This window comes from Scardinius erythrophthalmus (genome assembly GCF_964197995.2).
Source record: "Scardinius erythrophthalmus genome assembly, chromosome: 4".
Lineage (NCBI taxonomy): Eukaryota > Metazoa > Chordata > Actinopteri > Cypriniformes > Leuciscidae > Scardinius > Scardinius erythrophthalmus.
In genome coordinates, this window is record NC_138224.1 from 40908866 (window position 1) to 40980954 (window position 72089).

The window sequence follows — 72089 nt, forward strand, 5'->3', positions numbered from 1 at the left end:
TTGCGTTAATAGTCAAAGTCCTTTTCTGCTTGAAGGCCCAATACCTGATAATTTTTTTTAATTTTTTGTAAGGTAACATTCTTTTTGACCCATAAAAGTTAGTTGTAAAAGTAGTAATTTGTAAAACCTTTGTCACATTTTGACTCCGAAGGACGGCCGTGATGACAAAAATACCTATTTCGTCACATTTTGACTAAAAGGTTAAAAATTAGGTTTGACACAGGTCTGAGATACATTTTTGCTCTCCTTGATCCAGAGGCGAGAGCTGTCGAGTGTGTTTGATGACCAGTGACTGACCTCTCTGTAAATAACCCACTATCACTGTTGACAATCATGTTTAGATGCTACAGTCGAAGCGTGAATAGCTGGTGGTGTCAGAGCGGACATATAGGGTGATTTTTACTGAACACAGTTCAGTCTACTCTCATTGCAATTACTGTTATCATTGTTTGAATTTAAATGTAGTATTTCACAACTACAGATGTTTAATGAAATGCCAAATATGTAACCTGTAAATATATTCAAGTCCATATAACAAAACTGACTTCATTTGAGAAAGCTTAAATGTCTGTCAGGGGATTTTTTTACGGCTTAATTTACAAGCACTGATACTGTAACACTAATTAATGAATTACCTTGTCACAGAAATTGTTATGCAATATAAATTTAAGTAAATATTTCAATTATAAGTCACAGTGACTTGTGCAGTACGGTTAAAGGTTGTATCAGTGATTTCAGGCCCAAAAACCAATCAACCAATCACCGACAGGGGGAGGGTGTTGTGAGGTTTTGTGCTCGTGCACGGCTGCACGCGAAGTCGGAGCTGAAGAAGAAGCTGGCTCAAAACCTCACAACACCCTCCCCTGTCTGTGATTGGTTGGAACACTATTTGTTTTGGTTTTGAGTGGTTGGTGAAACCAATTGTTTTTGTGTGCAGATCTCAGAGCCTAGGCTGCCTAAAGAGACACGTTTTTTTGACGGCATGCTTATGGGGCGGGCAGCTAGCAGATCATTAGGAAAGATTAGATGAATGTGATCATTTTTTGGGGGGCCTGAAATCACTGATACAACCTTTAAGGTGTACTTTATTGTCCCCGTAGGGAAATGGAGCAGTGGAACCCATCTCCAGATCTTGAGCCAGGCTAATGGTCAGACTCACCTGTTTAAGTTTATTGGTTTATTTGGTAGGGACAGTGCATGTTAATGAACAAGCCACACTGGATTGTAGCCTTGAGCTAATTTCCCCCATGCGCACTCTCAAACATCCTGGCCTATTGTACATGTTTTTAGTGGTAGGGGAAACCGGAGTACCCGGAGGAAACCTACGCAGACACGGGGACAACATGCACCGTCCGGGAATCAAACCCTGGACCTTCTAGCTGTGAGGCTAGAGCCCTAACCACTCAGCCACCGTGCCGCCAAGTCCCACTTAACAGAAATTCATGTAATACATCTTACCAACATCACTGCATTGTCTTCTAACTGCAGTCTTCTTCCAGCTCTTCTTAGGGGATCTGGTGCCAGAAGTCAGTGTGTCCTCTCCATCTGAGAGAGATGGCATATTAGTATAATGAAAATACATAACACTCTGCATTTAGTCCTTCTCTTTATTGCATGAACTCACCCGAGTCATTATTGTCTTGACGTTTTTGTTTATCTGCAGATTTCTTTAGCCTCTTAACACGCCCCTTTCGATCCTTTTCATCTGTCAAAGAACACAGTCATATGTTAAAACAGTGATAATGTAGATGCAATTTAACAACAAGGCCAATAATACATAAGAGCATAATGAGCCAGGACAAGACAGGTTTTTATGGGTGTAACAAACTTTATGTTTTGGGCATGTATTCATTTTTAAACTTTACATTGTTTTGACAATTTTACATGCAGAATATTGACTATTTGCCATTAGCTGTAAATTTTCTGCATTTCAATGGTTTTATTCTGCTTGCAGTGAGTGTTGACATGGCTGTCTCCTCCCTGGTACCTACGGGCGGAGAGGCTGCAGCTCCATGGGCGCGGTGTGGGCAAATTTAGCGCAGGTTCTCCCTCTTAGTGCAATAGATGATTAGAAAAATACTTCAGTTTGTGAAACAAGCATGACATTTGGTCCAAGTGTTTACTAAAACCCTCTCTGTCAAAAAATCTGGGTGTCCACAAAAAATTCCTAGATGAAAAAAATTGTCTGATTGATGTATGGGATACAACTAGGTTTGGTTATCCTCATTCATCCAGTGCCATTATAGTCCCGTGTGATCTGTGCACCATCCGGGTAAGAACGTGAGCCCCTGCCCTCGGCTCTGCTTTAGCTTTAACACCCTCAACTAAGTCTAATTAGATCTTAGAACGATTTTCTACCAACTAACTGATATGGGGCTATTAGACAACATTTGGGACACTAAACTAAACTAAAACTACAAACTAGTCTATTATTGTACAGAAAGTAAAGCTCGGTACAGCATTAGTAAAGATCAGCTGACACTGAAGCCCAGGCTGAGTTACAGCAGTGAAGTCAAAGAGTACCCTGTTATGCAGTGACATTCACTCTTTATACATATAATTATACATGTAATAAACCACCACCTGAATTGTGCATAGACAGGTGTAGCCTGATAGATTCAGACAGTCATTCCAAGAAAAACTATTTTACATTTTTTCTGTGCCTACAGAATCCTGAAACACATTTTCAAGGTTTGTGGGGGCCATATTGGACTCCATCTGTTTATAGTCTGCTCTATGAAATATTAAACTCTAATCCTTTCACCTTTGCTTGTTGACTCTATCTTAAGTCTGTAAAGCCAAAGCAAATGCCATAAACTAATGATCAGACACACGCAAAACCAATGATAAAAACTGTGAAAAAAACAAAACAAACTTTTTTTACATTTTGAGTGGACACCCAGTCATTTTCAAAAGTTGGCTTATGGAGACGATTTATGCCAAATTTTATGCTTGTTTCACCAACTTGAGCATTTTAGTGAAAAAATTAATTTATCTGCTGCAACTATCTGTAGCTCTTTGGGGAGCTCCAAAAGGTTCATCAACTGTGACTCTGTGTGTGGCTTATAGACAACTGCGGGCCTATATATGTACAATTTTAGTTGGAGCGGTTTTTATTCAGGTGCGCTCAATGGTCTGGAAATTACAACAGATATATTGTCATTTATGTTGAAATGAAGTGAAAACAAATCTCCCATTAGAAATGCAAGGTTGAAAGATAACCTTCTTGTATTTCTGTTAACATGGTAATAGATTACTGTTCTACAAAGTATTAAAATTAAATTCATGCATGATAACAGTAGAGCTGGCTCACTAGGCCAAGATCAGTAAACCTTGTTTAAGAAACAACATTAGCAGTAATGAGGTGAAGACAAAACTACACCATTTAGTAAAGTGTAGCCTCTCTGCATGTTTAAGTGGATAAGAATAAGAATAAAAAAGCACTGAAAGGTCACAGAATGAGATGTGTACTTGTGCTTACCATGCTCAGAGTCACTGCTATCTTCATCATCACCATCCAGTCTAGATGTTGTAATCCTCTTTGGTTTTTCAGCAGATGAGCTTCCTGAAGTTGAGTATGGCTCCTGTCCATCTGTGCAGCATGAAAACAGTAAACTCAACCAAAATGTTGACACCTACATGTTACAAAGAGTGACAGTAGAGCCTTAAAGGTGCATCTCAAATTATGCAGTCAAAAGCTGTGACTGGTTACATTCACCATTTCCATTGACAATAATATATGCATGTCCAGACCTAATCATCCAAGTTAAAAACACAGTTCAGTAGGAAAGGAAGTGTTAATGTTTTATGTGGTGTCTAGTTCAACAGTGCAGTTTAGCGATGCTGTCAGCTCCAGCCAGTCAATAATAATAATAATAATAATAATAATAATACATTTTATTTGTTTGGCGTCTTTCTATGTAAGGGTCACCTTACATCTAGGAAACACATTAAAGGGACACTACTCGATCCGTACTTTACTGTCACAATTTGTACTGTACTGTCCTGCATGTGCGAAAAAAACATGGATTCTTTTGCATTTTATGTTAAAGTTTAAGAATTTCTCTTAAAAGGAGAAATGCCTGACAATCACGAAGAGCGTCGGAAAGTGAAACGGTCGTCTGCGAATATTATCATCAAAGGTAACTATGACAAGGCTTAGACTAATCCAGGATTTGGCCTTAGTTCAATTGTGCTGTGTAACAATATATCGTGCCACAATATATTGTAATACAAAAATGCAACAATACGTATCGTGGATAGTGACAACATGTATCGTGGATAGTTCACCCAAATAAAAATTACTGTGTGAGGAAAAAAATTTATGTTTTCAGAGTTTTTGTGTAAGTACTTCATTAAACTACTATATAATGTTGATTATAATGTATAATAATGCAATTGGGAATATTTGTGCGTCCTGATAATGCCAAACGTCTTATGTTACCAGAATGTTAAAAATATTCGTCTAAAATAATTCAGTATTTTCAGCTTCAGAATCATGAATATTTTTATTCTGGTGGCACCATTGTCCTTGGGTTACAAGCACCAAGTCCAAGCCTATTCATTTAAACCCACAATGTAATATCAAAGTTAGCATTTTAATCAACAGTGCATTTTGTGTTAACCTTTTATAATATTTCTTGTGAGTATCGCAATAATATCGTATCGTGAATTCAGTATCGTGATATGTATCGAATCGTGAAATGAGGGTATCGTTACACCCAGCTTTTATAAACATGCCTTAGAAAAATAAACATTACTGGTGTGTATCTTGAGACAAAAAATGGCACTGACAAATTTTAAGATGTATCAGTCACGGTGTTGCTTTCAGTTAAAACAGCTCAAATATGCATTTTACTCTTTGGGCCTTGTCTGTGTGAAACCGGGGGTATAAGAACCAGAAGATTGTAATGTATAATGAAAAATAGAAGAGAACTGACTGACTGGTACAACCTCATGTGCTAAATGGACAAATTTGTTTAAAATATCAAGGTATTTTAACTGTACTTGTTCAGCTCCCATATCTGGGTATTAATACGTGACTTTAATGTAGTTAAACCTGTCAGATATCAGATAGTACTATGATATTTTTCTATTTACTTTGAACTTCAACTCTTTCAGATGTTTTCTTTTTTCCTTTTAAAACAGACGACAGACTCTTCTACATTGGTCCCAGTATGCAGTATATGCGGCTAGTTGTCCTGTCAGAGGAAAAGAAGAGGTCTGTTCTCACAGAGTGCCACAATAACCCTGGGACTGGCAATAATAGTGGTGTCAGAGGCACTCAAAACTGGGTTATTGCTGGCTACTATTGGTCTACAATTATCCGAATGGGTAATTTTACATACTTAATGGGTATCTTATATCTATTCTTAAGAATGTGTCTACTTTTGCCACCTTTGATTGTTAGATACCTCCTTGATTTAAAAGTTATATTTGAAGTGGATCAAAAAAATTAATCAAAGTTGTCCTAAGACAAGAACGGGTATCAAAAGTCATATATAACTTTAATGAAAGGTCTTTATCCACTTCAAATGTTGACTACTGTATTATCACCAACTTGTATCAACTGCAGTAGCATATGGACTTAACATATTAAAGCCACAGATGCCATGCCACTTAATGTTAATACCGCCATCTCATCAACTGGATATTTTTCTAGACAATTTGTTAAAAAAATGTGTTGCTTTTTAGGTCAGATCTTGTCACCGCTGCCAGTTGAATGACCCAATCAAGACTGTTGTGCCAGTCTTGCATTCCATTAAGGTATTGCTTACAATGTTTTAGCATACTGATGAAACTAACAAGCTAGTCTCAAGCTTGTGTACAGTTTTACCTGCATTTGACTAATGCTAATTTTGTGGCATGCAGGTAAAAGAAGCTTGGGAGGTGCTTAGTTTGGATCTGATTGGACCACTGCTAGAAACAGCACGCAACAAGAAGCATGTCCTTACCATGACAGACCTGTACACTAAGTGGGTGATTGCAGCGCCCCTGCAATCTAAGACAGCAGCTGAGGTGTCTGCAAAAATAATCAGAAAGTTGTACTTGTTCGGCACGGTCAGAAATATAATTACCGACCAAGGGAAGGAGTTTGTCAACAAGGTGAAGTTTTGTAAAGGTTTAATTGTTTTCCCCCTACTCTAGTCACTCTCAACATATATGTGACCAGTCACGGAAAGTAGGGACACAAGTCGGTTCTGGGGCATTTTGAGTTATTCACATATTCTGAAAGTGTAGTATTCAAGCTTTCCAACGATGTATAACACACGGAAATCTGATAATATTTGGAGAAGTTGTGGCCATTTGAAGGTAGGCACTCAAAAAAACTGAAATGGTAGAAATCTGCTTCTAAAGATTGGCAAGTTCTCACGTTTCTGGGAATGACAATAGGGCTCATTTACATCTCATTTAGATAAGTCATACCCCCTGTAAAGCTCCCCGTCTCCCCCTCCCCCCTGAATGTACCAATTCTACAAATTCTCTAAATAAAACATCTCCAGTTAACTGGCAGAGCATTCATTTAGTTTGTTTTTTAAATAAGATACTAGCGCTGAAATGTGTTTTTTTTTTTTTTTAATCAAGTGATCAAAGTGCTCGTTGCTGCTAGGATCAGTGGCGCAGATACAGTGTTTACTCGTGTGGCTCGCGCGCACACTGCATTGTATTCGCTCGACGCGCGCTTCAATCCGTTGCGGATACTATCTATTTGTTCTGTTGAAATAACAAAATAATTCAAACGTTTGCATGTCCCTGCTTGATATACAACCACTGATGAACATAATCATTTTGAAGAGAGAAAAAAAACTATACGAGAAAAAAAAAAACTTATTCAAGGGCGGATTCAAACTCTCAACTTCTGATACGGCTGGCGAACGCTCTACCACTGTACCATTCATATGCACGTTGAGTACATTGGCGGATCTATGTGTTTAAACTGACAACATGTACTAGGCTACATCTCATTAAACGAAAAATTAAACCCCATTTTAACCCCATTTTAACCCCATGTAAGCTACTATTTAAATCGATTGCTGGACATCGTAATGTTATTGGCGTCCATCTTCATTGAATTTTGAAATCAGATAGAGCCGGCCCGAGCGCTGCATAATCACGCCGGCAATTCAGTATGGAAATACACACCGACAATGACACGCCCCCTACTGCGTGCTAGAATCTCCGAAAAACAAGGCGATTTCAACATCAAAATGTACGCTTTTAAATATACCAATACTGCTATCTCAAACATGGAGAGGCTTCTTCGTGATCTCAACTTACAGATTCTGCAAAAAAACGAAAATCACCAATTTTGAAAAAAACCCGCTTCTTTCTCATTTTGCTCGAAAGTTGTGCTGCCGACTTGTGTCCTTGGTTTCCATGACGGGTCACATATGTTGTTGTCTACAATTACTCTAGTCTTGTAAATTTAACGGATGATCCCTCTGCAGCTCGATAGCAGCATTTTCAGTACGCTGAACATCAAACATGCTGTCTCCAGTGCTTACCATCCCCAGACTAACGGACAGGTAACTCTTATACAGGATATCTGTCCTGGAAGAACTATTGTTGTCTTACGGTTATTCACAACACAGGCTCATTAGAAAAACCTTCCTGTGGCAATATTTTTATACATGTCACTGCAGTTTCCAACAGAAATTATACTAGAGGCAGTAAAATAGCAAGCACTTTTAATCATTTTTATACACAATTATGATTACAAGGGCAGATTATGGATCAATGACTTGTTTTCACGTGGCTCCTTGCACAATATTATGTTATGACCTCAAAACCCTTTTTACCATAGTGCATGATTTGTAAACTAAGAAATTCTGAAGTTTGCATCACTTAACCAGCTCCATATGGTCCATATGAGCCTAGGCTGGTTATTCATCAACTTTATAAATGCATTGATATGTACAGGATGAAAGAACCAATCAGAACATCAAGCGTGCTCTCAGAAAGTATGTTAATGACAACCACAATGACTGGGACCTCCACCTTCCTGCTGTGGTGTACGGTATCAACACTGCAAAGCAGGTCTTAACACGTTTACTTATTATATTTATTATATCTACAGTTGGATGTCGACGGGAAAACTGAATTGATGAATTTATTTAATATTTAATGTTAGGAGTTTTTTTTAATTTGGAGTTTTTCATTTAATACACATTTGATAGTAAATGGGAAGCTTCCTATGTGATCAGTACTCCACTAGACACAGTCCATACTTTCTACTCTTCAGTCGACACCCACGTCTTTAGGTTAATGGTTAATGGCTAAAGGTTAATGAAGTGGCGAATTTCTCAGAATTAGACCTAGGCAGAGGCTGATCTATGTATTTTCTTTGCTATGATTCTGCTTTATTTGTAACTAATGTCACTGTTACACTGTATATTTAGAGATGTGGAGAGTGTAATTTTTTTTTTGTAGGATCTTCGCAACATAGAGCACGCACAGGGAATGCAACAAAATGCATTTCAAAAGAGGAAAGAGGAAGAGGAAGTTTGCAAGTATGTTCAGTTCAGGCTGGTGATGATGTTCTGCTCTCGGGGGACCCCAAGAAACGACGGACAGGAGACACGTTTACGAGTCAGCACAAAGGACCATATACTGTGGCCAGCATCTCTTCCAAAGGGGTGGCTACTATTGCGAAAGGGTCAACTTGCCAGAGGGTCAATGTGTCAAGACTGAGGACATACTACAGATTGAAAAGTAAGAGTGTTCGATAAACTTTATACAAAACAGTTTTACAATTACTAGATTACAATGCTAGATTCTGAAATATTGGATTTCTTTTTTTAAATTCCACAAAATTTCTTTTGTTACTAATTGTCACGTATTTGTGGATCATCAGATGGACCAACTGAGAGGATGATTCTCCAGGACCACTGTTACTCAATATTTGAGTGGCAGATAGAGCATCCATATGCTTGTTCAGGAGCAGAGTGGGAGAAGGACTTGGGCCCTATTCAAGATGAACTGGTAAGCATTCTGTTTATTTAGTAAAACTTTGCATATTTAAATAGCCATTACTTAATCATGTCAAATGCTCTTTGTTTTTAGTTAAAGTATGTGTTAGGAACGTTGGGCTAACCTCCCTCTTTCCCTTGCTGGGCGTATAAGCCTAATCAAGATGACTGTTCTTCCCAAGTTTTTGTATTTATTTCAGCATATTCCAATTTTTCTTAAGAAAATGTTTTTTATTGATTTGGACAAACGAATAATTTCCTTTTTATGGGGAAATGGACCAGCTCGAATTAAGAAATCAGTTTTAGAGCTCCCTAAAAACAAGGGAGGTCTTGCACTCCCAAACTTTTTGCACTATTATTGGGCCTGCAATATCCAGAAAATTGTATACTGGAGGAACAATCTGAATTCTGAACCCCCTTGCTGGGCCTACCTGGAACAGTCCTCAGCGCGCCTCTCTCTGCACTCAGTTATATGCTCTCAACTACCATTGCCTACCAACATTAGTTCAAATTTAGTAGTATCTCACTCAGTTAGATATGGACTCAATTTAGAAAACAGACTGGGTTGCATAGGTCTTCTACACTCTCCCCGATAATTAAAAACCACAGTTTTGTACCCTTTAATATGGATGAGGTATTTCGAATATGGTTTGATAAAGGCATAAGGACCATTGATGATCTCTATGAGTGTGGAGTTTTCTCATCCTTTAATAACCTTTCCAAAAGATTTGACTTACCTAATTCCCACTTATTTTGTTTCTTTCAAGTCAGGCATTTTGTGCAAAAACTATTCCCTCTTTCCGAATCACCCCCCTGAATCGCCATTGGATGACTTCTTAAAGCTTGAACCACATTCAAAACACTGTATGTCTGTAATTTATAATTTGATTCACAATAATAATCCAGCCACTACAAGTAGGACCAGAGCGGCATGGGAGGGAGACTTGGGATTTGAAATCTCTGATGAACATTGGGAGCGCATTCTTGCTCTCATACACACGTCATTTTTAAGTGCAAGACACAAGATACAGTGTAAGATTTTACATAGGGTTTACTATACAAATGCTAAACTTGCTAAAATATACCCCTCTGTCAGCGATGCATGTAATAGGTGCAAGCAATCACCAGCAGATATCATTCATATGTTGTGGGGATGTCCTAAATTATATGATTATTGGACTAAAATATTCAAAATTCTGAGAGAAGCCTTTGCCATAGATCTTGACCTAAATCCTCTTCTGGCCATTTTTGGGATGACCGTTGAAGTTAACCTTTCTGTAACGGTTCAAAAGGCTCTAGCCTTTACCACTTTGCTAGCAAGACGTCTCATACTCCTGAAGTGGAAACATGCCTCACCCCCTTCTTTTGATTCATGGCTGAAAGAAGTGTTCACTTGCATTAAATTGGAAAAGATCAGACTGTCACAGACTGGATCTTTAAGGACCTTTGATAAACTGTGGCGCCCCTTTTTAGACTATTTACTAGCTAATTCTCAAGACACTTAAGCTGAGCATCCTCTGATGATTTATCTATTTTATTTTGAAAATGCTTTAAGATATCAATATTGTATTATTTTTTTTAAATTATTATTATTATTATTTTTTATTTATGTAATTTGCTGGGGGGTTTTTTGGAGGCTGTAGGTTGCTTACTTGAGGGAGGGTTTTATTGGGGTATTAACAGATTATTTTATAAAATCATTGTTAGTATTCGTTGACTTGATGTTCCCAGCAGAAAAAACAATAAAGAAATTTAAATTAGAAAGTATGTGTTAGACAAAAATTGTCCGTCAGGAGAACTGATCATAAATCAAGGCAAATTCTGCCTCACCCGAGAAGACTTCTGGAGCCTGGGTTTAAGCCAGTGCATGGAATCTAATGTGCGTATGTTCAATGTCTTAGTTTACAGCTCAAAAAAACAAAATTCCCAGATAATGCATAATGTTCCACAAGGCAGCTTTCACTGGGATGTAATCTTTTTTCAATTAATTTCAGATCGGAAATGCTTGCCTCAAGATTGTGGAAGAAGCTGCACAAAGACATGTACTTCATACTATTATATCTATTTAAAAAGTATTTATTTTAATGTTTGCGTTTTCAGTAACTTATAATGTTCTTTCCATAAGGGAAAAGATGTTCACATTGTGGACCTCTATGTGGTTCCCACCTGGAAAAACCAAAATGTGGACCCAGTGCTAGAGGTCTGCTACCCGACCCGTCCCAAAAAATGTGCGGGTTTCGGGTCGGGTTCGGGTTAATGTTTATTGATCAGCCTCGGGTTCGGGTCGGGCTCGGGTTTGTAACTAAGAAAAACTATATAAGCTATAGCCTATATACTTTGCATGCCGTGTGCTTTGCCTGTTTGCTGTGTTGTGGTGACCGGCACGCGAGAGAGAGATCCGGCGACTCAAAACTGAGGTTGGAGGTAACGGAACAAAAAATAAATAAATAAATAAATAAATAAATAATTACACTGCCTACGTAGCTTCTCTGCAGGGACAGCGCCAGAGAATTTTTAACGCATGTGCTGAGTGGGTGGGTGCAAGATCATTGACGGGGAGCAGCGCAAAACTTGGCCACAAAATATTTAATATTCAGTTAAGTTATGTTAATGATCAGAATTAAAGCTTTAATTTTATTAAATTGAACAAGCGCAACATTCAGCATTCAATCAAATATTCTAAAAGATATAGGCTATTATTAATAATGTTATTTCAACACAATATCTCGTTAATATGTGTGTGTAAATCCGGTGACGCGATATTGATTTTTATTAATAAACAAGTGTTTTCTCTAAAAGTGTCGACTCGGCTGCAAAGATGAAGTTGACGATTGCCATCTCCGTGTGAACGCGCTTATAGACAAATTATAGGTTTGTAAACATCCGGGATGCGCGCGCATCGTGGTTGCAGAAAGACCGTTAACAGCTGATCATTACAGCTGATCATTACACGGATACGGAAAAGAATAATGCTATAATCCTAATAGTTCGATTTAAAACATTTTCATATACATTTTTTATATATATTTGAGTTTATATTTAATTTTCGGAATGTTCTCCGCGTATTTTAACAGTTTGTCACCCAGCGATAAGAACTGTTACAAAATGAAATTAACGTTAGTGAGTGGGATAACGTTACATCTTACAGATCCGTTTGCCATAACACCTTCTGAATGGTTAAATGATGTAACGAAGTGGCCAGCCATCCAGTGGCCAGAGATATACAATTATCTTATTGAAACTCCGAGTGTATATACCCGGGAGAAGTTAAAAGCGTACAAGTCGCTTGATGCGTACAACTTTGTTCTGTGTGGTCACGTCCAAGACATACAATTTCATGATTACCAAGTTCAAAACTTTGTAGTGCTGAAGACGGAGGTTCTGCCTAGCCAAGGACAGAGTAAGAAGACGGAATTGTACAAGGCCTGGGTTATCGTCAACAAGACAAACAACTGCATTCTTACTGCGAACTGCACCTGTATGGCTGGGTATGTAACCAAAATAAGATTACTATATTACATTTTCATTATTTACCCATTTCAGCCAGTCTCAGCAATGTAATCAAACAAAATGTAACTTCTTATTTGCTGAAATCATTCAACTGTTGGTATGTATAGCCTAAAGCACAATTTAAATTGTGTTGTCTTTTGGTCCCGACATGCGCAGTAGAACCTGCGTGACGCGGTGTGACGTAGGGTGATAATTCCCCTATAGAGAGAAATGCACATAAATAAGCCTAATGGATTACATAATCAGAGAGTAGCCTTTCTCTTTTTTTGTTTTGAATGATTTTGTTTAAAGACATTTCAAGCTTTGTGTATTTGATGTATTTGTCATGTCTGTGTGAGGCATACACTGAGTTTCGTTAAGTTAGGATGTGCTCTAGTTCACGTGCAATGCAAGTGAGCGTGCGGGCGCCTCCGTAATATTTGTTTCGTAGCCTATTAATTAAATACAGGCAATTGGTTGATGAAAAAATGATTAAAATTAAGATACAATTTATACAAAACGAAATTCACTTTAAAGAAAGGCTTTCTACAAAACAACTTCAACAGTCAAAATCATGTCTGACCCGCTGCATGTCTCATATTGCGAATCCTATCTTACTCGGTCGTGCTGTTCACTTTTCATAAATCAACATAAATGGGAAAAAAATAACATTATAATATTTTAACAAATATGAAACTAAATGTGCTTTACAACAGTAGGCCTACATACTCTCTATTTGTACAAATTTCTGCGCATTAATTTAATTCTGAATTTTGCACACACAAGTTGAAAGGCATTTGTTCAAATCAAGTTCACGGAAAATTGTGCGTGCATTTATTAATCATTATGATACTAAAATCCTAACAAATAGGCTATGCTATGTACAAAAAATCAGATGAGCCAATTATATGAACGCATTTACACGTTAAGCATTTTCCTCCCATAGAAAAACATTATAAGAACGCTTAATGTGGCTTAATGCAGATTAGAATGTCCCCTTATTTTGTTGAAATAACGAGATATTATGTCGATACTAGGCTACTGTGTCCACCGTGGTCTCCTTTTTGATCAGCGGAAGCGATTTTTGCTTGTTTGGGATCTGACTGTCCAGCGTATTTTAAAAAGTTAAGCAAACTTTCCTGTCTTTTTGACATTTTTCCCCTGAGTGAAACGATCGAGGCTAACAGCAATCTCAACTCGTACAAGCGCGCAAGTCATGAGTCACAAACATTGAACACTACACAAACAGTAATTTTATTTTATTTTATTTCATTTAGGCAATTCATTTTAGTGACACAGGAGGTGCCGGATCCAATAAAAAAGGTTCCGGATCTAATGTCGGAGGTGGGGCTCAAATTAAGCCCTGGCTGTTGTTCATTTAATTTGTTTTAAAATTCACATTTCATCCAGAGCGGTTTCTTCTCGCTTTGCAATGTTTTCGCTTTCTTCTCGATGTGCAATGTATGCATAGGCTACACAGACCACAGACACACAGGCTCTCTCTCTCAAAAATGGTATTTATTTGCTGTGAGAAATAGAGTGGACCTCGGGTTCGGGCTTAACATGTAAATTTAATTGTCGGGTCGGGTTAAATGATCGCGGGTACGGGCCGGGTTTGGGCTTCAGTTTAAAGCCAGTGCAGACCTCTACCCAGTGCATTGTTTGCCTGCAAGTGTTGTTGTTTTTTGCTATCATATACTCATCAACCAAGAAATAATTATTTTGGGAACAGGCACAGAAGTTTATGATTATTGAATAATATTTTGTTCCAATACTATTAGGAAAACGTGAGGTCCAAGGATCTCATACTATTTCCAGCTTGGAGCAGCCAGCCGGATGAAGCGGATCACTATCTGCTCTGTGTTAAGTTTCTTTTCTATAATCTTTCTAGCTGTAACATTTTAAACTCAACAGGTAGGGTTAAGTGAGTTCTATTTTCATGGATATTAACAAAATACCCATTGCAGGTTATGTTGGTGGCTAAAAGGGAGATACTTTTCCTTCATTCTCTTCATCCTGATGGTTTTGGAGATGACACTTACAGAACCATATTTAGGTTGAGAGAGACAAAAGATAATTAATTTACCATGTTCCAGGCATGTTATTTGATTACAATTTCCAAAGGGAGCCTCGTTCACAGAAGATCCTCATCCTCAGGCTTCAAGTTCATTTAAAAGCCTCAATATCAGCATACATAACTGATCATTTAATTACATATTATGTATTTTGTGTTTTCTTTGGAATGCCAGGCACATTGCTAGCTCCATTGACCCAGGATCCTGGACTGAAAAAAACAGGAAGAGACCTTGGGGTATGTTTTAAAGGATGGAATTGTGTAAAGCTAATTTAAGTATTGTTACGGCCAGCTCGTTTCGACCGTACATAAAGGATACAAGTACACTGAATGACTTGCAAGTTTTTATTACTCTTCAAAATACAGATAAATTAATATAACAAAGTCTAGGGTTCAAAATCAAAGGGGAAAAAATCATAATCCAGATGGGGAAGAGAAAAGGTTGGTATGAGTTATAAATAAATAAAAGGCGCGCCAAGAAGTGACTTCTCCATAGGGTGTCAATCCCCTGGACGAAGTGAAGAAGAGTGGTGGAGGCCAAGGTTTTATCCTCTCCTTGATTAGGTGGAAACAGGGAACAGGTGTGTGCGATCTCCTGCACTCTCAATGAAGAACAACACCACCAGCAGGCGAGCAAGTGGAACACAGGGTCGTAAAACCTCCCTCCTCAAGATTCGGTAACGAATCTAAAAAACAAAGAAAAGACAGTTAAACACTACCCAGAATGAACACAATAAAAGTTCTGGTGATCCAAAGAAACGTCGTCATCTCTTCATTCCTCAACACCTCTGGGCCCTAGAGATGCAAAGAAAAAGGAGAACAGGCAACGCAGAGATCAGGATTTTACGCTTTAGAAAATGTGTCAGCTATAATGTTGTCTTTTCCTCGAATATGTTTAATCTCAAGATGGAAAGGTTGTAAAATGAGACTCCATCGCATAAGTCGCTGGTTTCGATTCCTCATCCAATTCAACGTCTACGTCGATATCATGTTCGATGACAGAAGTGCGACCGGGAACGTCAAGGAAAAGAGAGGGAAATGACATCACCAACTCAATGACATCACTCCTCTCTTTCTCAGTCAAATAAGAAAGATGAGAGGACAGGTTAAGAAGAATCTCAGAGTTTTTAAGTCGCCCGTCGACCTTTTCTCGAGAAAGGAAACTCTCATCCTCATCAGCATTCTCTAAAGAATCCCCACTCGTGCCGCGAAAGAGAGGAGATGATTCTGAAAAAGAGTCACAAGAGTTTACCACATTAACAGTAACAGAACGAACAGGAGCTATATACAATTTCAACAAGTTACTGTGACAGACTTGTACTTTTTTCCTCCGGTCAGGAGTATTCAACAGATAATTATTATCGGAAAGACGTTTAACTACACTGTAGGGGCCTGTAAAGTTAGCCTGAAATGGGTTGGCAGGTAGAGGCAGCAAAGCCAATACTTGATCACCCACCTGAAACTCTCAGCTTAGCTTTTCTGTCAAATATTGTTGCATTTTTATTTGAGATTTTCTCAACTTCTTTTTAGCGAGAGCTTGTGCCTCATACAACCTACGCCGGAATCTACTCACATAATCTGAAATGTTTTCAGAAAGTTTAGACATTCGCCACTCATCAGCTAACACAGCTGTAGGTCCTCGCACTACATGTCCGAACACTAATTCATTTGGGCTAAACCCAAGGCTTTCTTGAATTACCTCACGTATCGCTAATAACATCCACGGCAGACCTTCTTCCCAATCCGCATCGAGTTCCACACAATATGACCTCAAAAGGGACTTCAGGGTTTGGTGAAACCTCTCAAGAACTCCTTGACTCTGCGGATGATAGGCACTAGAAATATTGTGGTTCACTCGAAGTTGACGCAGGGCTTTTGAGAACTGTTTTGACATGAAGTTCAAACCCTGATCGGATTGAATAACTTTGGGAATTCCAAAGGTCGACATGAAATTAGTGAGGGCCTTCAAGACAGATTTAGTAGTGATGGACCTTAACGGATAAGCAGCAGGATAACGAGTAGTCTGGCACATGACGGTTAAAAGATATTGGTGACCAGTCTTAGACCGGGGCAAAGGACCAACACAGTCAACTATCAAATGCTCGAAAGGAGTGGAGACGACAGAAATAGGCTGCAACAGGCACTTTTTGATTTGGCTTACCGCAGATCTGGCATGTATGACAAGATCGAACATGTTTTGCCACATCTCGTTTTACCTTAGGCCAATAGAACTGTCGCAAGACACGATCATACGTTTTACGAACTCCGGTATGACCAGCAAGTCCTTGATGAGCCAAATGCAACACAGAGTCTCTCACTGTGAAAGGAAGCACAATCTGAGTTTTAGGTTCCAGAGAAACATCTTTATGCAGGACCACTGTCCAACAAAGCAGACCATCGTCAAGAAAGTACGAAGAGGACAGAGGATCAGAACACTTCTTAGACCCTGCTGCAGAAAATAAAGGTTTAAGAGTGTCATCGCTCTGTTGAGCTCTAATTAAATCCTCTCGAGAGATCTGTAACAAAGAAGTTAGAGAACAGTCATCAACATCAGAGAGAGCAACATTGGTTTTCTCAGGAGTGGCCAGAACCTCAGACGTATCAGCAGATTCATTTTGCAGCACTGTTGAATCTTTCTGGTCAAAAGACAACGAAGGACAGGACTTCAGGTCTCTTTGCTCAAGACATTTAGACACATCAGATCCTGGCTTACCTGTATTAACAGTGTAAAAGAATGTGTCATGCAGTGGAACTTCAACTTGGTTTTCAGACAGGGGTTTAGCCATTGATCGAGTAACTGCACAAGCTGGAAACAAATCAGGAAATTCTCTACAATTATCAACATCAGATTTCCTCGGTATAGATGCTATTATGGGCGGAGCTGCCACATCACTCCGTCCCCAAACATTCCCACCAGCTAAATCATTTCCCAGAATAAATGTAATCCCAGGGACTGGAAGTGCAGAACGAACACCAACTACTACGTCACCAGATACAACGGCAGAGGAAAGATGGATTCGATGCAAAGGCACTTCAACAAACCCCATCTCAAAACCTCGCACTAACACATGAGTTCCAGTAGCGGTTTCAGAAGTCAAAGGCAAAATTCCTTCTAGAAGAAACGACTGCGCGGCTCCTGTATCTCGAAGACGTACTGGCACCGTTTCGTTTGAACCAGGCAATGACACATTTCCCTCAGTGATAAAAGGTGTATAATCAACGGAGGAAGCTATACACTGATCAACAGATTTATCACTAGCACTGATGAGAAATGACAATCTTTCTCATCACGAGTGTCAACAGTAAATGGTGAAGTAGAAACTAAAGCAACAGGTTTCGACAATCTCTCTTTCTTCTTGAGAATAAGACAGTCAGATATTTTATGACCAGGCTTTTTACAATAAAAGCAAACCATGTCTCGTGAGAGTACAGGTTTACTAACATGTTCAGCAACTGTCGCCTTAATATTCCTACTCATCACAGGAGACTTCGTCTTAGGTTGAAAGCAAAACTTAGACTTACTCATATCGTTGGTTTTTAAGACTGACCGAACTGAATGACCCACGATGGGTTAACACAAATTCATCAGCCATGATAGCCGCTTCAGAAAGTATTCACCTTGTGCTCAGTGAGATGCATAGCTACAGCATGAGGAACACAATGTTTAAACTCCTCTAAGAGCACCAATTCTCTTAACTGTTCTTTAGTTGTAACTTTCATTGAAGTGCACCAACGATCAAATAAGTTCTCTTTTTCTCTTGCAAATTCAACATGAGTGCATTCATCAACTTTACTCAAACTCCTACATTTTTGACGATATGCCTCAGGCACGAGTTCATATGCATGTAACACAGCAGATTTCACCACTTCATACTCACCACTCTGTTCCAGTGAGAGTGCAGAATAAACTTCCTGAGCTTTACCTGTGAACACACACTGCAACATGAGCTGTGTCCCAATGTGAAGACTGCATCCTTCGAAGGCTGCGGACTTCAAACGATGCAGCCTATGCGTCCTCCGAACGACACACCATGTAGCCTTCGTAGGATTTCCTAATTGCGCAGCCAGGTGTTCCCGATCACCGCTCCAGGCGCCAAGCAACGGTGCGAGAGTATGCTGCCATCCTGATAAATCATTTGATATAATTGAGTAAACAGCTAGGAGCCAGAATTGGCTATTGTCATTTTTATGTTTTATAATTTTATTGGAGGACATGTAAGGATGTTTCAGGTCATGTACTTTCGGTCATTTCGAAGATTCAAATGGTCATTTATATCTTACCTTGATGCGATTTTGTAGGCTAGTGTAGGCTTTCATTTTTATTATGCACATAAATGGACCATGGTAAATATATTTACACAGGTTTTCAACCCTATTTGAATATAAAACCCAGTTGAATATAAAAAGTCCAGTGCGAATGTTACTCCCGCTCGTCATCGGCAACTGTCAGTCACTGTTGCTAGGCGACAACAAGAACAAGTCCGTAGGCTAGACCGGTCCGAGCGCTTCAGATGCGCCCTTTGAAATGGGACGGAGCTGTAGTTAGCAACAATTTGCTAATATTGTGACAATAGGCCTACATTTTGTTACTTTAATTTTCAAAATAACCAGTGGTGGTATGTAAGGAACTACATCGTTAATACTCGAAGTGATTTTCCCACACAGGACAGCAACACTACAAAATTATGTTATTTTACAATATGATGCATTGTTTTAAATTAAACTACACAAAAGTATATAGTTTAAATGTATCAACCTTGAAAATATTCATAAGTAAAATTTAATATAAATATAAAAGCAGAACCATCATAAAAACCCTGACAAAGTTTTTTTCCTCCAGAATTCCTTTACTTTTACTCTTGATGCCTTAAGTACATTACAGTATGCAAGATAATTTTGCTTAATAAGGTTTGAAATATATGACTAGTAGTTTTTCCCCAATGCGTTATTAGTGGTTAAAAAAAATATATAAAGTATCTCAATATTTATTCCATGAGTCAGCCCTGCAAACCTGTTGGTAGACGTGGATAGTGAAAATATGATGTCAAACACTCTGGAAACCGTCCCAGACCAGCAGGAGGCCTTACCAGGGTCTCTTACCAGGGTCTCTAATTGTGGAGCCCATCTCAGTCCAGCAGCAACACCAGGGTCTCCCACTCAGCTGAATAAAAGTCTACATCATTTTTTCTTATTTTATGTAGGCAACTGTAAATTTAAATGTTTATGTTGATTTTGAGATGTTTAACGTATGTTGTAAATAGTTGGGGGGAAAAAGTTATAGAAGAATTTGTTTCATGTAGAAATTATGACTGTCATTACAAAAATAAACAATGTCCAGAGCAATGAATTCTCTTTTATTTACACATTTAAAGTTGCATAATTTTTTTTTCCTTTTAAAAAATCTAAGTGAAAAAAAAATAAACAAGGATATATATATATATATATATATACATATTTCTCAATCATTCTTTCAAGAAGAGAAAACAGCCTGTCCATTCTCTCTTGTGCTCTCCTCGCCTCTGCAGTCCCATGTCTTCTCTAATCAAGTCCAAAACCTCGTCCTCTCTGTCTCGCCTTCATCGTGGTGCTGATGCTGGTGCTGGTGCCCCTGGTTCCTCCTCTTCTTGGTCACACACTGCTGAACTCGGCCCCTCACCTGTCCCAGGACACGTGCAATCCTAAGGCAGAGCAAATTAACCATGGCTTGTTAACAACAACAGCACAATACATTTCAACAAAGATGTGATCTCAACTTTCTTACTTTGTATTTTTAAAATCATATTCATATTCAGAAATCATATTTCTGAATACTCAAATTTGGTTAAACCTTTGTAGATAGCCTATAGCTTGCATGAAAGCACTACAAAAACACATAAAAGTGAAACCCCATTGCTTTATCTACTGCTTTTCTTATTGTTGTGGGCTTTTGATATTTCTTATTTACACAAGTTAGACAGACTAGTGCAAATATTACAATAAAATTTAATTTTAGTTTTTTTTTTTTAATTGCAGTTTAATAAATTGAGCTATATGCTCCTTGCTCCCTGAAACAATTATTAAACTAATATTAGCACAAGTTTTGCCTCAGGCCACCTGACAATGAAGTTAAGTTTATAAGAAAGAAAAACTTGAGGCTTTTAACTGTGGTTTCACTAGCTATTTGAGTAAATGAAAACATAATACTTACATTTAAATGTGAATTTGCCGTCCACCAGCGAACTCTCGGCCGTCATTTTTTTTAAATAAAAATGCTGTCGTCACCGGCGCGCGATGAATTATGGGGTAGGATAGTCCGCTAAGTGTCCATTTATGTATCCTTCCTTTCACGGGGAAACGAAGGGTGCATTTGGCGTCGCTTTAGCCTTCGTCGCGCCGCGATGACGCAACCGACCTTCGAATACGGCCTTCGGAGGATGCAGAACTGAATTGGGACAGCCTTCATCATGCCGCGGTGACGCAATCGGCCTTCAAATGCGACCTCCGAAGTGTGCAGCCTTTGAATTGGGACATCCTTCGTCACGTCGCAGTGACGTTTCGTCGCGCCGCTGTGACGCAATCGGTCTTCAAATACGGACTTCGGAGGATGCAGCCTTCACATTGGGACACAGCTAATAAGTCCAAAAGCTTTTCGGCCATTTCATGGATAAAGCAACACGTTCTAAGTGATAAAAATATTTATCCATTTCCTTTTCAGAAAATGGCAGCACTAATCTCATATTTCTGTGAACGTCAAACACAGGTTCACCTGCATTCGCACGCGGTTGTAGAACAGGAGGCACATTCGCTTGCGCTGTCTTTGCTGCTAATTCCAACTTTATCTGAAACGCTCTCTCTTCTCGTTCCTTCACTAACTCAAGCTCCAGTCTTCGCATAGCTAACTGATGATCTAATTTCCTCTCTTCAAATTCTCTTTCTACCGCTCGCTCTTTCATAGCGCGATCGTCACGTTCAGCACGAATTTTCGCGGCATCTAAACACAATTGCTTCTCTTGCAAAGACAATTCTGGAAATTGTCTCACTTTCACTATAAACATCAGCAGGAGTAGACAAAAGATTCACTGGGAGTAATTAACTCAGTGCTTACCTCTATAACTCCTCTATCAACAAGTGATCGCTTCAAAGTAGTCACGATAGTTTCCTTCAGCCTCTTTTCTTGAGAAGTAAGATCGACACTGAAGCGTTCGGCGATTCGCACTTAACTGCTCCTTTGTACAACTCTCAAGCAAAGCTTCTGACGGACACGCAAAGAAATCTTCGACCACCGAAGACATTTTGTTCGTATATGTATACGCACAATAACACAAATGAAACTACTACATGTGAGACGCTGTTTACCCGAAATACAACTCCCATAAGCCACTACTTCAAAAAGGAACTACGTCACTGTATTACGCAACCTATGCTCATTCACAAAAAATTTCCGAAGACTTCCCACAAGTCAAAACACAGTGTAAGACCGAGAATAAACCGCACTATACACACGAACGCAATGATTTAACTTTACTTATTTTTGTTGAATGGATTTACCGTTTACAACATGAGAAAACTCCAGCTCCTATCTCAGAAAACACTAACTAAATCCTACCTGGTCTTCAGAGATGTACCGGGCTCGGGGCGACATTAAACGCTGAGCTCCGCGACAATCAGTCAAACTGAAGGTCCGGAAGCGTACCCCCTACAGAGAGTTAATCTCCACCCAGGATAACCTCCAAAAACAAGAAAGGCAAAATAACAAAACAAAACAAACAGTGTTCTGTCGGAAGGATTGTATTCACAATCCAGCTGGAAACACTCTAACTAACCAGAGTTCTCATTTATATAAGGTAATCATTCACAAAAACATACACACATACAACCCATACTTACCAACGTTTCCTACCCCCATAGGATCGCGGACGAGACACCCAATTTATGTTACGGCCAGCTCCGACCGTACATAAAGGATACAAGTACACTGAATGACTTGCAAGTTTTTATTACTCTTCAAAATACAGATAAATTAATATAACAAAGTCTAGGTTCAAAATCAAAGGGGAAAAATCATAATCCAGATGGGGAAGAGAAAAGGTTGGTATGGGTTATAAATAAATAAATAAACAAACAAATAAACAAACAAATAAACAAACAAATAAACAAATAAATAAACAAACAAATAAATAAACAAACAAATAAACAAACAAACAAACAAATAAATAAATAAATAAATAAATAAATAAATGCCAAGAAGTGACTTCTCCAAAGGGTGTCAATCCCCTGGACGAAGTGAAGAAGAGTGGTGGAGGCCAAGGTTTTATCCTCTCCTTGATCAGGTGGAAACAGGGAACAGGTGTGTGCGATCTCCTGCACTCTCAATGAAGAACAACGCCACCAGCAGGCGAGCAAGTGGAACACAGGGTCGTAACAGTATGCATGTATAAATGTTTAAACAAGCTAGCAGTTGTTTTTAAAATGACTTTGGATGAACTTTCGCTTTTACAGGTTTCTCTTCAACAGTGTTCAGAGAATTCCTGTGCTGTTTACATGCTGTTGTGTGAAACATGCAATTTGTTCTTTTATGACCCATATAAACAGGCTTATATTGTCTATAAGGGAAATCTTCATATAGAGGAAAACACTGTAAAAGATTCCTTATAAGGGAAATCTTAATATAGAGGAAAACCATTATTATGGGTTTATAGTAAAGACACTGAGACACTTTTTATTTGAAATTGTTTTATTGAAGTAATGCAATACTGAAATGAATAAAATGTATCCTGTGTTTTGAGCATTTATTAAAGGAAGTAATAGGCTAGATAGAAATAATACTATATATTAGAAAGCATATATTTAGTGAAATAAAAGAAAAAGTATTACCTAGTTGTTGTATTCTAGACCAAGAACAGGGTAAGCTGGATTTTCAAGTATTTTTTAAGTATCATATCAAACTCATATGTATCAAATATTTATATTTTATTTTTGTGTGTGTTTTTAGCCTTTCTTTAAGGTGTCAAAATCCACCACCACCAAACTGTCGCTCAGCAAAAGAGTTGTAGTTAAAGAGGACACTAAGGTAAATTATTTTATTGGTCATATATCAAGCAGTTGCATGCATGCTAGATAAATAGATTAATTATTTTGTGCGATTATATATATTTACAGCCAATCATTGTAAGAAACCTTCTTACAGTGCGGGACTGGCTACGCAGTCATGGAGACTTATTCTGTGGGAAGGTGACAGAGCCTTCTTTTCTGCAGATGAGCGGAAGTCAACAAAAAAATGCCCCCAGGAAGGTCCTGGAGGAATTTCCTGATGCAAAGGATGACTTTTTGTTTTCATTCCAGTGTCTAGATGACATGGAAACATTTTTTACATCCTGTGCTGATGAACAAGGCCTGAAGGTCAATGCCATGTTTGTTTGTTCATGAGTGTGTAAGAGCATGTGAGTGTGTGAGAGCGTGTAAGAGCGTGTGAGAGTGTAAGAGTGTGTAAGAGTGTGTAAGAGTTAGAGCGTGTAAGAGCGTGTGAGAGTGTGTAAGAATGTAAGAGAGTGCGAGCGTGTAAGCGTGTGAGTGTGAGCGTTAGTGATGGGCGATACTGCAAATTTCGGTATCGATCCTATACCAAGTAAGTACAGGGCCAGTATCGCCGATACCGATACCGATACTTTTTCATTTTAAAAGCATGCACTTGTAAGGACCATCCATTGGCCCAACGACGGTAACCAACGGCCTGGCGAAGGTTTAAAGCGTGTATGTCTTTTCAGCGCTCCAGTGAAGTTCACTTAATTTATTGGAATTTAGTTTTAGTATTACTTTAGCTCTATGCGTAATCTGACTCCAATTTCAAATGATAATCAAATTTAGATCGTATTTCTGATTAGAAAATAATCATAAATATTGATTATGAATTAATTTAGATCTTTGATTATTCTGATTATCCCATACTTTCAATTATTCGTTCATTACGGACCTAGTGTCGCTTTGAGACGTCACGTCGCGACTGCGCGCTCACGATCACAAACTAGCCAGTCCTGAAATAGTCAGAGGGTGCAGTGCAAGTATTTTACCCTATGCAGTCGCGCACTACAGACTCATAGGCGTAATTTTTTATAATATTTGCAGCATACAACATGCTAAGTCAGGAGATAAACATGCAGAAATCAGAAGGTTTTTCCTAAGATGTGCTCCATGCTCCATTCATAGTGCCTTCAGTTTGATCTATCCTGGACAAAGATTTGCGGAAACACCATACTACACATTAATCTACTGGAAATAATGATTTCAGAAGAATGCAGAATAAATCAAGGTTAACATTTATTTGTCAGGTAAAAGTGTATCATGCCAATTACAGAAGTAAATTATAAAAAGCCAATTCAAAAATACCTGACATCATTTACTCAAAGATGACTCTAAAAGTAAGTAATGTTTTCCTGACAAAAACACACAGTAATGTGTCAGGACTTTCCAACGGGAAAATACTGAAACATTAATGTGGGGGAAAGATCCTGGTAAAAGATTCCCAAAGTGTGTTCTATTCCCTCGCCTTAAATACCAGACCAGAACAAAAGGGGTTAAACAAATGTTGTTTAGAGTTGGTTGGTCCAATCCATGTACCCCAGGGGGGTAGCACCTGGTTTCTTGAGATATCGTAAAGAGATATCAGCCAGAGAGGAGATACAGGATTCTCCTAAGTTCTCCATCTTTTTCATTAAACCAATGACTGCAATGAAATTAAGACCATTTTACCAATCGCACTGAGACATTTAAAATGATACCAAACATGAAAAGGAAAAAACAACACATTCACAAGATACACCATATGTGATATATAGACATTCTTAATTTAACTTTCAGTGACTTGAGGAGGGAGAAGAGGAGGGAGAGGGGGGATGAGTTGAAGTCAAACAAAGGGACAAGGAGATAAGTTTGGGCAGGACAAGGTTCTGTGCTCTGTCTTTACTATCTGCTGTCCAGGGTGCATTTTATGGCTTTATTTGCAGGGTGCGTTTTGTTTTAGCAGGAAAATTCAGTCCTTACACACTTGAACTTGTATGCACTTTCCTGTGCTAGAGCAGTGTGTCATGATTTATGAGGTGAATGCATCATTAATATGCTAAATCTGAATACATTTCATGACTACTAAATATTTTGTGATTTGTGCTCTCAACTCGCCTGTAATTAGTCAGTGACTTTTACAAAACTACCCTAATTATAGTACTAGCCTACCAGTATATTAGCCTACTGTTCAAAAGTTTGGGGTCTGCAAAATTTTTAATTCTCTTCTGCATTTATTTGATCAAAAATACAGTAAAAACTGGAATATTACAATTTAACATAGGTTTTCTATGTCATAGTAAACTGTAATTTATTCATGTGATCAAAGCTGAATTTTCGGCATCATTACTCCAGTCATGATGATAATTCATTTTAATATGCTGATTTGCTGCTCAGGAAACATTTCTTATTATTATCAATGTTGAAAACAGTTTCATATTTTTGTGGAAACCATGATACATTTTATGCAGAATTATTTGATGAACAAATTTGAAAGAACAGCATTTATATGAAGTATATTTATTTTTAACAGTGTAAAACCCTTGAGTGTCACTTTTGATCAATTTAATGCATCGATCCTTGTTGAATAAAAATATTAATTTCATTAAAAAAATCTTACTGACTTTCGCAGTCGATGAATATTAACTTGTGGGCATTTCACGGTCTATTTATGGGCAACTATGGGCGTGACATGAACCCGCAAAAGCTGCACTACATTTAGAATTGATTGTGATTTATTAAGGGAAAACTGCGTAGGATGTGCGTGCGCACGGTTTTATAAATCCGAATATTTCTGTGCGTACGCACGTCCTATGTTTCATCCGTACGCCACTTCTGACGCAAATCCTACGCAAAGTTTTATAAATGAGGCCCCAGATATCTAAAATTCTTACATAAAGAAGCATTTAATAGACAAGTAAAAATTGGCTTGTTTTCTGAAAGAATAAGTCAAAATTAAGTGAGTTTATGCTTAAAACAAGCAAAATAATATGCCAGTGCATTTTAACGTTCTAACCCTAATCAATTTTAATGTTTAGGTGAAAAATGTAATTCATAGAACTATGTATAGACAATTACATCGAACCACAGTGAAACCCACAATAGTTATTTTAATTATTAATATTATTTATTCTTTTTTTCTTTTTTCTTTTTTTTCAATTACAGGTCAATCTCTAAGCGACCAGTGCTGGACATTATGTTTGGAAGGTCAAGGTGTGTGTGAAAGGATCACAGCATCTTCATCACTGGCCTGTCAGCGCTGTTTGCCTCTTCCTATAACTTCAGCTTGCAGTACCAGGAAGAGGCAGCACCTTGAGTTTGTTCAGAGGTTAGTCATTGGCATATTTGCCATTCATATAAATATTAGACTGAATTGTGACTTGTCTTGACAGTATTTATTAAGCTGACAACTGGTATAAACAATATGGCCATGGTTTCCATACTGGGCTTAGCTTAAGCCAGGTCTAGGTCTTAATAAAATTAGGGTATTTAAGCAGCTTTTATAAAAATGTCTAATAAAAAAAAAAACATTACTGGTGTGCATCTTAAGACAAAACAGTGGCAGTCACATATTTTAAGATATGTCAGTGCAAGTTGTTTTCAGTTAAATGATTAGTGAAAATTCTGTCATTAATTACTCAACCTCATGTCGTTCCAAACCTGTAAGACCTTTGTTAATCTTCAGAACACAAATTAAGATATTTTTGATGAAATCTGAGAGGTTTCTGACCACCCATAGACAGCAACGTCTTTGCAACTTTCAAGGTAGTCAAAACATCGTTTATATAATCCATGTAACTACAGTGGTGCAATCTTTATATTATGAAGCGATGAGAATACCTTTTGTGCACAAAAACAAAATAACAACATTATTCAGCAATCTCTACTCTTTCATGTCATTCTCCTACGCTGTTGAAGTAGTGTAAACAGTGTCAAGTCACCTTCATTTATATAGCGCTTTTAACAATATAGATTGTTTCAAAGCAGCTTTACAGTGATAATAGGAAAGTACAGTAACATAGATTGTTTAGGCTTTACAGCAGCTCTAGAATAAATTTATTTGATCGACTATTTTTGACCGTCAAAATGCCGGCGGACACAGCTTCAGTGAGTTGTTCAAAATCTTTCTCTTTAGTAAACTCTGTGTACACAAACAATGTTCTCCATGCATCTCCACGCCATGTGTAGAGCCCCTGGTGATACTGAGAGCAAAGTTTCATGTTGTGTCGAGCCTTCTTAGTGTTTTAAAAATAGCGATTTTTGATGCTATCATAGTAGTGCCCCATTCAAAAGGCAATTTGACTGAAAACGAAAATACGGTCAAACTTAAAAGTGACGTTTCCATCCTAATTATGCTTTTAAACGAAAGTTTGCCTCAGGTAGATTAACAAAAAGAGGTTGCATTTTGGCAAGAGTTATCCTTTAACGCTCTCCAGCCCACTCATCTGCACAAAACAGTGCCTGGTGGCTCGAGAACGCAAACCCTGTTATAGATTTCAAGGTGCAAGCCTTGAAAAAAAGCCAGTGCAGCGCTTCTGGGTTCTACGTCAGAACATAGGCTTATTATTGTCCGACTCCGGTCGTGTGTGATGACCCAGGAGCTAGCCAATAGTGAGCCTATGCTCTGATGTAAAACCCAGAAGCGCTGCACTGTTTACACTACGTCAACAGTGTAGGAGAATGACATGGAAAAGAAGAGATTATTCAACAATGTTGTTATTTTGGGATTATTTTGCGTACAAAAAGTAATCTCGTCACTTCATAATATTAAGGTTGAACCAACGTAGTTATATGTACTATTTACTGATGTTTTTACTACCTTTCTGGGCTTTGACAGTTGCAATGACATTGATGTCAATGGAGGGACAGAAACCTCTCAGATTTCATCAAAAATATCTTAATTTGTGTCCCGAAGATGAACGAAAGTCTTGAGGGTGTGTAATAATGACAGAATTTTCATTTTTGGGTGCAAACATGCATTTTAGTCTGGTAAATGTCATGTTTAACATTATCATGTAGTCATATATGCAATTCACATTGCAAGGCTTGCAATTAAGTTAAATTATTTCTGTCACAAAGGTTTGGGCTGGAGTCTGGCAATGTGTGCTCTATATAAACTGAGAGTCTATGACTGCCTTTCCACTGATACTCTGATGGGTCCTGATGAGGGGATGATATTGTTAATGAGCTGGGTGATGAGTAGACAAAAGTTGTAGAGTAAAACTTTAAATCTGGCAACCCCACTTCCAAAAGTTTAGTTAGTTGACAGTGCGCTTGTAAACAGACACACTGAGTTGATGTATTTTAACCAGGGCAGAAGAAATATCAGTTATTGATCACAACATCCAACATTGCATTTTTTTTTATGTTGTTTAGTTTTATCCAAACAAATTAGTCGTTAAAACCCATATCTGGTTTTTATTTACACATCTTTTGTGCTGTCTCTCTCTGTCAAAATATATAAACTCAGTCCATAATATTTCATTGTTTTTTTTCTCTTTCTTTTCTGCCTTTTAGATGTTTTCTTGACATCAATCCTGAATGTGGATCAAAAACAAAGAAAAGACAAGTAACTCCAAAGAAAACTGGCCAATTTATGCAAAAAAAAGAACACCACTGTAAGCCTACAGGTGTCCTCACTTCTGCGAAAACTTGCAGACTTTGAATGGGATTTCGTTTGCACTTTTATTGACTTCAAAACAGAAACAGCACTTCACTGCCATTATAAAGCTTGGAAGAGCCAGGACATTTGTAAAATAACTCCGATTGTATTCGTCTGAAAGAAGAATGTCGTATAGACCAAGGATGACTTGAGGGTGAGTAAATCATGTGCTAATTTAAAATTTTTGGGTGAACTATCCCTTTAATTAAGCGCTTAGTGTTACCTGTTTGTTGTTAAAGTGTTAAAATGGCATTTTATGTTTTAAAAAATTCAGCCAACATGTTCACAGAAGGCAATTTTCTGATCTTTGCTTTTAACCAAAATAAATGTTTTAAAACCCAGAAAATGTTGTTTTCTTTTTCTTTTCCCTAGACAAATTTAACATTGTAAAAGTATGTGTATATACTGTATTTGGTAATTACAGTGGAGTACTGTAAATGCTTTGTACTGTACTAGTGCTGTAAAAATACAGTATGTGAGGAAACTACACACTAGAAGCCTATTAGGCCATGGCATTGTTTCTTTTGTTGTTAAAAAAAGACATGTTCAATAAAAATATAATTGGATCAGTGTAATGTTGCAGTTGTATGTGTGTATTTTACATGGCTCTATTGATTGAAAGATATTTTGAGTTTCAGGAACTAAAAGTTAAGTTGGGCCCATTAGAAAATACAATTTAGTTGAATTGGTAATGGAGTAATGCTTACTTAACAAGCTGAGTTAAATAAATGGGTGGGGAATGATTGTTTAAACTAAGTATCTTCAGTTACTGTAACTCGGTTATAAGTACATTCAACTTAAATGTTCTATTCCATTCCAATATGGGCTTAAGTACATTGAACATAGTCCACTTCACTTATTCAACTAATGCTTCATTACTTAAAAAATGTAAGGCAACGAGTTACCTTGGTTTTTTTAAGTAGATTCTACTTATCCGGGTTTACAGTGCTGACAGATTTAAGTCTTATTAAAAAAATGTAGGTATAGAGAGATGATATAAGGGCAATAAGAGTAAAATGCTCACCTCTAAAATTCTCTGTCAGCTCAGCTCCCACTCAGTTAGCTTATCAGCGACAAAACTGTCCATTTCAAAATGACCTGGAGAAAACATAGCAATAAAGAGGTTAGCAACATTTTGAAGACTTGACCCGCTTAAATTTAACACTCACTAACGTTACTTCAGCCAGTAGAGCACTGTATATGATAAGCACGGCGCAGTTGGTAAACATAACTCAACTATTGTGTTGCCTCGTCGCTCTGTAACGTTAGCTGCTGCTATGGGGCTTGCACACCGGACGAGAAGCATCGCGTTGCGTCGCGTCTAGGACAACTCGAGGTATCGCTCACCGGACGTGCACTCTCTCAAGGGGCTCGCACACCGGACGAGAAGCGCAGCGCAGCGCCGCGTCTTTAAAATTCGAACACATACGTTACACACCGGCGGCGCCATCCGGCGTCTGTCCGCGGCACCCAGCAACGGCTCAGGACCGTGTTCAAAATCGCGTCCGGTGTGCGATAACGTTACCTCGAGTTGTCCTAGATGTTGTCGTGATAGCCGCGGCTACATGCCAACCACAGAATTACCACGGCTAACACTAGTCTCAACGTAGCAACGTATTTCTTTTTTTTTTTTTGTAGTAAGTGGTGCTAAACTAGCAACAGGGACATGGACACAGAAAAGTTTACATTACATCAACACTGAAAATACTCTCTTACCTTGAATATAGATGAAGTTGCACCGATGAAGCACAGGCCAAAACGGATCGAGGGCGAAGCAACGGTTATTTCAAACGACTGTTGTGAGAAAATTCCAGAACAACTGCGGGCAGCCGGGCGAGAGAGAGAGAGAAAGCCAACCCAGAACATGGGTTACTCTTTGAAAAATAACCCAGAAACCCAAACAACCCATGAACTGGGTCAAAATATTAGCCCTATAAGCCAGAAAATGGTTACTCTCTGAAAAAATAACCCATAATTTTAACCCAACTCAAATAACCCAGAAAATGGGTTGAAGAAATAACCCAGAAGTTTTTAGAGTGTACACTGTATTAAAAGTATAATTAGACATTTATTATAAAATTGTAATAAAGGTATAATTACACAATGCATTATTACACTGTAATACATGTATACTTACACTGTAATAAAGTTATAATTTCACATTCATTATTACATCATAATAAAGGCATTGTTACACAATGTATTATTACACTGTACAGTCCCTCCAGGATTTCACGATTTTTTTGTGTGATTTTTGCGATCAAAGTGACTGATTTTGTGATGGTAATTTCCAGAAATTTGTGAAAAAAATTGCGATTTTTATATTTTATAATTAGGACATCACATTTACCATAAAAGTATTATGTCAGATGCACAATCGTCATACATGACACAAATCACAAACAAAATGCATAAAGCTTGTTTATTTTGGTCTAATCAAATTCTCATCAAATTAACTTTTAAAACAACCTATGGGCACAACCAGGAACATCCAAGAAATGATTTAAATAATCAAGTAAACACTCAGTAATGAAATAAGAACAAAGGAACAAATAACAAAAAGAAACAAAACAGGACAAATAAATACAAGGATACAGTTACAAAACAGTGGATAATTTACTTTTTTTTTTTTTTTATTGTGCTGTAGCTATTGTTGTTGCTTGATTAACATTAACAACACTGACAACAGCAGGTAAATTAGGTTACTGTCACTTTAAGACCTACTACAGTAATGACAAACGTCCCAATCAGTTATTACTGATAGTTTTACGTAAATACTCGCCAAGATGAATATTTTGAAGTAATTGTTGCTATGTGTATTTGTTCAAGCGCTATAAAGAGAATTTACGCTGACAGGCGGTGACGCAGTCAGTCAGTCACACGCACACGCACGCACACACACACACACACACACTGCAGTCAGGTAGTCACTCGGTCAACACAAAACAATTTACTCCCACTCTCGTGCATGCTCTCGTGCAATATATCAGGATATTGCGTAGCCCGCTCCTTGGCGCTTATGTGAGAGGGCAGGTGAGACTAATTTTCTTTCGCCATGTTTCTGACAGACCGCTCACAGACATCACGCGTGCGCAACATCTGTATCCACGTAAAATGCATTGAAACTTTAATTAAACTAGAGACATTTCAATTGGGTGATTATAATTTAATGTTTTGTGAGGTCTTTTCATTTTTGTGATTATTTTGCTGTTAAATTAGGAATTATGCAGGATCGCAAAAAAATGCGACAATTTGTTGATTTTGCGTTGTATTCAGCAATCGCGGAATCGCGAAAAACTGGAGGGACTGACTGTAATCACTGATCTATATAGAATGACTGGATAGCTCATGACGTCATAAACAGTGAAGCCACCGTGCCGCCATATTGGTATTCCCTAGTGAGCTCACGCGTTCTATTGAATCAATAGGAAATTTTATGATTTGACTGAAAAAACATTGCCTAAAGAGACACAGTTTTTAAATCTAAAATCTCCCTGTACATTTTCACAACGCAAACATCCTAAGCATTTAAATGGGTATTTGTTTAAAGTCGGAAATTTTTCCTGCTTATTAAAAAACGGCAATTTCTTTGCAAAAGGAATAAAAAGCTGTACGAGAACAGCTTTTTTTGATTTGACTGAAAAAACATTGCCTAACGAGACACAGTTTTTAAATCTAAAGTCTCCCTGTACATTTTCACAACGCAAACATCCTAAGCATTTAAATGGGTATTTGTTTAAAGTCGGAAATTTTTCCTGCTTATTAAAAAATGGCAATTTCTTTGCAAAACGAATAATAAGCTGTACGAGAACACTAGTCGGCCTTTACTGAAAAGCTATCTTCACAGGTAAGAAAAACAGTTTGATACTATTAATTAAATAGTGAAAGGTAAAGACCTATATTTTTGTGAATTGGTGAATAGGTGAATATTGTTTCGTAGCCACGAATTAGAAATAATAATAGCCTACCTCAGCACATTATACTAATTTGTTCCCTCGTTTTATTATATTGTAGCCACGTTGTAATTCGTTAAATCAAAATGAGGGAGGGAATTAGTTCATCGTTCAAGTCATCGCAACAACGAATTATTTAGATCAGTGGACAGGGCGCATAAGAACAAGCAGAGAGCGAGAGCCCCGGTCGCGCGCGCGCACTCTCATCGCCTTCAAACAACACGAGCGCTGTATTGCTCTCTCTCCCTCGCGCATATCAACATCAATTTACACAATACAGTAAAAGGTCGGTAGACCGATTGTGTTTTATAGATTAGTAGTTTGTTCATATAAAGTGTTTGATTAGCAAACATGTTCAAGAAATGCATAATACAAATCTGTCAAATGGTGTCGCTGTTGGACACTTGTGATTATTGCTGCTCTGAGGTTTCTTATAGGCTACTGTTGACTGTTTTATCGTTGCTTTTTTGAAGAAGCGGCAGCTCTTGCCTCGGAGAAAACAACACGGGCATAGCGACAATTTTGCATATAAATTATTACTTATAGGGCTTGAATTACAACCTGTGGGCAATTTTTCCTACATCCTTTTGTGAACGTCATTTTACACTTGTATGCTGCACAGCGGGTCATCTTAAAAGTACCGTCGGAGCTACCAATCTCTGTATAACGGGCGTTGGAGCCCTCTGCTGGTAGGGAATCGTAAGATGGCCGCTCGAACACTTCCGGTGGCTTCACTGCCTAGTGGCAGATTAGAAAGTCATGAGCTATCCAGTCATTTTATAGATCAGTGACTGTAATACATGTATTATTACACTGTAATGAAGTTATAATCACACATTTATTATTACACTGTAATAACTTTATTATTAGACTGTAATAAAGGTATAATTACACAATGTATTATTACTCTGTAATTAAGGTATAAACTGTAATCAGAGTTTAAATTGGGCCTGAGCAATGTCAACTAACTTAGCTTATGTTACTGAGCTCGCTAACATTAACGTTAGCTCAATTGAATGGTTAAACATACAGAAAGCTAACATTTCTTTCAGCTCAAACTTTTTTTTACCTATTTTTATTATTTGACTTTATTGTTTCCTTTTATAGTTATCACTTACCGGAGCAATGGGGAGGCGCCATCTGTCCAGTAGATGCAGACTTCAAAGAAGAACGAGCTTCACTTTCATTTGACCTAGATTTCAACAGTGATCACCATTTTTTAACGGCTCTTTTTGCCGAAGTGTTTTCCCCGTTAAATATCTCCATTGACGTTTCATTAAAGTGCTGATATAAAGAGTTTTATGTCTGAAACCAAGGCAGCCAGCTACGAGATGAATCTTGACCATAAAACATTTGATTTGGCAACAAAAAAAAAAAAAAATCAAAGATTCAAGACTGTAAACAGAGGACTTCAGTGGTACCAACTCGATCGCTCTAGCTGTTTGCGGGTTTCCTTGGTAACGTCGCTGTTACGCTTAGAATTGTGACAGTTTTCCCTTAATGGCTGTGGGTGGGGTGCTGAACCAGAGAACGCAGAGATTGATGCATGACGTCTGATAATTCCATGTAGCCTGGGTGTCTCTGTGTAGTCTTGCTAATTATTCAATATCATATGCCATGTAGTTGCCAGGAGATGAAAAATAATTCAAGTGGAATAAAATATTTGGTGCTGAATGAGACGGAGCTGAGCTCCGGCAGGGTGTGTTGTGGACCTGTGGACCTGGCCTAATTTGACCTCAGATTAGAGTGTATTTATACCTTTATTACAGAGTAATAATACATTGTGTAATTATACCTTTATTACAGAGTAATAATACATTGTGTCATTATGCCTTTATTACAGTGTAATAATACATTGTGTTATTATACATTTATTACAGTGTAATGATACTTTGTGGTATTATACCTTTATTACAGTGCCATAATACATTGTGGTATTATACATTTATTACAGTGTAATAATACATTGTGTTATTATACATTTATTACAGTGTAATAATACATTGTCTTATAATACCTTTATTACAGTGTAATAATACATTGTGTTATTATACATTTATTACAGTGTAATAATACATTGTGTTATTATACATTTATTACAGTGTAATAATACATTGTGTTATTATACATTTATCACAGTGTAATAATACAGTGTGTAATTATACATTTATTACAGTGTAATAATACATTGTGTAATTATACCTTTATTACACTGTAATAATACATTGTCTTATAATACCTTTATTACAGTGCAATAATACATTGTGTTATTATACATTTATTACAATGTAATAATACATTGTGGTATTATACCTTTATTACAATGTACTAATACATTGTGTAATTATACATTTATGACAATGAAATACATTGTGCTATTATACCTTTATTACAGTGTAATAATACATTGTGCTATTATACCTTTATTACAGTGTAACAATAAACTGTGTTATTATACCTTTATTACAATGTAATAATACATTGTGAAATTATACATTTATTACAATGTAATAATACATTGTGCTATTATACCTTTATGACAATGAAATACATTGTGCTATTATACATTTATCACAGTGTAATAATACATTGTGTTATTATACATTTATTACAATATAATAATACATTGTCTTATAATACCTTTATTACAGTGTAATAATACATTGTCTTATAATACCTTTATTACAGTGTAATAATACATTGTGTTATTATACCTTTATTACAGTGTAATAATACATTCTTATTATACATTTATTACAGTCCCATAATACATTGTGAAATTATACCTTTATTACAGTGTAATAATACATTGTCTTATAATACCTTTATTACAGTGTAATAATACATTGTGGTATTATACCTTTATTACAACGTAATAATACATTGTGCTGTTATACATTTATCACAGTGTAATAATACATTGTGTAATTATACCTTTATTACAGTGTAATAATTCATTGTGTTATTATACATTTATTACAATGTAATAATACATTGTGTTATTATACCTTTATTACAGTATAATAATACATTGTGAAATTATACCTTTATTACAATGTAATAATACATTGTGTTATTATACATTTATTACAATGTAATAATTCATTGTGTTATTATACATTTATTACAGTGTAATAATACATTGTGGTATTATACCTTTATTACAGTGTAACAATAAACTGTGTTATTATACCTTTATTACAATGTAATAATACATTGTGAAATTATACCTTTATTAAAATGTAATAATACATTGTGTAATTATACATTTATTACAATGTAATAATACATTGTGCTATTATACCTTTATGACAATGAAATACATTGTGTAATTATACCTTCATTACAGTGTAATAATTGTAATGGAAAATTTAGATTTTCATTGATTTACAGTGTTGATTTTCATTATTTTCATTAGTAAGACATTGAAATGATCTTTGCTGGACTGTACGTAGTCTGCCAACATATGACTAATGTGTGTGTGTTTTTAAACACTGGGAAAACAGGTGAGACATCAGGAGGAGGCAGGTTGAAAAGGGGCTCTGACCCCTAGGGTCAGAGGCCGGCCCAATTTAGAACTTGTGAGTTTGTAAGAACAAACTTAGCAGTATCAGAAAACTAGCAGGGAAGCCTCTCCTTGTTTAGATAAGGACCTGTAAGCAAGAGACCTTGAAATCAGTATAAAGGCTCCTCTGCCCTCCCTCCCTGGTCGCACTTGTTTCACAGACTGTACTGGTGACTTCTGTGTGGCAACTGGGCCTTCTTGCAAGAATAAATACTTTTAAAAGACAATTTGACTCAGAAATGTCTCTTACGCAGGTGATGATTGTTTAATGAATATTTTTGCCACAACAATTGGTGTCAGAAGTTGGGATTCCATGGCAGTTTCTTCTGGCCCTGAGTAAAGCGGATGGACGATTGATCATCCTGAAGCACAGGCTTTAGTCTTACCTCGCAGAATTGAGAGAGAAGAGCCAACTGCTATCAGGGCCGGGAGGAACTCCACTGGAATCAGAAAGAACCCGGTGGCAACAGAAGCATCTGGTAAGAGACAGTAAATATTTTCTTTTGGGGATTTTAAGAAAAATTATGGGATTTTGAAGAGAAAATTATTTTTGATAAAAGAGAATTTTATGGGTGAACCATAATGGCTGTATTTGAAAACTGAAACTAGAGCTGTGGTACGGGGAAAAGGGAAGGCTTTCAAAAAGGGAACGGAAATTGAGACGTAAGGTCAAAGATATTGTCCGGACTGAAGCTAAGTACTCGTTAATAAGGAAATTAATTCAGAGGGCCGAAATAATTGATCACTGGAATAAAGTTTCAAAAGGGCAGGAAATAAAAGATTTCCTGGCCAAAACTGAATTCCAGGGAAAGATATTGAAAGTAAGCAGTAATTAATTTCAACCCTTCTGATTTTGGGTGAAAAGTCAGAGCGCGCTAAATTGTCAAAAGCCACGAGCAATAGTGATAGAGAAAAAGACAGCCATTATGGGAACGTCCAACAGTAAATATTGCACGCCGGTGTACTGTGCAATGAAGAAAACTATGGGGAAAAGGGCATGTTAGACATAGGAAAGTTGTGCCTGTGCAAAACATGTGTGTAAAAAACTGTGAAGCAACAGTTGAATGTTGGTTTGAATGAAAAGCAAGAAATGAGTGTGAATGAAAAGCAGAGTGAAGTATGTGAAAAGTCTGTGCCCACGGCACCTGAAAGTGTGTGCGTGAAGTAAATGTGGGAATGAGGAAAAAAGTAAGAGTGAAACAGCAGAGAGATAAGTGGGACTGAGAAAATAATGATAACATTAAATTTAATCTGAAGCCTAACCATTTGATAGAGGAATACGGTTTCAACCCAGTGCTAATGAAATTGATAGCATTTAGTAAAAATTTTATTCTTTATGAAGAGTCCTGAAACAAACAGTGAGACAGAAGAGAGCAAACACTGTAAGCAGCTGTGCTCTGAAGCTTTGACTTCAAAGAAATGTGAAGTTTAGAAAGAAAATATTTAGTGAAAACCCTTTAGAATATGTTGAATGGTTTTCTTTACAACTTATGGAAATTAATGTGCTGCCAATAATAATGATGAAGATTATGATTTGGCTATTGTGATTGAATCCACACTGGTGGACTGTAAAAGAATACAGAGAACTGCTTATCAGTGGCTCTGTTTACATTCCTGATGGGGACACACTGCTTCAAGGGTGTGCAGTAAGTTGGAGCTGTTTGCGAGCTCATTGATCAAACTATAGGTAAAGAGAGTGTTTTAATTGTGGTCAGTGGGGCCATTTAGCCTATAATTGTAAATGGACACTCAGAAATGAAAGTGATAATGTGAAAGTGACGTGTATTAATGTGGGTTTTTGAAAGTAGAACAGTATTTAAATGACGATATTAAAGTTTTCGTCTGAGAAAGAACTAAGAATGTGAACGCAGTGCTAAAGAAAGTGAAAAGAACGTGCAAGGGAGAAAAGAAAGTTAAAGGAAAGTTAATAGATGGAAGTCGTAAGAAGATCGAAGATTAAAAGAAGGTTGAAAGATTTAAGTCTTAAGGGAATCGTTTTGAAGGAAAGAGCTAGTGAATTGATGAATACAGGTTGATGTAAAATTACAGATAATAATGACTCCAACAAATGAGTTGCAAAATATTTTAAAAGTACCGTTAACTAAAAGGATGATTGTGTTTTAATGGAATACTTTAAAAGGGTTTAGATGATGTAGAGAGACTAATCTGACAGATTATTTACAATGATAAATGCAAAAAAATGCATCACAAGCGGAGAGTGCTAGCCTCCTCAAAGTTAGTGTGAATCCTAATTGCAGATTGATAAACTCCTAGAAAAAACATTGAAGTAATTGAGAACTTGACAACTAAAATTGAGATGAAATGTGATCAAATAAGTAGAAGCAGTATTACTGGATGAACAGTTGCTAAATGTAAAATGTGTGTCTGATTAAACAAACAGTTTGTTAGTGTAGAAAGACATGGAGGTTGACCATGAAAGAACTAAGAGCTGATGTTTTGCTTTAAAAAGATAAGCGTGTGATTGGCTGAAACAGTTTGCTTATCTGAATCTGGTGTGTGCTGTGGCTAAGACGTCCAGTGCGACAGAGACACGATCTGAGAGGAAATTTGTAATGTGATGTCTAAATTCCCTGATGTGGGCAAAAGACAAATGTAAAATATGGTTGTTTGAAAATACATGTAAATTCTGGCAAAGATGCCTTAAGCTGGGCTAAAGTTAAAAGATGGTGGATAAAGTTTGATTGAAGAAGTTTATGAGAGTACAGTGTACCAGTCCTGAATGCCTCAGAGTCTCTCTCATTCAATGTCAGCTGGAAGCTGTTGTCTGAGCCTGTTCAAGGCACATTGTTTTAGTTGAAAACCATAGACATGGATGTTAAAAGAAATCATGCTACAAGGCAGTTCAGATTTCATACATTTCAAGAGAAATTTGTAAATGTTTTAAAAGTAAAACTGAATGACTTTAAAGAAGTCTTAAACGATAGAAGTGACATTTTTGACTAGTTTAGGACCAGTAACTTTGTCTCATTTTAGTCTCCACCATGCAGGGCCGATGGCTCCGGCTACAGATGTAACAGTACACTGAATGGACGTTGTGATAACTAAATTCACTGAGTGTAAGCTCAGTATTGCGATGTTTAAAATATTTAAGTGATTAAATACTGTTGTTATTAACCTGTCTCCCTGTGTTAACACTATTAGGCAGTCCAGAGTGCTCTGGTGACTCTTGAGTGTGCCTTTCCTAAGCTCCAGAACTGATTATGTTGAAGAAAATGGTCAAAGATTCTGTTATGGGGAAGAGCGATTACCAGTGTGCACGAAGTGATATCACTCAAAGACGGGTAAGATTCTCTAGGGCCAGAGGTCAACCTAAGACAGAGGGTCACGCCGACACTGGGTATCTGCAGAATGGCGGTGTTTTATGTGAGTTGGGTATGAGAGTGGCGCTGACTGACTGAGTGGCCACCAGCATCAGCAGATCATTGAGAGGCCAGATGGGCTGTGAGGAGTTACGGCATGTCTGACCCAGAAAATGTGAGTTCCTCTATGTACCACTTGCAAGAAACCGCATTCATTGTATGGCTTGTTTTTCATTATGACAAGTGTTTGCAGCCATGCCTTATGGGCAAGGGAAAATATTATAGAAGTTGATATTGAAATAATATGTCTTTAAGATATGTAAGAGATGTTTTGTAAGTTTTAAATCCTGAAGGTCATTAGACGTGGTGGTGGCTAAAGGTGAAGACAGCTTTTGTAGATTCAAGAAAAGTCTGGATAAAGGTTAATGGTCAAAGGTTATTGAAATGAATTTATTATTAGATTTTGTCTAAATTATAGTCTTAGGAGGCTGTTGAAAAGATTATTTGTTTATAGTGAGAGAGACTGCTTGAGTGAAGGAACGGATGGTATTCTGTCAGTCTTTCTGTTATCGGCATGCTAAAGCAAGCTGAAGCAAAATAATGATAATGAACCAAAACAACCCAGCTGACTTTTCTAAGAGAAAATGAATAATGAACAAACGGGCTTTGAAACTGGTAAAGAGACCATGTAAGATTAGATAAAAGCTACAGGAAAATGAGAAGTTTAAAATCTTATTTAAAATTTAAATATGTTTAGAGTTAAAATTAAAGATATGAATATGAGAATATGAGCGGTTCATAGTCAGGCATGTGTGTGTGTTGGATGGTGACAGCATTGTATGTTTTATGAGTGTTGATTCATGTTTGGTATGTGTTGGTTTAGGGAATCTATTCTGTCCCTATAGTGTGTATATTGTGTCATTAACCTCTGGAATGAGTTTTATCATTACAGATGGGTTAAGGCAAATGACAAATTTGAAAGAACTTTGGTCATCAAGCTCTGTAGATTAGTGTGTGTGTGTGTGTGTGTGTGTGTTTTTAAACACTGGGAAAACAGGTGAGACATCAGGAGGAGGCAGGTTGAAAAGGGGCTCTGACCCCTAGGGTCAGAGGCCGGCCCAATTTAGAACTTGTGAGTTTGTAAGAACAAACTTAGCAGTATCAGAAAACTAGCAGGGAAGCCTCTCCTTGTTTAGATAAGGACCTGTAAGCAAGAGACCTTGAAATCAGTATAAAGGCTCCTCTGCCCTCCCTCCCTGGTCGCACTTGTTTCACAGACTGTACTGGTGACTTCTGTGTGGCAACTGGGCCTTCTTGCAAGAATAAATACTTTTAAAAGACAATTTGACTCAGAAATGTCTCTTACGCAGGTGATGATTGTTTAATGAATATTTTTGCCACAACATAATACACTGTGCTATTATACCTTTATTACAGTGTAATAATACATTGTGTTATTATACATTTATTACAATATAATAATACATTGTCTTATAATACCTTTATTACAGTGTAATAATACATTGTCTTATAATAACTTTATTACAGTGCAATAATACATTGTGTTATTATACATTTATTACAATGTAATAATACATTGTGGTATTATACCTTTATTACAGAGTAATAATACATTCTTATTATACATTTATTACAGTCCCACAATACATTGTAAAATTATACCTTTATAACAACGTAATAATACATTGTGCTATTATACATTTATCACAGTGTAATAATACATTGAGCTATTATACCTTTATTACAGTGTAATAATACATTCTTATTATACATTTATTACAGTCCCATAATACATTGTGTGATTCTACTTTTTTACAGTGCAATAATACACTGTGCTATTATACCTTTATTACAGTGTAATAATACATTGTGTTATTATACATTTATTACAGTGTAATAATACACTGTGTTATTATACCTTTATTACAGTGTAATAATACATTGTGCTATTATACCTTTATTACAGTGTAATAATACATTGTGGTATTATACCTTTATTACAGTGTAATAACACATTGTGGTATTATACCTTTATTACAGTCCCATAATACATTGTGAAATCATACCTTTATTACAGTGTAATAATACATTGTCTTATAATACCTTTATTACAGTGTAATAATACATTGTGTTATTATACATTTATTACAATGTAATAATACATTGTGTTATACCTTGTGTTATTATACATTTATTACAATGTAATAATACATTGTGTTATTATACCTTTATTACAATGTAATAATACATTGTGTTATTATACCTTTATTACAGTGTAATAATACATTGTGTTATTATACATTTATTACAATATAATAATACATTGTGTTATACCTTGTGTTATTATACATTTATTACAATGTAATAATACATTGTGAAATTATACCTTTATTACAGTGTAATAATACATTGTCTTATAATACCTTTATTACAGTGTAATAATACATTGTGTTATTATACATTTATTACAACGTAATAATACATTGTGCTATTATACATTTATCACAGTGTAATAATACATTGTGTTATTATACATTTATTACAATGTAATAATTCATTGTGTTATTATACATTTATTACAATGTAATAATACATTGTGTTATTATACCTTTATTACAGTATAATAATACATTGTGAAATTATACCTTTATTACAATGTAATAATACATTGTGTTATTATACATTTATTACAATGTAATAATTCATTGTGTTATTATACATTTATTACAATGTAATAATACATTGTGTTATTATACCTTTATTACAGTATAATAATACATTGTGAAATTATATCTTTAGTACAGTGTAATAATACATTGTGTTATTATACATTTATTACAATGTAATAATACATTGTGTTATTATACCTTTATTACAGTATAATAATACATTGTGAAATTATACCTTTATTACAATGTAATAATACATTGTGTTATTATACCTTTATTACAGTATAATAATACATTGTGAAATTATATCTTTAGTACAGTGTAATAATACATTGTGTTATTATACATTTATTACAATGTAATAATTCATTGTGTTACAATGTAATAATACATTGTGTTATTATACCTTTATTACAGTGTAATAATACATTCTTATTATACATTTATTACAGTCCCACAATACATTGTGTTATTATACCTTTATTACAGTATAATTATACATTTTGAAATTATACCTTTATTACAATGTACTAATACATTGTGTTATTATACCTTTATTACAGTGTAATAATACATTGTGGTATTATACATTTATTACAATATAATAATACATTGTCTTATTATACCTTTATTACAGTGTAATAATACATTGTGAAATTATATCTTTATTACAACGTAATAATACATTGTGTTATTATACCTTTATTACAGTGTAATAATACATTCTTATTATACATTTATTACAGTGTAATAATACATTGTGTGATTCTACTTTTTTACAGTGCCATAATACATTGTGAAATTATACCTTTATTTAAGAGTAATAATACACTGTGCTATTATACCTTTATTACAGTGTAATAATAAACTGTGTTATTATACATTTATCACAGTGTAATAATACATTGTGTAATTATACCTTTATTACAGTGTAATAATACATTGTCTTATAATACCTTTATTACAGTGTAATAATACATTGTGTTATTATACATTTATTACAATATAATAATACATTGTCTTATAAAACCTTTATTACAGTGTAATAATACATTGTCTTATAATACCTTTATTACAGTGTAATAATACATTGTGTTATTATACATTTATTACAATATAATAATACATTGTGTTATTATACATTTATTACAGTGTAATAATACATTCTTATTATACATTTATTACAGTCCCATAATACATTGTGTGATTTTACTTTTTTACAGTGCCATAATACATTGTGAAATTATACCTTTATTAAGGCGAGACACTACAGGTGAATAGGGTAAAATTGTTAACTTACAGATATCACCATCAAACTTCACCAGTTGATTACTCACATGAATAGGAGAAAAAAATGCATTGCAAGTTTTTTGTAATTTTATTTTTAAATATGCTAATGAGGCTATATCTAATTAAATATGTGTTAATTTGCATATATTTTGAAGTGACAAATCTGACCATTGAAAAAATCAAGGTTCAAAATTATTTTTGCATTTTGTTGATATATTCAATGAAAAGACATGTTCAGAGGGGATTATGCATATCCCCTTTTGTTACCCTGTAAATCAGAAAATACTGGCAATAGCCTTAAAAAAATTATTTCCGCCCTATTTTTAGGCATAAAATGTCATATAAATCAGGCCAAGAATGATATTTCAACAAATCCCTCTGAACAAACCTTCACAAAATAGTTAGGAATACAACTGTAAAGTTTGGTGTGTGTAGGTCCTACAGAAGTGGAAAATCCTCACTAGGAGTGCAAGAAAAAACTCATTTTGAGAAAACGGCCTTTAAAGATTTTTATGGCAAAATTCCACTAATTTCTATTGAAAGCCATGAATTACAGACAAAATATGCTTTAAGTCCAAGTAAAATCCATCTATCACACTGTTTAACATCCAAAACTCATTATTGCTTCATCCATCACTGATCATAACATCCAAAACAACACATCAACAGTCCATCACACAGGTGGAATGGAAAAACTAAATACCGGTATATCACAGTCCCTCAGGCAGATCATATTTAGCTGTCAGTGGAGCTGCTGTACCCTCTCCTAGGAGAACTTCCAGCTTCTTTTCTGGTGCTAACTTTGGGAAGTTTTATTCTTTTGGCTATTTGTCCAAGGTGTAAATCACTTAGTGATGATACTTTTCCCAGTGGAGGAAGTGCATCTCTGTCTGGCCCAGTTAGTGGTCACTGAGCCTGTATTTAGTCAGGATCCATCTCTTCTTCTCTGACAGTGTGCAGATACTCTGTCAAATAACAATTTAGTCTACTTTGTTTGCTTTCTCCAATGTTCTAAATATTGATATTTTGAATGATTCATAATTAGTTTTGTCCTGTTGAGTTGTTTTGAACCAGTGCTGAAGGGAGCCTGTTTGGTTAGCTTCACCATCAGCTGACTGAGGGGACTGTTTTCAGGATTTGGCTCGTGGGTTTTGAGTGCTTTGAAATGTAATGTGTCTTTATGACTTACATTCAGATGTGTTCAAAATGTTACAGCTTGTTCGTAACGCATCGACACCAACACACTATGTCAGGGTTCTCATTGCGCGGCTCGCGAGCCTCGTGCGGGCCGCCAATAAGCTTTAATTTGTGGCTCGCATGGCTGTAAAAAATACGGCGATATCATGCAGCCAGTCACTACAGATATTTCTTAAAAACATTAAAAATAAGTAGGGCTATAACATAACCCATTACAAACTCAAAGTGTCAGCTATATTACAAATAATTTCGATCGGATTAAAAGAGGTGGTTTATCGAGAGAACATGTAAATACTTGATCGATTGAGAACCGAAACTGAAAGGACGGCGTATGGCTCTCCTACTGACTTTGTCCTATCAGTGCGGCTCTCATGAAAAAAATTGTGAAGACCCATGCCATGTGATGGCATTTCATAATCTTTTGTCTTTGTTGGTAATCCCTTGTGTCTTCTAGCTAATGACAACTGTGTTCGGCTTCTCTGAGAGAATTTTACACGCATATCTTTCGACATTTTGAACTACCGCGGAAATGTCAGAGCGCGTCACGTGATGATTCTGGACGAATCACGTTGTCAGAAATTGGCATCAGCCAATGAGATTGCGCATTTCGAGTTAAATCGCCTGTTTTACTTGCATGATTGGTTGCTGATAGAGAGGAAATGACCATATTTGGATCCGACAGCATTGTACAGAAAAGAGAGAGCTTTCCAACGGTGTATTTTATGATGGGGTAGAGACAGCGATCGCGGAGCAGCGGGATGATTTAGAACGCCAACTTTTGTTGAATTTAGGCGAAATCTGCACACTCAAACAGACAAAGTGTAGTAAAATAAATACCTAAATGTGTATTTTGGGCTTTTTTTCAGCACAAGTCTGAAAGAATACATGTTATTGAAGACAAATACCCCAAAATCTCAAAATTGACCAGTGAAAAAAAAACGATGTTTTTGCCTGCCGTGTCTCGCCTTAAAGAGTAATAATACACTGTGCTATTATACCTTTATTACAGTGTAATAATAAACTGTGCTATTATATCTTTATTAAAGTATAATAATACATTGTGTTATTATACCTTTATTACAGTATAATAATACATTGTGAAATTATACCTTTATTACAATGTAATAATACATTGTGTAATTATACATTTATTACAATGTAATAATACATTGTGTTATTATACCTTTATTACAGTATAATAATACATTGTGAAATACATTTATTACAATGTAATAATACATTGTGTTTTTATACCTTTATTACAGTATAATACATTCTTATAATACATTTATTACAGTGTAATAATACATTGTGTGATTCTACTTTTTTACAGTGCCATAATACACTGTGCTATTATACCTTTATTCCAGAGTAATGATACATTGTCTTATTATACCTTTATTACAGTGTAATAACACATTGTGGTATTATACCTTTATTACAGAGTAATGATACATTGTCTTATTATACCTTATTACAGTGTAATTATACATTTATTACAATGTAATAATATGTTGTGTTATTATACCTTTATTACAGTGTAATAATACATTGTCTTATAATACATTTATTACAATGTAATAATACATTGTGTTATTATACCTTTATTACAGTATAATAATACATTGTGAAATTATACCTTTATTACAATGTAATAATACATTGTGTAATTATACATTTATTACAATGTACTAATACATTGTAAAATTATACCTTTATTACAATGTAATAATACATTGTGCTATTATACCTTTATTACAGTGTAATAACACATTGTGGTATTATAACTTTATTACAGTGCAATAATACATTGTGTTATTATACATTTATTACAATGTAATAATACATTGTGTTATTATACCTTTATTACAGTGTAATAATACATTGTGAAATTATACCTTTATTACAATGTACTAATACATTGTGCTATTATACCTTTATGACAATGAAATACATTGTGCTATTATACCTTTATTACAGTGTAATAATACATTCTTATTATACATTTATTAGAGTCCCATAATACATTGTGAAATTATACCTTTATTACAGTGTAATGATACATTGTCTTATTATACATTTATTACAATGTAATAATACATTGTGTAATTATACATTTATTACAATGTAATAATACATTGTGCTATTATACATTTATCACAGTGTAATAATACATTGTGTAATTATACCTTTATTACAGTGTAATAATACATTGTGGTATTATACCTTTATTACAGTGTAATGATGCATTGTCTTATACCTTTATTACAGTGCCATAATATATTGTGTAATTATACCTTTATTACAGTGTAATAACACATTGTGGTATTATACCTTTATTACAGTGTAATGATGCATTGTCTTATACCTTTATTACAGTGTAATAATACATTGTATTATACCTTTATTACAGTGTAATAATACATTGTGTTATTATACATTTATTACAATATAATAATACATTGTCTTATAATACACTCTAAAAAATGCTGGGTTATTTTATCTACCCAACCGCTGGGTTATGAAATGTTTTACCCATTATGGGTTATTTATATGGAAGTTGGGTTATTTTTGTGCAACTCATGTGTTGAGTCAAAATCCATCAACCCAACATTATATCGTTTGACCCAGCAAGTGGGTTGTGTGTGCTTCGAACATCATCAGCAGAGTCCACACACCGAGCGCTCGTCACATCAGAGAACCTCCTGGTCATCCAGCGAGGCAAATAAATAAGGTATGTACACTACATTTCTTATTCACATTGTCTGTGTTGCGTTACAGTCAGTTAGTTGCTTAGCTATATTATTTTAACTGGCTATAAACAAATGTGCTTGTTTTTGCTGAAGCTTTTAGGTGTTTGACTGATTAAAATATGTAAAAACAGTGAGATAATCTGATATGTCTGACTAAATGCATTTATTTTATGTGGTGACCCACAATAGATAAGAACAAATTCTTATTTTAAATGGCATTCTGGCAAACGACAAGGGCCACTTGAGTGAAGTGACAGGCCAAAGTATATGCACATTTTGTGTAAAGGTGTTAACAGTTATACTTTAAGGGAATATATATATATATATATATATATATATATATATATATATATATATATATATATATGTAGGCTATATTCTATATATATATATAGGCTATATTCATGTGATTGAGATGTGGGACTTGAAAGTAGACCAGATTAAGAATAGTATGTTGTTGTGAGAAACCGCTTTTATTTTGAAACCTGAAAGAGGACTCTCAAATCACCGGCAGTTGTGAATACTGTACTGTACTGTACTGTACTGTACCAAGAGACAATAGAACACGTCATGATACACTGTAAAAAATTTGAGGGAAAAAGGAGGGAAATTATCCAAAATTTGAAAAAGGAAAGAGTACGGGTTGATTTAGTAGAAATTCTTAGGAAAAATTCTAAAGATAAATGTTACGTAATTGTTTTTCATTATTTTAGAATAATTAATATGATTGAGAGGATTCAAGATTTTTTTTTTTTCCGTTTGTAATAAAGAAATAGTCATTCAGTTCCACACTTCATACCAGTCGGTGGCAATGCACCATATCATTGTGTGCCAAGTTACCGCCAAAAAACTCTAAAAGAAGAAGACTCTCAAATTAGGAACTTATGTGCACTTGCGCGCCATTACATCTGCTGAGCGTTTGGTGTGACGTGACTCGGATTTTTCCGCATCAATTTTTTCCTGTTATTTTGCAGGTATTATTGTTACAACTTGATAATATGCACACGAGATCTGTAATGCAAATGTATATGTTCATACCGCAGATAATTCGGGTAATGACGTTTGTGAATATGTTGATATGCACATAATGCAGACTGTTCTCCATTTTGTGAACGCTGTAACACGAGGTAATTGTGAAATGTGTTTACGGTAATTCGATTCAAATTGATTCCAGTTAAGGTTATAGTGTTCATTATGAATTTACTTCAAATTTGTGTTTGGTTTATTAAGTGATCTATTACATATAAAGATCGGATGCACTTATTTTTATTTTATCTGTCTATTTTGCCTTCTGCGCGGGGCCTGTGACATTAAGAAATATATATGTATGTGCTCTGAAAGCTATGCTGTGAGCAGCCACAAATATTATTGTGCAGTAAGAACATAGACAATTTAGAATTTACATGTATACAATTTGTCATATGAATTGTAAAAAGAGAAGGATTTTGTGATGCTAAATAAAATAGGCCTAGCTGGTATTCAAATTGGATTATATTCTGCTGTTATAGTCTGCATTGCTTTTGCATGGTGACATATGAATAGGTAATGCAATAGAAATTGTATTTTTGCTTAAGCTCTTTTTTTGTTTGTTTCAGATCAATGGACACCTTTGTCATAAACAATTTGACAGACTGGCAACTGACAGAACTTGTCGACAGATTTAAAGGTAATAATTAAGGCTGAACGATCGCGGTATGAACTCGCGCGAACACATCACAACAGGCAGCCTGACACGATGAATAATGCCTGGTTCAGATTACAAGATTTTTGGGTCTGTTAAGATAGTCACGGTGTCAGATTACACGATTTTGACTACTAAAATCTTGTCGTGTGTGGACATGAAACATGTCAGACTACACATTGCTTTCCGACATCGCGTGCCGTCACACGCACACATTCACTCGCAAACATTCACTCGCACACACACACACACACTGTCCCTCGCTCACTCACTCGTACACACTCGCTCACTGACACACACACACACACTATCCCTCGCTCAATCACTCGCACACACTCGCTTACAGACACACACACACACACACACACACACACACACACACACACACACTGTCCCCTCACACCAGGGGCGTAGAATTTAGTAGGGATGCTAGGGACGTGTCCCTACCATTATCCAGTGACACTGATATATCCTTAGCAATAATTTCGATCAAAACTTAAAATATATTTATATTGAGGTCCCCGTCCCCACCAATTTCAAAATCAAACCTACGCCACTGCCTCACACACACACACACACACACACACACACACACACACACACACACACACACACACACACATACTGTCGTCCCTCACTCACTCACTCGCGCACACACACACTCGCTCACCGGCGCACACACACTGTTGCTCGCACTCTCACTCACTCGCGCACACTCACTCTTGCTCACTTAAAGGCGGGCGTACACGGTGCGATTTTTGCTGTTTTTACGAGCTCGCAGATGATTTTTTCACTCGGGAGAAATCGAGTGGAATCAGTGATGCTCGCATGGTCGCGGCTCACAGTGTGTGAGAGGAATTACGAGCCGAGCCGAGCACGTTATGAGCACCTCCCCGACTATACCTCAGTGGCAGCAACCATACAGCGTGTGCATACACTGTATGAATATGAATACGCGTACCGTTACACTCCTAATAACAAATGATGGAATATGCATGTTTATTACTTTATCTTCCATTTAACTACCCATACATTTTTGTTTTGTACTCAAAGATGAGTTTTGTTGTAAAAAACAAAGATGTCTGTGTTTTCTATATCTTTCAGAGGAGGGGATTGATGAGGCTACCATCATCCAGTTGATCCCAAGAGCTGGCCCTCGGCTGAAGTTCCTCAAAAAATTTAGAGAACTTGTAAGATCAATGACATGATAGGCTCAATTCTTCTGCTCAACACACACTGTTAATATTTCTGAGTATTTAATAGTTTCTTTGGGAAGATGGGTTATACTTGCTTTAAGTGCAAAAGGCTAATTTCAGGGGGTATCAAGAGTCTTTTTATGCACTTACGTGCAGTACACCATGTAAACTCAGCATCAACACATTTCCAGTGTAGTGAAAGTGGTTGTGGTAGGACATTTTCTTACATGTGGTCTTTAAAAAGACACTTGGAAAAGGAGCATAAAGTAGGAAATACTCTTGATGACCCTTTTGAAGCCCCACCTGTTGATGTACAGAATGTTGAAATGCGGAATGCTGAAATGGAGCCAGCACAGGGAGATGAGGAAGTTGAGGAGGATTGGGATGAATTAGAGCCAGAGGGTATTACCAATCGGGTGGCCCTCTTTTTAGCCCACCTTAAATCCAAATCTTTTATGACATACTCAAACTTAAACTTTGTGGTTCAGCATACTTGCAGTTTAATTAGCAATATTGTCAACAGACTGCAATCAAAGACTATGTCTTTATTTCGTCAGTTAGGTCTTGATCAAAGCCTTGAGGTAGAAGATCTTGAGGTGGAGTTTACAGAAGCAGCTGAGCCTTTCAAAGGATTGGAGACAGATTATAAACAGATGCAGTATTTTGCTAAATCTGGAAACTTCATTCAGCCAGTTGAGGAGCTTCTGTCTGGGGTTTCATATGTTCAGCCAATGGCTTCTGCCACTGGCATTGTCCGACAAGTTGCAGTTCCTGATTCATACCACCGTATTCCGTTAAAGAGCCTTTTGACCAAGATTCTTGAAATTCCTGGGATTTTACAGGCCATGCTGGAATGGCAGCGTAGAGATGGTGATGCAATTCAGGATGTTTTTGATGGGGAATTTTGTAAAACGCATCCATTGTTCCAGAATGAGGTTTCAATCCCACTTGTGATTTACCAAGATGATTGTGAGGTAGTAAATCCGCTTGGTTCTAAGACTGGGATTCACAAGTTAGGACTTATTTATTTCATCTTGAAGAGCTTGCCACCAGACCTGCTATCAAGTTTGCAGTCACAGTTCCTTTTAGCAGTGTACACATCTGATGACGTAGTGACCTATGGCCTTGATGCAATCCTGCGCCCTATCGTGGAAGAGATCAGATGTCTAGAGAGTGATGGCATCTTTGTTAATACCCCCAACTATCAAGGTGTTGTCAAGTTCACGGTGGTCCAGGTAGTTGGAGACAATTTAGGCTTGCATGCCGTTCTTGGCTACATTGAAAGCTTCAGTGGAAACTATGTGTGTCGTTTCTGCAAAGCAGATAAAAGAGGTGTGAGGTCTCTGACGCTGGAAGATCCTACTTTGTTGCGTGATCGCAATAGTTATGAGGCAGATTTGCGTACAGCTGACTCCTCCCAGACAGGCCTGAAAAGAGACAGTGTCTTGAACAACTTGTCTTTTTATCATGTATCAGACAATGTGGCAGTCGACATCATGCATGATGTACTGGAAGGGGTGGGGCCCTATGAAGTCAAACTTGTGTTGAATTCACTAATTGAGCAAAAGTATCTCACACTAGAAAAGCTCAATTACAGAATAACAAGCTTTGACTATGGATTTTGTGATAAGGGTAACAAACCTACTGTCATAAGCAATCTCAGAAACCCTGAAGCCACCATGCGGCAGTCGGCATCTCAAATGTGGTGCCTACTTAGGTTATTGTCGACAATGATAGGTGACCTTATCCCTATGGATAACAAGCATTGGGAACTTCTACTCCTCCTACTCTTGTGCATGGAGTTCATCTTTTCTCCTTCGCTTACTGTAGCAGCAACACTGTATCTAAGCAAAATAATTGAAGAGCATCACTCTCTCTTCCTGGAGCTCTATCCTCACCTACATTTACGGCCAAAACACCACTTCATGCTACACTACCCAAGAGTCATTAAAAAACTCGGACCGTTGAGGCAGTTCTGGGCGATGAGATTTGAAGCTCGACATGCATTTTTCAAACAGGTTAGCCATATAACTGGTAACTTTAAAAACATTTGTAAAACCATGGCATTTCGCCATCAGATGATGCAGTGCTACAGTTTCCTGTGTGGAAATGTGTTGTGCCACAATACAGAAGTTGGTCCAGGGTACACTACATTTCTGGCCAACATTGAGGGATTTAAAGAGATCCAAAGTGATCTAGAAGGTATTCCCCTTTTTAGTGAATTGTATGTCCCAGCCTGGGTAACGTTTAAGGGAACTCAATATAGAGCAGGCATGACCGTATTCCTGTCTTATGATCCATATGGAGAGCCTCAGTTTTGTGTTGTACAATCAGTTTTACTACTGGAGCAAACATCACATACACCAACAATAACACTTGTTGTAAAGAAGTGGGAAACACAGTGGTTTGATAAGCATTTATTTGCGTACAGTGTGATTCCCACTCAAGTTTTGGCAGCTGTAGATGTGAGAGAGCTGCTTGATTACCATCCCATCCATGCTGTTAAGTCGCACAGAGAGGATGATGATAGTTTATACATTTCCCTGCGCTATAGACTTTTTTAGATAATCAGCGGACTGCCACCAGGTGTGTGTGTATGACACTTGTAAATAGTATTTTGACTAGTTTATAGATGTTTAAAATGCATAGCTTGACATTGTCCGCCATATTAGTTTAGTTTTTAGCCATACATGCTGCGTAAAGTGTCCATTGCTTGAGGATGATCAGTATTGGACTAATGGGATGGTAAGAACTACTGGAACTACTTCTGGGATGGGATGACGTTACCAAACTACTGGGATGTTCTTGAAATGACTACTGGGGTGTTATAAGTTGTACTGTAAGTATTTTTTGGTTTAATCACTTAATGTCTATCTGCTCCATATACATTCTTAGTCAGTGCCACATTTATGTTTTAGAAGTCACCTTTTTAAAGACACCTGCATGGTCCAAGAAAGGAAACGTCACCTTTTACAACTAAAAACACGGCAGTTGGGTGATAAATTTGAGCAGTTTTGTGTCTGAAACCATGTGCACTCTTTTTCCAAATAAATTGTATCAAATAGTGGGGAGTGCACCCACTGGTCTCGAACCCTGGTCCCAATGCATGCTTCCTAACCGCAACACCAAGAGGGGCAAGAGGTTAACCTCATTTACCAACCAGTTCACTACAGTATACATTCTGTGAGAATGCCAGCCAGTACACGTCACACCATGCATACTGTATGCAGTCTTTTGATGTGGTAAAAAAAAATGCAGTTTTAGATCTTGACCCCCCACCCCATCTGTCACCTTGTTCCCTATCCGTCCAGGAGTTTACATAACTGATGTATTCTAGGTGGCTGCCACTGTTTATTATATTGAACTGGATTTTCTGCATAGGTTGAACCTGCTGTTGTCCCTGCTATCCCACCTACAATCTCTGATGTCACACCAACTGCCACTCCTCCAAACCCCATGGAGGATCAAGCAGCAGCTGTGGTACCAGTAAATCAGCTGATACAGACAATACACATCATTCCACAGTTTGTAAGTTCCACTTTAAGACTTGGGTGTCACTTTGTTTAATCAACAGTAGGCTGGGCAATTAATCAAAGCCAAAATTTAGAAACAAAATTGAATGTATCTTGTGTATGTTGATTGATCAAGGTGCTTTTTTTTTCTTAAATTAGCAAATCCACCTGGATAAAAACTAGTAATTTTCTTATCAGCTAAATTCATTTGATTAGCACCTTAAACACTGTTATATTTTGCTGTACAATAGTGGTGCTTGAAAAGAGTGAAACACATTGTGATATGATGTGAGCTAACTGTTCATTATTTGAAATCAAGGCAAAGGTTTGAAATAATGGTGATATCGATTTGAATTCGTATCATCCTTCACTTCATAAAGTAAGAGATCTGCAATGTTGTCTCTTGTGTAAATTTTCTCAGGATGTCCGGCAGATTCTTACAGGCTTACATGATGGCAAGGAAATTGTTGAGAGCCTTGATGAAGATAATGTCATCACAACTAGTCAGAGACGTCTCCTCGTCCGTATCTTGGTGTCGTACCTCATTGAGAAGTTTGGAGAGAAGTAATTTATTTATTTATTTTATATATAGAATAGGGTTCCTGTTAAATATGCCAACATTCCTATTTTGAAATTGAATTAACATGTTTCAACATAAATAACAAGTACGTGTACTTTCATTTTACTTAAATTAAAAAAGCTTTTTCTGTTTTACAGTCCTACATCAGAAACCAAAAAGGCACTGGCATTTGGTTTGGTTCAGTCATTTGCCTGTTTGAAAGACTCATCTAGCAGTGGCAGCGTGAGTGTTTTTTGAAAAATGTCATTGAGATATTTATTTGGGTTGTCATGATCTTCAAACTGATTCAGTTTGATTTTTTTTTTTTTTTTTTTTTTAGTTGCAATCCATTTAAATTTAACTTAACTTAGTTAAGAGTCAGCTGAGGGCTCTACAACATTCCCCCTTCTGTTTTTGCTAGATCTCCAATTAAGATGTCCTGTTTCTGGTGAATCATCACCAAAGAATAGACACTAGGGTTCGTACATGTGAAAATTATTGTCCCGCAGGTCCTTTGAAAAGTTGTAAATAAATAATTGGGAATTTGAGGCTTTAATTTTGACTAAATTTGGCTGGAAGTTACAACCTCGACGCACTGTTGTTTTTGGCAACGGAGCGTGGAGAAGCATACATTCAACGTAAAAGCTAAAACAGTCAGTTAACAGACAAAATACAGCTCACTCCTCCTTGAAACATTTCTGTGCGGTTTGATGCCCGCTGTTATGCACTAAGCGGCAGGAACAATAATTGATCTACTTCTCTGGGGACAGACAGACGTACAGACAAACCCTGTTCTAACCGTAGCACATGCTGTCAGTAAAACGTGCCTCATCTCTATTCATTAAAGATTTCGATTTCTTGGCAGGAAATATGGTACACCCCAGGACGGAGCCACCGGCCAGCCACTGGATTCCTAGAGGAAAGGCTGCGGAACATCAGGAAGCGGCTGAGATCAACCAGCAGGTCGCGGAGCATGGCACAGATGACATCACCACAAACGCCAGATGATGCTACTCTTGCAAGGCCTCTCATACCAGGTAATTATTAAATAAAAAAAAATGATTTGATGAAGCAAAACATCCATATTTCCATATATCCATAGTAACTGACAACTTTGTTGTTCTTTACAGAATGTACTATATCAGACGAACGTGCATCACAGTTAAAAGAATGGTTGAGAAACAATTCTCAGCCCCTCAGCCAGATAGAGACCTATATGGAAAACACGGCAGTCTACAGGGCAAAGTGGATCAGAGACAACAGTTGGACTATTGATCAAATCCTTGAAGAGTTCCCTTGCCTAATGACCAAAGGCATGGTAGGTATAGGGGAAAATGATCTTACATATGAGGATACATTGTTTATATCGTTTTATTAGTGTGCCACATTGAATTGGAATTTAAAAATGTGTTTTTCATTTTATAGATTGCACAGGACTTTCTTGTCCTACATGGGGATGCTGCATCCAAGCTTTTTGAAACTTGGCTACCCATTTATGCAGAGAAGGTCCTGTACCTGGCAAAACAGAAGGGGAAGCTAACATTGCCCCTGCATGGTTTAACACCAGGTAATATATTGTCAGCAGATCTTGTAAATACAGGGAATGCTATGGAATATGTGGGATATTTATGCAATGAAATTGCGGGTATTGTGAAATCAAAGGTATGCTATTTCACATCGTTTTGACACCTATGTCTTCCTACAGATGGCCTTGGGGAACTCGCTCTGAGGCAGCTGCCAGGATTACTCCCCCCTACAACATACAAAGTTGGCCGTGGCCGCGGTGTGAAAGTGGTACGCTACACCAATCGTGAATGCAGCTTGGCCTTCATCGATCATAAGGCTGTGAGTCCTCGAAGCACAAGTTTCTGAAGAGGAAACTTTATTCATTTTATCAACATATCTTAGCTCAAGACTGCACGCACACATGCATATTCAGGTTTTAGTATACTTTTGGGGACAGGCCTCAAATATAGTCAGACAGTATTTGGAAAATAGCTGTTCTACAAGCTTAGAACTTGCTGAACTAAGTTGGTCAGTATCAAAGCATCCTGGGCTTCTAGAACACCTCAGCAGTGCCACTGATTACCTCTGTACCGCACCGCACTGATGCATTAATTTGTTCTAAAACAGGCACCGACTAAGTATTGATTTCAGAAATTAACATATTATTTATCAGAAAGTTGACACAAAAGTTGAGCTGCACGCATTTTCTGAGAATATTTATTTAAATGATAGATCATCAATCAATTTATGTCTTTTTAAGTCATTTGAGGTCTGAATCCTTCATTTATTTTCTGTAATGTGAGCTATATGCTCTAACACTTGATCAAAAAAGGTTTGGAATAGGGGTGTAACGACGTGTATTCGTATCGAACCGTTTGGTATGAGGCATTCGGTTCGGTTTTCGGTACGCATTACGTACTGAACGGTTCATTGGACCATTTTTTCTGCCGACCAAAATTTCGTTATTTCACATGAAGGCGCGTCGCGGGTGGCAAGCGTGCTCATAGAGGCTGACGCGCGACCACATCAACTGGCAAATGCAATGTAAGGAATGAAACTGAGCTACTCTTATTGTGTTTGTGTGGACCATTTATCAGTTTGGACCTGTGAAGCGGGAATTTTTGACCTATGCGCGAACACCACACAGCGCTAAGAGATCCAGACCAGTAAAGAAAGCATTTGAATTTCAAATGCTTTTTGAATTCGCCACTGAAGTAATAACATCGCTGCGAGATCTAGTGAGAAACATGCACATTTCTCTGTTATTAACGGATCAAACAGTGCTGACGTGGAAACCAGGAAGAAACATTGTGCCATGAATGAATTGGCCAGTGTCAGATCAGCAACATTCACCATGGACTGGGGCGCTGTAAAGGGGGGGTAAACGATGACGATTCTCGGGGCCCACGACTAAGAGGGGGCCCAGAGAAGCCCCCAATAAAATTGTGGTGCTAAAAAAAATATTTGATAGTAAAAATTATTAACTTTAAATTATTCTATTTGCTGTTTCCTGGTGTAAAAAAAATGTATTTGTTTAGGAAACACAAACGTCCGTGGGCCCCTCTCCCCCTCTCGATTATCATAAAATGGTTCAGTCCGCCCAAATTGTATCCATGCAACACAAACAGCTTGACTTCACTTATACCGCCGGTGTGATGAAGTATCATAGAACCGAACGGTTCGTTGGACTATTTTTCCTGCCGACCAAAATTTCATCATTTCAAATGTAGGCGCGTTGCGCGTGGCAAGCGCGCTCATAATGTAAGAGACGCCGGCGCGACCACAACATTGTCCAACATCAAATGTGCAAACGTAATGTAAGCGGAACGAAACTGGGCTACTCGTTATTGTGTGGTTGATGGACCGCTCATCAGTTTGGACCAGTGCAGCGCGAGCGATCTTGATCAAGCGACACTGTTACACAGCGGTAATAAGAGATCCAGTAAATAAATCATTTGAATTCGCCACAGAAGTAATAACATCGCTGTGAGATCTAGTGAGAAACATTCATATTTCTCCGTTATTAACGGATCAAACAGCGCGTGGAAGCCAGGAAGAAACATTGTGCCATGAATGAACTATACAGTGTCCACAGATCTGCAACATTCACCATGGATTTACTGTAGTAACACTAACTGCAACCATGGAAGTTTGGCAGGAATAGTAGGCTATAATGGCTTCAAGTAACATTACGTCGGTTTTATTTTGACATTATGAATACAATTGCTGCCCTCAAATGTTAATCTGAACTAAAAATAGACCTTTGTTTATAACTACTACAATATTAGGTTACATTTCATTTTTTCCAAAGAGCTGTTTTGTTTATGCTCCTAAGAAGAGTCTATTATAGCTCCATCATTGGTCAAAGTGTGTTAGTTTTAATAAATAAAATAATAATAATAATAAAAAAATTCTCTGGCATTTATTTCTTTTGCTGTATCGAAAACGTACCAAACCGTGACACAAGTGTATCGTATTGAACCGAACCATGAATTTTGTGAACCGTTACACCCCTACTATCTATATCTCTCTTACCTATCTGTCCCAGTAGCACCTCAATGCAGTACACAAGATCCGGGGGGAGGAGTCGGATCTTGTATAAGGGGTGGAGATTGGTAGGTTTAGGGGTGGAGATGGGTAGGTTTAGGGGTGGGTTTAGGGATCAGGGGGTGGAGATTGGTAGGTTTAGGTATGTAAGGTGGGAGGAGTTGGATCTGGATCCGACTCCTCCCCGTGGATTTCATGCTCTGCATTGAGGACCATCTCATCTGTCTACCCCTCTGAAGCAATGGTTGAAGCAATTTGAATGCTGAGAAACTTTACTAAGACGATGTGAAAAGTTAGTTTATCTGTTTATTGTTATGAATGTTTGATATTTACCAAGAACATCACTTTGCAGTGTGTTGTTGAATGAGTTTTTTTTAATAATGAATATATTTTTAATTAAAACATTTGTTAGTAATAGCCTAGTCATTATTGGGATTTGATCTGGTGTTTTACGACTGCATAATGGGTGCGATGTAGGTCTTAATTTTCATTAAAGTGGTCTTAAATTTGGGGTGATCAAACCTGGGGAAACCCTGGAAAGAGGCAAAGGGTCGACAGTATGTTACCCAATATTTCACAAGAAAAGGTGGGTTTGTAAGTAGGCCTAAATTGTTAGTGGACCGCCCGTGACAATGATCGTAGCCTTCGGCACTTTTCTGTGCATACGCACGCTTTGTACATGACGCCCCAGGTCTCTACGGTAGCATTTTTCGACAAGTTAGCACGTTTCGATAGAGCAGGGTGCAGCGGGTGCACGGCTTTGCCTCACATACATACAAATATAAATATATGTGAATACACTATATGACACATGTACAGCTATGCACAGTATATACATTAGGCTATACAGTACTGAAGTAGTGCAGTATTACAGAGGACAAATTACGGGTGTGGAAATTGTCTGATTGACTTAAATATATGAGAATGATAGTCAAAATACCATAAACCATGATTTTATGTAAATTAATATGAAAAAAGTCTCAGCTGTGTTGGGGGCCCTGTCAAGATTCTTTTCATGGGGCCCAAAATCCTTAGCAGCGCCCCTGACCATGGATTTACTGTAGTAACACTAACTGCAAGGTATGGAAGTTTGTCAGGAATAGTGGGCTATAATGCTTTCAAGTAACATTACGTCGGTTTTATTTTGTCATTATGAATACAATTGCTGCCCTCAAATGTTAATCTGAACTAAAATAAACCTTTGTTTATAACTAGCCTACTACTACAATATTACATTTCATTTTGTCCAAGGAGCTGTTTTGTTTTATATGCTCATAAGAAGAGTCAAGTATAGCTCCATTTATTGCTCAGTAAAAAAAGCAAAAAAAAAAAAAAAAAAAAATCATACTTAATGATGTTAGTTTCATTAAATAAAATAATAGCCTAATAAAAAAAAAAAAATTCAAGGAAATTTCTCTGGCATTTATTTATTTTTGCCGTATGGAAAACGTACCGAACCGTGACACAAGTGGATTGAACCGAACCGTGAATTTTGTGAACCGTTACACCCCTAGTTTGGAATATTTCGTTATGCAATGAAATGTAGACTATTACAGTTAATTTTTTTTACTATAGTTGTCGGTAGACATTTGGTCCTTACTTGCACTCTTGTATATCTCACTCTCTTGTATTTTCTTTTTTAGCCTGGAATAAACATGGTCGAGTACCTCCATGAGGCTAAGGCGTCCAAGCCATACCCCCACGTCTTGATGCTGGGTAATGACCGGAGTGCATCTCAGACATTTGTAATAATATCTGGACAGGCCCTGGAGCAAGAAACATTGCTTCAGGCCATTGATGTCTGTTTTAAGGCATTTTTTGTCTTTGACGTTGAATACCCAAAACAATGCGAGCATGTGTGGAAATTCCTGCAAAATGAAATCTATGAAATTCCAGGAGGGGAGTCAAAAATAGTTAAATTTTTCAAAACTAGAATACTTGCTTGCAAGTAGCTTAATAGCAGCTTTTAGGAATTTTAATTTGTTCAATATAGAGCTGCTGAGTGTTGGCCTGTCGAGTGTTGGCCTAATCAATTGTTGTTTTGCTCTGGATGTGTTCCAACTGGAGTGAACTGCACCAGTTCAAGTATATTGTTAGGAACTGCACTAGTTCCAGTATATTTTCGATGTAGTAATAATAATAATAATATTAATAATAATAAAATGTAATAAAATAATAATAATAATAATGTAATAAAAATTTTCAAAGATTCCATTGTTGTTTTGTTTTTGTATTGTTTAAATGTTTATTGCATTATATATGCTTAAATCTCGCATGTATTCTGTTCTAGGTTTGTAGTTTAACAGTTTTAAATGGGTAGTCAATTGCAATTTATTTTTTAAATTGTACTGTAATGTGTTAGACTTAATCTAGCATATGGGTTCATTTTACCCAGCATAATATGTAGTTAAATCAACCCATAATTGTAATTAATTTGACCCAGCATTTGGGTACACTATATAACTAATATGTAGTTAAATCAACCCATAATTGTAATTAATTTGACCCAGCATTTGGTTAGAATATTTAACTCATCTGTTGGGTTAAATATGTCCAACCCATCTTGCTGGGTCAAAATAACTACTGTTGGTCTGGTGCAATATTGATCCAGCGGTTGGGTTATAATTGGGTTATTTTTAACCCATCATTTTTAAGAGTGTACCTTTATTACAGTGTAATAATACATTGTCTTATAATACCTTTATTACAGTGTAATAATACATTGTGTTATTATACATTTATTACAATATAATAATACATTGTGTTATTATACCTTTATTACAGTGTAATAATACATTCTTATTATACATTTATTACAGTCCCATAATACTAGCAAAGAGTATAGAAGTAACAAGAGGCGAAACTCCGTTGCAGTTTTGACAACAGCCACTAGGTGGCGCTTCGGTAGCGAGGCCGCCATTTTGGACTGAACCAACGGCTTTACTGGTAGCACAACTACTGTACAGCATTAACATTATGTCTGAAAATAATTGCAAACAAAGAAAACAGTGTTCTGCCATCAACTGCAACAACTACCAGTGTACAACCAATCAACTAGCATTTCATAGATTCCCCAAAGATCCAGAGAGGTAAAGTAGAAAAGGTTTTATTAACTTTAAAGTGAGCTAACGTCAACGATAACAGGTGCTGTAACGTTAATGTAAGCTATCCCATAACCGCAGTAACAGTTTGCTAACGTTATGTATTTGGTCGAAATTGTCAAGACTCGAAATGGGCTTTTTAAATCGCATACTTTCAGAGATATATGAACACCTAACCTGGCAAATGACCGCTTTATTAATTCATTGTTATCACTAAATTAACCCTTTAACTGTCACCTTTTTTTCGCTTAAACATGAAAATCACTATCCAAACTTAAATGGTTGTAACGTTAGTATGGTTGTAACGTTAATACTATGGTTGGTCTTGTTTTAATTTGTCAGATTATTGTTGAAGTGAAATAAATTATGAAAGTGAAACAGAAAAAAGTTATATAAGTTTGAGTTTATTAAAATGTACAAATTTTAAAATATAATTATTTATATTTTATATAATATATATATATATATATATATATATATATATATATATATATATATTACAAAATATATTTTACTCTAGAACTGCAAGAAAATGAAAGCAAAAAATCTGAACAAGTTGTGTTCCACATTTTAGGTTGATATGTTGATATCGCTCCCTCACCCTTTCTGCCGTGTGCTCTAACGTTACACGGTTTGGAGCTGCGCGCTCTTGCTCGCTCGCTCTAGATTCCGGGTGATTTTAGCTAATTTGCGGGCATCAGGGAGCCGCTATAAATATGCGGGAGACTCCCGGATCTTCCGGGAGACATGGGATGTCTGCTCTAGAGATATTAAAAACTAGAAACTACTTTTTAGTTAATTTAACCGCTTTTGAATTTGAACCGGTATAGTTCAATCCTATGACAGCGGTGTTGCGTTCAGTCCAAGATGGCGGAGCTGCAGCTCTGCGCATGGGTGAGTTTGTTGCAATGGAACGTTCTATTGAGTTTCGCCTCTTGTTACTTCTATACTCTTTGATACTAGGGATGTCCCGATCCGATCACGTGAACGGAAATCGGGCCCGATCACGTGGTTTCAGACTCGATCGGAATCGGCCGTTATCTCCCGATCAGGACTCGGATATATTTGTATATTCTCATTATTTTTTAACACATCTATAGTTATGTGGTGGCACAGAGTTACGCTGGTTTCACACTGTACGCGTTAGCAGCGCAGGAGCAGTGCGTATGTATGGTGAGCAGGAGCAGTGGGTATGAGCAGGAGCAGGACACGCGCGTTTTGCTTTCACACTGGCAGCGTTTGTCACGCGCGGCTGAACTGCGGCGTGTGTAGAATACAGACAGAGTTCTATAATGGATAAGTTGGCATTGCTTTTCGTTTTCAAATACATTTAAGAGAAAATACTTGTCAAGAAGCTTATTTTATTAATAATTTCATTCATATAACTTTTGGTTCATCTTTGTTTTTATTGTTCTGGCAACAAGTTTCTTTTTGGATATTTGTTTTCTTTTTAAATTGCTGTTGGTCATTTGATTGACTGTTTAAAACACAATAGATATCATCAATGCACTTTTTGGATAAAACTGCGGTGTATTTTGGCCATGATCAGCGTAATCGGCGCAGCAGAAACAGACTCGGCGCCGAAACCACCGCTGCACTGCTGTTCACGCGACGCTCCTGCTGGACGCTCACGCGCTGCTCCTGCTCCCGGTGTGAAAGCGATTAACATGGACGCTGAAAAAAATACGCGCTGCTCACGCTTGGGGTGTGAAAGAGGGGTAAGACGAGTTAGGAGTGCAGTTCCTAAAAGCACATTACTGGCTTTGCAAACACTATGGCACTTTTATTTTTTATTTGTTTACATGCTTGCCGGGTATTTTAAGTTGAGGTGCTATTTGTTTAGCCTATATATTAGACTTTTTCATCTCAATGGTATTAATTAAAATTGTTTTTATACAATATCTGGCTTTTTATATATATGCCTATATAACTAGTCTAATGCATCAGACGTCTAAAGCCTGGAGTTTTAAAGACCTGTAATATTGATTGAACTGCACTGACACTCGGATGAGAACCAAAGTTGAGCTGATGGACATGGTCTTCTGTCATCTCAAGTCCAAAAGTGAAAAATTTATGTTATTTATTTATTTATTACTTGATTGTTCAAGCTACCTCACAGAAGTGCTCTGTTTGTTAACAGAGTTGTTGAATGGTAAAATAAGGTGAATTAAATAAAAAATAAGGAACATCCTGGATCTGTTTTTTTTTTTTTTTTGCTCTTTTTTTATTCTTTATTTATGTATTATAGAAGTATCGGATCGGGACTCGGTATCGGCAGATACTCAAAATCAAATGACTCGGACTCGAGGGCAAAAAAACCTGATCGGGACATCCCTACATAATACATTGTGAAATTATACCTTTATTACAGTGTAATAATACACTGTGCTATTTAGGGCTTGCATAGACTAGTCGAGTAGTCGATAGATCGACTACTTCAACCACTAGTCGACGCTGTCGGAAACAATCGACTACTCGAGCGTCCATTAACCATAAATTAATTAAAAATGGCGAACGTCACCAACAGACACCACGCGTCAGATGTGTGGAAGAATTTCATCAAGGATGACAAAAATATTGTAATTTGGCCAACTCTGCAAGAGGCCGTTCACATATTGCTTCTAAAAAACGTGTGGAAAGCGCGCGCGGCCGTGCCGCTGTCTCCTACAAGCGCTTGCACTCCCGTAGCGTCTGTCGTTGCTATGCAACCAAACTGCGCTCTACATGATGACTACGAAGAAGTATCATTCAGCAAAGGATTAATTTATTTCTAGCCCTTGCATTAGCTTTACTACTAGATATATTTCTGGAGATGAGAAGGAAAAACCCGCCTGGAAAAACTAGCGCACCACGTCCGTTGCTTTCATTATGAGCGCGCTACATTTGAAATAACGACCTTGAGCGCGGAAAAGACCCGATATGTGAACGGCCCCTAGAAGCAGACGTCTGAAATGAAAGGCAAGAACGGCTATTTATTTGGCTTTAGACTGTTACATGAAAATTAAAAAATGAAATGTCATAATTATAATGTTTTGAGAGTTTACTTATGTAATTGTTGCATTAGGCTATGAATTAATAAATGTTTATTGATAAGATCTAGCTATTTCATGTCTTTTCATATACAGTAGCATAAACGACGAGTAGTCGAGTAACTCGAGTATTGTTTTGATAAGAAATCAACTAGCAGAAATCAGTAGTCGTGCAACCCCTAGTGCTATTATACCTTTATTACAGTGTAATAATACACTGTGCTATTATACCTTTATTACAGTGTAATAATACATTCTTATTATACATTTATTACAGTCCCATAATACATTGTGTGATTTTACTTTTTTACAGTGCCATAATACATTGTGAAATTATACCTTTATTACAGTGTAATAATAAACTGTGCTATTATACCTTTATTACAGTGTAATAATACATTGTCTTATTATACCTTTATTACAGTGTAATAATACACTGTGTTATTATACCTTTATTACAGTGTAATACATTGTCTTATAATGCCTTTATTACAGTGTAATAATACATTGTAAAATTATACCTTTATTACAGTGTAATAATACATTGTAAAATTATACCTTTATTACAATGAAATACATTGTGCTATTATACCTTTATTACAGAGTAATGATACATTGTCTTATTATACCTTTATTACAATGTAATAATACATTGTGTAATTATACATTTATTACAATGTAATAATACGTTGTGTTATTATACATTTATTACAATGTAATAATATATTGTGTTATTATACCTTTATTACAGTGTAATAATACATTCTTATTATACATTTATTACAGTGCCATAATACATTGTGAAATTATACCTTTATTACAGTGTAATAATACATTGTGTTATTATACCTTTATTACAGTGTAATAATACATTGTGCTATTATACCTTTATGACAATGAAATACATTGTGCTATTATACATTTATCACAGTGTAATAATGCATTGTGTAATTAAACCTTTATTACAGTGTAATAATTAGTGGTTGGCCGTTATCGGCTCTTATCGCGCAATAAAAAAAATATCGCCGTTAATCTATTCCCCAAGTTGGGTTGGGAGATGGCTCTACTACACAAGCTATGATGACGCAATCTACCCACGGCCGCGAGGTAAACCCGGCTGCAACGCATATTCGTCGACGAATCGTCGTCATCTTAAGTAAACACGGCTGAAAGTGAAAGCTGCAACATCCATTATTTGGACTTGGTTCGGATTTAAGCCGTCCGACAAACAGCAGCAAACTATAGACAGAGTGTGTGGGGTAACGGTTCGGTAAGTTAACACACGACTAATCCGTTCTACCACCTCAAATTCAAAACGAAACATGATATCACTGAATACCAGCGCGCGCGTATTATTCTCATTCCAATATATCTTAGTGGTGTAACGTTAACACATAATCTCTGTCTACGCCCGATTTTAAGAATCGTTGTTGTGTTTCTTTTTAACTGAAAAGACATCAGTTAGACAATATTATAACTTTAAATTTGGGGTTTCATAAGCTCAAAGCTATAATAAACATTAGACCTACTTAAGATCTCTGCAGCTAGTGTACTTAAATTTTATTTATCTGCAAAATTATGTTGTATACTTACCGTTTTGCACAATATGTGTTCTCAAAACTACATGCACCCTTTAAAAAAAAAAAATTAGCAGTTGTTTAGCAGGGTCTGTGTAACCTGTCCTGTAATGGTTTTATTATAATATACTGTATATCGTTATCGCAAGAGGCTGCAATGTATATCAAAATATAGATTTTAGGCCATATCGCCCATCCCTAATTGATAGCCTATAGTAGTTGATAATAACATAGGCCTACCTAATGTTGCCTACGGACGGTAACAGTACAGAAGTAACCTTTTACAGTCTATGAGTAGAACAGCTTTCTCAAGCAGTTTGTGATGCATTTTGGAAACAGGAGATGAGCCCCTAGTCTAATGCGCCACCTGGCTTGAGAAACCCGTTCTCAAAGACTTACTTTTATAGTCATCATTTGGGTAGCACACATATTCTGAATGTCTTCGGCAGAATTCAAATGAGCCATTTTAATCTAGATTAATCTAGATTAATTTCAAAATTAATCTAGATTAATCTAGATTAAAAAAAAAAAATCTATGCCCACCTCTAGTAATAATACACTGTGCTATTATACCTTTATTACAGTGTAATAACACATTGTGTTATTATACCTTTATTACAGTGCAATAATACATTGTGAAATTATACCTTTATTACAATGAAATACATTGTGCTATTATACCTTTATTACAGTGTAATAATACATTCTTATTATACATTTATTACAGTCCCATAATACATTGTGAAATTATACCTTTATTACAGTGTAATAATACATTGTGTTATTATACATTTATTACAATGTAATAATACGTTGTGTTATTATACCTTTATTACATTGTAATAATACATTCTTATTATACATTTATTACAGTCCCATAATACATTGTGAAACTATACCTTTATTACAGTGTAATAATACATTGTGTTATTATACATTTATTACAATGTAATAATACATTGTGTTATTATACCTTTATTACAGTGCAATAATACATTGTGTTATTATACCTTTATTACAGTGCAATAATACATTGTGTTATTATACCTTTATTACAGTGCAATAATACATTGTGAAATTATACCTTTATTACAATGTACTAATACATTGTGCTATTATACCTTTATGACAATGAAATACATTGTGCTATTATATCTTTATTACATTGTAATGATGCATTGTCTTATACCTTTATTACAGTGTAATAATACATTGTCTTATAATACCTTTATTACAGTGTAATAATACATTGTGTTATTATTCCTTTATTACAGTATAATAATACATTGTGAAATTATACCTTTATTACAATGTAATAATACATTGTGCTATTATACCTTTATGACAATGAAATACATTGTGCTATTATACCTTTATTACAGTGTAATAACACATTGTGGTATTATATATTTATTACAGCGTAATACATTGTGTTATTATACATTTATTACTATGTAATAATGCATTGTGTTATTATACATTTATTACAGTCCCATAATACATTGTGCTATTATACCTTTATTACAGTTTAATAACACATTGTGGTATTATACCTTTATTACAGTATAATAATACATTGTGAAATTATATTTTTATTACAATAATACACTGTGTTATTATACCTTGAAATTATACCTTTATTATAATGTAATAATACATTGTGTTATTATAACTTTAATACAATGCAATAATACATGTGTAATTATACCTTTATTACAGTGTTAGTATACCTTTATTATATACCTTTATTACAGTGTTTTTATACCTTTATTACAGTGTAATAATACATTTATTTCAGTGTAATAATGCATTGTGTAATTATAGATTTATTACAGTGTAATAATACATTGTGTACTTATACCTTCGTTACAGTGTAACAATATATTGTGTTATTATTAGTGCTGTCAAAGTTAGCGCGTTAATAACGCGTTAACGCAAAATCATATTAACGGCACAAATTTTTTTAATGGCTGATCAACGCAGCGCATATTTTCTGTTTGACCCCTAGTTGAAGAAATTGAGATACACAGTCTTGCCAATTTAGCGACATTGCAGACCCCTTTAGCCATTTTTTCCCTTCAAAAAAGCGCCCAAACCTTATTTAGTTTCTGAGAATCGCCGGTACTGCTCTCCCAGCACGCGCGCGCACCTCTCTCTCTCTCTCTCTGCGTCTCGTAGTATCTTTAATTCAGTTAAACACAGATATTATGTTGCTTCTCTAATTTTACATGCAAGTATAGCCGAAATCACAACACAAATATTGTCTTTATCTTATGTGTATTTGATTTCATCAGACGACGGCTCGATTATCAGGATTTTTGTGCAGATTAACGTCTTGGAAGGGAGAGCTGGTTATGTTTATTGGGTTGCATTTCAGTCACTATTTCATATTCATTCCGTTGTTTGACAAAAGAAACAGTAAAATATACCAATGAAAACAGTTTTATTCAGAATTTAGCTTCATTAAAATGGGCACAGAGACAGACAAACTAATGTAATAATAAATAATAAATGTACATTTAGCATTTTCAGAAGAGCTAAAAATCATGCAAAAATCTAAGCATGTTTGTGTTAGTAAATTGCTCAGTGCAAAGAAAGAGAATAATTAGAATCTGGTATTTCTTTGTTCTTTCTACATGTGTCTAAAAGACATGAACAAGTTCTTTGAAAAACATCTATGACCTTTGAAACATGTCTCGTCTTCATGCTCTATGTTGACTATGGTTTCAATAATAAACATACATTTGCATAAAGCATCCATATTTATCCATGCCCATGTTGATTTAGAGTTTAACAAACTTGAAAAGTTTTAATTTAAGGTACATTTAGAACAAATAAAAAATGTGCGATGAATTCATAACAATCATAACAATCATGCGATTAATCGCTATTAAATTTTTTTATCGATTGACAGCCCTAGTTATTATACCTTTATTACAATGTAATACATTGTGTAATTATACCTTTATTACAGTGTAATATAAATGTGTAATTATACCTTTATTAAAGTGTGATAATACCTTTATTACAGTGAAATTATACATTGATCACCACATTTCTCAACACATCAAGTCATTTTACGATGCGATGAGGGCTCCCCCTCCCTACAAAAGCCAATTTAACCACTGAGTGTGTGAGAGTGTAAGAGCGTGTGAGAGTGAGAGTGTGTAAGAGCGTGTGAGTGTGTGAGAGTGTAGGAGCGTGAGAGTGTGTGAGAGCGTGTGAGTGTAAGAGCGTGAGAGTGTGTAAGAGTGTGTGAGTGTGAGAGTGTAAGAGTGTGTGAGAGTGAGAGTGTGTGAGAGTGAGAGTGTGTGAGAGTGTAAGAGTGTGTGAGAGTGTAAGAGTGTGTGAGAGTGTAAGAGCGTGTGAGTTTAAGAGCGTGTGAGTGTAAGAGCGTGTGAGAGTGAGAGTGTGTAAGAGCGTGTGAGAGTGAGAGCGTGTGAGTGTGAGAGTAAGAATGTGTAAGAGTGTGTGAGTGTGTGAGAGTGTAAGAGCGTGTGAGAATAAGAGCGTGTGAGTGTAAGAATGTGTAAGAGCGTGTGAGAGTGTAAGTGTGTGAGAGTGAGAGCGTGTGAGAGTGAGAGTGTGTTAAGAGCGTGTGAGTGTGTGAGAGTGTAATAATGTGTAAGAGTGTTTGAGAGTGTAAGAATGTGTGAGAGTGTGTGAGAGTGTAAGAATGTGTAAGAGCGTGTGAGAGTGAGAGTGTGTGAGAGTGTAAGAGCGTGTGAGTGTGTGAGAGTGTGTAAGAGCGTGTGAGTGTAAGTGTGTGAGAGAAGGGCGTGTGAGAGTGTAAGAGCGTGTGAGTGTGTAAGAATGTAAGAGTGTAAGCGTGTGAGTGTGAGCGTGTAAGAACGTGTGAGTGTGAGAGTGTGTAAGAGCGTGTGAGTGTGAGAGTGTGTGAGAGTGTAAGAACGTGTGACAGTGTAAGTATGTGAGAGTGAGAGCGTGTGAGAGTAAGAATGTGTAAGAGCGTGTGAGAGTGTGTGAGAGCGTGTGAGTGTGTGAGAGTGTAAGAGCGTGTGAGAGAAAGAGTGTGTGAGAGTGTAAGAGCGTGTGAGAGAAAGAGTGTGTGAGAGTGTAAGAGCGTGTGAGAGAAAGAGTGTGTGAGAGTGTAAGAGCGTGTGAGAGTGAGAGTGTATGAGAGCGTGTGAGTGTGTGAGAGTGTAAGAGCGTGTGAGAGTAAGAGTGTGTGAGAGTAAGAGTGTGTGAGTGTAAGAATGTGTAAGAGCGTGTGAGAGTGTGAGTGTGTGAGAGTGTAAGAATGTGTAAGAGAATATATGGCTAAATGACCGGTTTGGAGATTCACTTTAACACAGTTTTTGTCTTAAATGGGAGTTAGTTGTGGAATAGTTGGGAGAAAATGTGTATTAGATCTGCATTCCGTCTTAAAGTGGCAGCGTCTATAAAACCTGCTAATGATTACACCTTTAATGTGAATAAAACGACTAAAGGCAAAGAGAAAATTTCTCCCAGCTCTTGAATGAATAACTTTAGCTTTAATGAGCAATAATCTATCTATAATAAACTATGCTGTGTTATTTTACATTTGATTACTTTATTAGATTTCTAGCATATTATTATGGATACTTATATCTTGATCATAACTGGGATAGTTATGTGCATGTATATAATTTGCATATAGTGGTGTCCCATTTCATAGGGAAAGATCTTCAGCTCCACTTCCCCTCGTTGAGGGGACTTTACTTTCGAGGGCACTCAAAACCAAGTGGAAGTTTTAAGGGGGGAGAAATGGGACAGGGCCTAAGAGTGTTACCTGTGTCTTCAATGCCTTGACTGATGTTATCACTCCCATCATCCTCATCAGCATTACCATCATCTTCATGTCTTGTTCTTGCAGTTTGACATTGTCTCTTCCCAAGTGACCATCCTGCTGAGTCATCATCATCATCTTGTCTTTGTGTTGTGACTCTTCTTTTTCCTTTGAGCTGATGAGCTTGTGGTAAACAGCTGCCATCCATCTGATGAAGCATACATTAGAAACATACAGACAATCATTCACAACATAAGTTTTTCTGAAATGCAAATACATGTATAGAAAAGCTTTTTTGGTCGGTTAGCATCTATAGATTTATATGAAACATTATGAATTTAAATTCTGTTTTCTCAAAATGTATTTTTCTCTCAAAAAAGACCATACACAAAATCAACAAATCGTAATTCAATGTAAACATCACGCATCAGGCTTATTTTTTTCCACAAGATTTAAAGTTTCAATTTAAATACAAGAGCATAACGTTCCTAATATGCCTACTCATGTGATTTTTAGAACATACCTTCATGAGCTTCCTGTTGAATTCCTGCATCTTACGTCCTTCTCTTTTTGACACCTTTCAGATCTTTTGTTGGGATGGCTGCGTGTCTTTTG